General features: G+C 47.8%; 1 protein-coding gene across 2 annotated transcripts; it reads right to left on the bottom strand.

Moving 5' to 3' along the window:
* Positions 1-21,901: 21,901 nt before the first annotated feature.
* Positions 21,902-61,397, bottom strand: LOC146357073 (alpha-1-antitrypsin-like). Of its 2 annotated transcripts, XM_084826838.1 has the most exons (6): positions 61,353-61,397; positions 38,352-38,424; positions 36,117-36,770; positions 29,954-30,224; positions 26,676-26,823; positions 21,902-22,248 (listed from the first exon to the last, which is right to left on the bottom strand). In XM_084826838.1, exons 3-6 carry the CDS (start codon positions 36,748-36,750, stop codon positions 22,033-22,035), a joined length of 1,269 nt encoding a protein of 422 aa, XP_084682964.1. In that variant the 5' UTR covers positions 36,751-36,770; positions 38,352-38,424; positions 61,353-61,397; the 3' UTR covers positions 21,902-22,032. The 2 variants fall into 2 exon arrangements, with proteins under 2 accessions (XP_084682964.1, XP_084682973.1); XM_084826847.1 differs by lacking the exon at positions 38,352-38,424.
* Positions 61,398-71,779: the final 10,382 nt, after the last annotated feature.

Genomic DNA, 71,779 nt, shown 5'->3' with positions numbered 1-71,779 from the left:
CTCGTGGCCCATTGTTTTCAAGGTGCTTACAGACCGATTGCTTTATAATCTGCTCAGGAATTTTCCCAGGGATTGATGTCAGACTGACTGGTCTGTAGTTCCCAGGTTCATCGTTTTTACCCTTTTTGGAGATAGGGACAACATTAGCCCTCCTCCACTCATCTGGCACTTCACCCGTCCTCCATGATTTCTCAAAGAGAATATACAGTGGTTCTGAGAGCTCTTCTGCCAGTTCCTTTATTACTCTAGAATGCAGTTCATCTGGCCCTGGAGATCTGAACTCATTCAAAGTCATTAGGTGTTCCTTGACCATACGCCTATCAATCTGAGCTGCAATTCTGCCCCTTCAGCCTGTACTTTGCCTTTGCCAGGGGACTCACAGACCCTTGTCCTGCACTCTGGGATGATTGAGAAGAGGTCCTGGCCTTCCTCTCACTGACAACCTTTCAAGTACTTGAAGAGTGCTATCCTACATCTCCTCAGTCATCTCTTCTCAAGGCTAAACATGCCCAGTCCTTTCAATCTCTCCTAGGGCTTTGTTTCCAGTCCCCTGATCATCTTCATTGCCCTCCTCTGAACCCTCTCCAATTTGTCTGCATCCTTCTTGTGGTGGTTTCCTCTGGTGGTTTCAGGGGGGGGGGAATATTGCCCTTCAACCCCTAGAGGTTACCCACCCCTGGTGTTCAGGGATATCACTGCACATGCTGGCTGTGCTTTCTATGTCCTTGGGAATTCCCCCTCCCTCAGTCACTTTATTTCCCAACAAAATTGCCACCGTTTTGCCACTGTGGCAGCAATTGTGGTGGCATATTCTGCCACATGAGGACCTCACATTTGGTGGTGAGGTCTGAAGGAGAGTTCTACTTGTCTTCACTTGATCAGGGACACTGGTTTATCATTCCGTGAGGCAAGGGCAGAGACTCTGGCATGCCTAGAGATGCCCCAACCACACACACACTCTGAGCCCTCATTCATTTGGGAGAATGAAAGAGGAGGGACTCGTGACTGTGATAAATGTTGATGTGGTCCCACCAGGCCCAAGGAATCAATGGATTTTGCAAGTGCTAGGGCAGGTACGATGGCCTGAAAAGGATGGAAAAGTCCAGGCTCTGTGCAAACTCTGACAAAGGCAGATGAGGTGTTTGTGGGTCAAAGTGACTTTTGAAACCTTTCCCAGGTTTCAGGCTGGAATTTTTCCAGCCCCACCTGGAGATACTGAGAATGGAACTTTGGATAATCTGCCTCCCTGCCAAGTATATGTTCTACCACTGAGCCACAGCCCAACACCTCACAGCATATCTCCCACTTATCCCCTCCCCTCCCAAAGTTGTTGGGATTTGGAAGAGCATGAAATGGAAAGGACTGCCTTGTAACTTGCAGATGTGTGGCTTTGGGGAGGGGTGATAAGACAACACTCCTCTCAAAGGTGAAAATGTGCTCACCTGTGAAAACCACACATTGATCCTTCATGGTTATAGACTTCAGATTCACTCATGGATATGCCCGCTGATCGTTTTTAAACAGTTTCAATAAAGTGCCCTCGTTCAACCCAATGATTCATGTCTTATTCCCATCTCCATTCACAAATACCTTCAAGCATGATGTACAATTCAGCCTCATTATTTTTCCTCATGGTAATGGTCTTATGGCCTCACGCTGGATCTCCAGACCCTTGTCAAATGTAACCTCCCATGTATGCTTGGTTTCTGGACTTAGCCCCAGGGAGCAGAAATGCTTACAGGAGAAAAGAAAGTATTCTTGCTGGCAGCCTCTGAAGCAAGCTGCTGATAGAAGGTAAAGGTAAAGTCAATCTTGCTTTTGCCTATCTTCAGAAAGTGCAAACATTGTCCACAGTCAGGTGGTCATGGCCTCCTCATGGTGGTGAGGAAACCGGTGGCATTGGTCAACAGTACAGAATCAATGAATAGCAAACACATATTGAAAATAGGTATCATGTTCCTTTTCATGGAGAAAGCAAGAGAATTCCAGAAAAACGTCTATTTCTGCTTCATTGACTACGCTAAAGCCTTTGATTGTGTGGATCACAACAAACTGTGGCAAATTCTTCAAGAGATGGGGGTACCAGACCACCTTACCTGTCTCCTGAGAAACCTGTACGAGGGTCAAGAAGCAACAGTCAGAACCAGACATGGAACAACCGATTGGTTCAAAATTGGGAAAGGAGTACGACAAGGCTGTATATTGTCGCCCTGCTTATTTAACTTATATGCAGAATACATCATGAGGAACACCGGGTTGGATGAATCACAGGTCGGAATTAAGATTGCCGGGAGAATTATCAACAATCTCAGATATGCAGATGATACCACCCTAATGGCAGAAAGCGAAGAGTATCTCAAGAGCCTTGTTGAGGGTGAAAGAGAAGAGTGCAAAAGCTGGTTTGAAACTCAACATTAAAAAAAATAAGATCATGGCATCTGGCCCCATCACTTCCTGGCATATGGAAGGGGAAGAAATGGAAGCAGTGACAGTCACCCGCAGATGGTGACTGTAGCCATGAAATTAAAAGACGCTTGCTCCTTGGGAGGAGAGCTATGGCAAACCTAGACAGCATAGTAAGAAGCAGAGACATCACCTTGCCGACAAAGGTCCGTCTAATCAAAGCTATGGTTTTCCCAGTAGCAACGTATGGCTGTGAGAGCTGGACTATAAGGAAGGCTGAGCATCGAAGAATTGATGCTTTCGAACTGTGGTGCTGGAGAAGACTCTTACGAGTCCCCTGGACTGCAAGGAGGTCCAATCAGTAGGGATGGACGAAAGTCACTTACCTGTCCTCGAAGCTTGTTCGCGGTGGGGGGGAGGCGCTTTGCTGCTCCCCCTGCGAAGTTCAGGCCAGGGGGGGGAGGCTTCCCGCCTCGCCCGGCCGAAATTCAGGCCGGGGAGGAGGCGCCTCGCCTCGCCCGGCCGCGAACTAAAAAGTTAAAAAAAAAAAACGCCCCCGTGATAGGCTACGTGACGATTAACGTAGCCTATCAAGGCTAGATTTGCAAAGTCAGCCATGATAGGCTACGTTAATCGTCATGTAGCCTATCACGGGTGACTTTAAAAAAAAAAAAAAGCGCGTACGCTAATGGCGGCCCCCATAGATTTATGTAGACTACGGCGAAAATAAGGGCAACGCAAATAGCGTTGCCCTTATTTTCGCCGTAGTCTACGTAAATCTTTACGTAGACTACAGCGACCAAATAAGGAACGGGAATGGCAGCTCCCTATGGGGGCTGCCATTATCCGTAAACGCTTTTTTTTTTAAAGTCACCTGTGATAGGCTACGTGACGATTTACGTAGTCTATCACGGCTGACTTTGCAAATCTAGCCGTTATAGGTTATGTTAATCGTCATGTAGCCTATCATGGGGGCGTTTTTTTTTTCTTTGATTGGAATGGCGGCGGCTGCCACTCCCGCCCCGGGCGAACACCCGCCGAACTGCCGGCCGGACCCGCCGCCGGGAGGGACATTTGCCAAAGGTAAGTCCCGTCCCTGGGGGGGTGCGGGGGGCAGGGGGGGTGCGGGGGGCAGGGGGGGTGCGGAGAATTTCTCCCCGAAACTTGTTCGGGGGGCCGAACACGTTGGCGCTCAGCCCCCCGAAGTTTTGGGGAGAAATTCTCCACCAATCCTACCAATCAGTCAATCCTAAAGGAACTCAACCCTGAGTGCTCATTGGAAGGACAGGTACTGAAGCTGAAGCTGAAACATTCTGGCCACCTAATGCGAACAGAAAACTCTCTGGAAAAGACCCTGATGCTGGGAAAGACTGAAGGCAAAAGGAGAAGGGGATGGCAGAGGATGAGATGGCTAGATAGTATCACTGATGCAATTAATATGGACTTGAGCATGCTCTGGGATAGAGTGCAGGATAGGAAGGCCTGGCGTGCTATGGTCCATGGGATCACGAAGTGTCGGACACGACTGAACGACTTAACAACAACAACAACAATCATGTTCCTCTGGACTAGGGATGGATGAAAGTCCCTTACCTGGTCCCGCAGCTTTTTTCGGGGGGGGGGAGGTGCTCCGTTTCTCCCCCCAAAATTCTTGGCGGGTGGGGAGGCGCCCCATCCCTCCCCACCAAAATTCTGGCCAGGGGGATGCGCCCCATCCCTTCCCACCGAAATTCTGGCCGTGGGGGAGCGCCCCGCCTCTCCGGCCATGAAAGAAAAAAGTAAAGTAAAAAAAAAACCATGATAGGCTACGTAAAGATTTACATAGCCTATCACAGCTAGATTTTCAAAGTCAGCCGTGATAGGCTACATAAACCTTTACGTAGCCTATTACGGCTGACTTTGGGGGAAAAAAAAGCGCGTACGCAAATGGCGGCGCCCATGGGCGCCGCCATTTGTGTTCCTTATTTGGGCACGGGTAGTCTACATAAAGATTAACGTAGACTACGGCGAAAATAAGGGCAACGCAAATAGCGTTGCCCTTATTTTCGCCGTAGTCTACGTAAATCTTTACGTAGACTTTGTTGTTGTTGTTGTTCAGTCGTTCAGTCGTGTCCGACTCTTCGTGACCCCATGGACCATAGCACGCCAGGCCTTCCTGTCCTGCGCTCTCTCCCGGAGCATGCTCAAGTTCATATTCATTGCATCCGTGATGCTATCTAGCCATCTCATCCTCTGCCGTCCCCTTCTCCTTTTGCCTTCAGTCTTTCCCAGCATCAGGGTCTTTTCCAGGGAGTTTTCTCTTCGCATTAGGTGGCCAAAATATTGGAGCTTCAGCTTCATTATCTGTCCTTCTAATGAGCACTCAGGGTTGATTTCCTTTAGGATGGACTGATTTGACCTCCTTGCAGTCCAGGGCACTCGTAAGAGTCTTCTCCAGCACCACAGTTCGAAAGCATCAATTCTTCGGCGCTCAGCCTTCCTTATAGTCCATCTCTCACAGCCATACATTACTACTGGGAAAACCATAGACTACCTGTGCCCAAATAAGGAACGCAAATGGCAGCGCCCATGGTAGGGATGTACGAAAGTCACTTACCTGGTCTCGCAGCTTTTTTCGCAGTGGGGGGTAGGTGCTTCGCTTCTCCCCCCGAAGTTCAGGCGAAGGGGGGGAGGCTTCCCGCCTCGCCCGGCCGAAATTCAGGCTGGGGAGAAGCACCCCGTCTCCCCGGCCGCGAACTAAGAAAGTAAAAAAAAAAAAAAGCTCATACACAAATGGCGGCGCCCATGGGCGCCGCCATTTGCATTCCTTATTTGACCCCTGTAGTCTACGTAAATCTTTACGTAGACTACGGCGAAAATAAGGACAACGCCATTTGCGTTCCTTATTTGACCCCTGTAGTCTATGTAAAGATTTACGCCGACCACGGCAAAAATAAGGACAACGCTATTTGCGTTGCCCTTATTTTCGCCGTAGTCTACGTAAAGATTAACAATTACAACGTAATTGTAAATATTACGTTGTGATTGCTTACGGATTTCCTCCATAGGGGGGAATCCCCCCGTTGCTTCCGCCCTACTCTCATTGTGGATTGCCTTGGCCAGAACTTTTCCACCATTTTCGTAATTATTTACGTATTTTTTGTCGTTGCTGCCCGAAATATGTTTCCTACTTTCCCTCCTTCTGTGCGCTCCCCTGCTGTCTTGTTTTCTCGGACAGAGACAGGGACTGTGATTTTATTAATTTCTGTGTATTTGTGCTTAATGATCCTCGCGTTTACTGGTCTTGTTAACCTAACCGCCTCACAGTCACAATAAAAAAAAAAAACGGGGCTGCAGCTCCGCTTCCGCAAAATCTGTCGTCAACTTCCTGCTAACTTCCTGAATGTCGTCTGCATTTGCGCTTGTGTCTGCGTGGGGATTTGTGGGTGGAGTTCTGTGGTGTGGTGGTGGTGGTGTGTTAGTGGTGGTGCTTGCTTATTATTGGATTTCCTGTTGTTTGTTCATTGTTGTGGTTTTGTCTGGTCTGTGTGTGGGTGTGTAGTTGTGCATTGTGGTGTTTTTGTCCGGTTTGGTCTCTGTGTGTGTGTAGTTAAGTGGGGGTTGTGCGCATGGCTGTCTTGATGTGTGTGTTTGTGTGCAAATTGCAAAATGGCTGCACCAGTGCGTGGCAGGAGGTGGGACCATGAGGAGACCAAGGCCCTCCTCATCAACATTAAGCGCAGCGAGGCGGTGGCAGTGCTGTTTGGCAGCTCCTCCTGCCGCAATGAACTTTATTGGGCCCAGATAAAGAGGACGATGGAGCGAGCGGGCCACCATCGCACAGTTGGACAACTGAGGTCCAAATGGAAGGCACTCAAGCAGTCCTTCGTCAGAGAGGGGATTGCTGCTGCCGAGCGGAGGGCACCGCTGTCCAACGCCCCCGCCTACTACTGGCGCATCCGCAGAGTGTGGGTCCAAGCAGGCCGGCCCCCATTTTTGCAGAGGTATATGCCTGGTAAGTTATAGTTATCCCATCATCAAGCTCAACTAAATATGAAGACAAGGATGTGTACCGAAAATGAAGCTATCTCTTTGTGGTCTCATGCAGAAACAAACAAATCCTGACATTTAGCCTGCAATCCTATTCTTGCTGAACTTGGACAGAAAAAGGTCCCATCATCTTCCGGCCACTTTGGCTGGTTGAAGAAGGGATGCTGGGAACTGCATTGTTTTTCCCTGTATAACCACATGCATAGGATTATGCGGGCCTGGCTACTACAACTCATATTACACACTGACACGCTGTCCATTTCCAGGGAAATGCTGCTGCTGCCGGTCTCTGCAGTGCACACAGGGGGACTGGCACTAGCCCAGCAGCAATAGGGCCAGCCTCTCGGTGTCGTCTTCCTTCTTCATGTAGTGATTGCTGAATTTTTGCACCCCACCCACCCCACCTTTCTACCAAGACATTGGCACTCAAGTCAACTCATGAGCAAGTGTTCATCTGAGAGCTTGGAGATCTGGGTATAGTCCACTCAGCCATGGAAGCTCGCTGGGTAACTTTGGCCCAGTCAGAAAGCCCCAGCCTACTACCTCAGTTTTGTTGTTGTCAGCGTTAATGGAGAGGAAGAGGCTAATGTGAGCCGCCTTGGGTTCCTTGCGCTAGGAAAAAAGGTGGCATTTATGCAATGCATCACTAGAATGAACAGATAACATGGCATTGCAAATGTAGAAGTGGGGTGACTAGAAGTGCAATCCTGTGCATGTTTACAGAAGTCCAACAGTCCCCATCCCACCAAAACTGTCAGTACTGTATAATCTGCCTCCCTAATTATCCCCTCATCATTAGACCTTGTGGTGGGAGGACAGAATCAGTGGTCCTTATGGTAGTGGGGATGGTGATAGACAGATCAATCAGTGACTGTGGTTTTGTTCACTCACCACATATATAAAGGCATTCATTCTGTTACTGTGACATCCCACAGCTGCGCATCGTGCCTTGCTGGTGGAGGAGGCACTGAGGGCCGCGGAGAGGGAGAGGACAGAGGAGGAGGAGGAAGAGGAAGAGGAGGAGGAAGAGCCAGCAGCGAGAGGAGCAGCATCTGTGGAGGAAGGCCACCCTTCTTCCACAGATGAAGCCCCTCCTCTTGTGATCCTGACGCGTCTGATAAGAGACGTCCGGATGCTCAGGAGGACCTGTAAGTAGTACTACAGAATGGCACCTGACCTGAGCTAACAACTCTGCCTGCAAGATGCATATTACCATTGTGCTTTATTCTTCTCTTTCTTTCTACACACAGGTGATGACCTTCGAAGAAGGGTGGAGGCCCTGGAGCGGGAAAGCCATCCTCCTCCTACAAGCTGAGGCCTGCAGCCACAGCCAGCCAGCCCAACGTTGTTTTTGAATTGTTGAATTGTTTCTGTGTTTTGTTTTGATCTGTTCTGTTTGTATATAAAGTTCTTTCTAAAAAATAGGTTACAATTCCTTGGTTCAAGTCCACAGATATAATTTCTTAAATCTAGATCATTGTACACAATGATCTCTGTGTTTGCTTACTGTTAACCACAACAAGAATGCCTCCCCAGAATCCCAGCCAAACAAGAACAGCTGCTGTAAGCTTCCCCCATAGGGAGATGGACAGTCCGCATCCCTGATGTTATGAATGAATGCATTCAAGACGAGGCTGGACAGCCATCTGCCAGGGATGCTCTGACTTGGATACCTGCATTGAGCAGGGGGTTGGACTCGATGGCTTTGTAGGCCCCTTCCAACCCTATGATTCTGTGGCTCTACGATTCTATGAAGTATGCTTTGTTTTGCGTGTAGGTGCGTATCACATACATGTAAACTGGATGCATACCAGAGGGATCTTTTCACATCAAGCTCTCAGTGCTTAGGAAAACCCAAAAGCTGAGGGAGTCCATGGAGAGACCACAACAAGGTCTTTGAAAGCAATTCCATGATTTATGAAAGAATTTTAAATGAATTAAAAGCACACATCAACAACAAGAGAAATAGAACTATACATACATTTGGGGAATCAGAATCATACTAACATTCAGAGGGGTAAAGACACACATATACAGTTGATAGCGGAGTACACTGGGATGCATAGAGAACTGTGTGTGTGTGTGTGTGTGTGTGTGTGTGTAGTAGGGATGCACGCTGTTGCATAGTCCGCCACACACAGTCGGGCAGCGCAACTGGATTCTGCATGTGAGGTATTATAAAGCTCTGCCACATATCGCCAGTGCTTTGGGCTCTGCCCAGGCCAGACAGGGACTGCAGGTTTGGACAAAGTTCTGAGGGACACCTCAGTGTGACCACACTCACAATTATATCATTCTGCCTCATTGTCCCTCAGAACTCTGGCTCACATTAGCAGCAGTGTCATCATCCCAGGGGTCCTCCTCGTCACTTGATGACTGCTCTACTCTGCTGCTGACAGCTGGTGGTGGGGGGGGGAGGTGCTCCTTGGGAATCCATCCCCTGTTGGAGTGTATGAAGGCGAGGGTGGAGACATGTTGTGGCATGAGTCTGCTTCAGTGGGCGGTGACAATGTTGCCAGTGGTGGAGAAAAGCCTTTCAGAGGCCACACTCGAGGGAGGGCAAGATAGATGCCAAATGGCGACTTTGGTCAGATGTGGCCAAACGCCACGTTTTGTATCCCAGTATAGGAGAGGATCACTCTCTGGGCTGATCTGCGTTCCCGAGAAACTCTCTCTTGAATAACCTTCAAGTTCCCGGACAGCCACATCATAGGCTGATGCTTTCCTGGCTGCTTTGGCACATTCCCCCTGCCTGTTCCCACTTACACCAAGCTCCACTGCCATTGAGGAGTAAAAGCTGAACTTGAGACAAGATGCCCCTGTGTCTGACTCTGTTTGTTGTGTTGGTGGTGCAGCTGCTGTGGCGTCGTCATTGCCCCTCCTGCTGGTGATGGTGCTACTACTGCAGATATTGTCTTCAGGGGAGGTAGTAGTCCTACTAGCCTCACCCAGCTCCTTCTCATCCAGCCCATCTCTCTGGAAGCACTCCATGACTTTCTCAGTCAAATATTTTTTTAAACTTTGGAAGTCAGGGTTGTCGTTTGGAGGCTCCGCACTTGTTGAGCTATCCCTGAACTGTGGTTCAAGGAATGCAGCAGCAACATATTTCATGTCCCCCCCTGATTGAAGTTATGTGTTTGTTGGTGCCCAGCTCCTGCAGAAGGAATTCTGCAAGCCTAACGGCAGGATTGGGGAATAATTGACTGCCTCCAGCACTGGTGCGCTCACAAAGCTCATCATGGCGTTTTCTCAGCACCCCCTCGATGATCCTCAGCACAGGTAGCACTTGGTCCAGTGTGGCATAGTCTGCACTCAGTACCGCTGTGCATTCATCGAAAATTTTTAAAATGTCCGCCAGGTCTTGCATCCAGAGCCACTGATGTGGTGTGACAAAAAATTTGGAGTGGTGTTGTTTTTCAGTGATGTAGTCATTTATAGCTGGTCTCTGCTCACAGAGTCTTTGAAGCATATGCAATGTGCTGTTCCAGTGTGTGGACACATCCAAAATGAATTTGTGTTCTGGAAGGCCACGGCTATGTTGGATGGCGCCGATTGCCTCCATTGCTGAGCAGGACTGCCTGAAGTGGGTGCAAATGGATCGGGCCACCTTAAGTAGCTTGCCAATTTTAGGGGAGGCATTGCTCAATCCAGAACGCACCACAAGGTTCAAGCAGTGCGCAACACACGGAACGTGGTTTAGCCGTGCAATGCGGGCTGCTTTTAGGTAGTTTGAGGCATTGTCTGTTGTTACACAGCCCACTGTTAGATTTAAGGGGGCCAACCAGGACTGAACAACACCACTGATGCTGCTGCTGATGTTTTCCGCTGTGTGTGTCCCTGAGAGCATTGTGAGGGACAATGTCGCTGTTCTACTGCTCAGTCGGCTTCTCGCACTGATGGATACCCATTGCGCGGTGACACACAGATAAGACTTTGTTTGGTTACTTGTCCATGTGTCACTCGTTAAATGTACACTTCCTCCAACTGCACATTTCAAATCCTGTTGGAGCACCCGTCTGATTGCAGAAGCCAGGGCTGGAATGGCTAGGCCACTAATGTAGTGACGAGAGGGGACATCCCACCGAGGGCAGATGCTCTTAATGAAGGCCAAAAAGTCTTCATCTTCCACCAGGGAGAAGGGAAGCATACGTGCTGCAATGGCCACTGTCAGGAGGTGGGTCCACAGTCGTGCCTGGGCACTGTCAGAGGGTAATTTCTGTGTCAGCACAAGGCATTTCTCCAGTGAGACCTGCCTCTTAGCGAAGCTGCCTTCTGTGCCCTTCCCACCCAGACCACTTTGCGTGAGGTCTTTGGAAGATGAGGCAAAGGCGGTACTGTTCTTTTTGGATGGTTGTGGCTTCCCATTGCTATCTTTGGGCACAAGAAGCCGATGATGCACCTCCATGTGTCGCCTCATGGCAGACGTGCCCACTCATGGACAGCCCCCTTCTTTTCCTAGCTGCACACGGCTTCTACAAATATTGCACATCACGACATAGCGGTCATTCTCTGCATATTTGAAGAAGCGCCACACATAGGAGCTCACCCTGCCACCACCATTTCTTCTTTGGGGAATGGGGGTTTTGGTTCCAGATGAGGTGGCATCTGGAGCTGCATGTTTCCACTCATCTGTGGATGGTGTTGTTGATGGTGTTGTTGATGGTGCTGACCAGTGCTTAGCAGGGGACGTTTGTTCCTGAGGTTTGGGATTGCTCCCACAGAACCCAGAAGGCTGGAAGTGGAGAACAGAGTCAGACCAAGTCTCAGCAGGGACATCATTGATATAGAAGAGCTCCTCATCATCTTCGCTGTCCGGATCACTGATGACCCTAAGTCCTCCGGCCTTTTTTTCAAAATCACCTGAGCCGCCGCCCACGAGGTGATCATCAGCAGGCAGCTATGGACCTGGTTCACCTGTCCCACTTCCGCTGTCTGATGCAGGGAGGACGGTTGTGGGCGTCTCTGTAAAGATTCAAAATAGGTAGAAGCAGAGTTTCATGAGAAATGCGACTTTTACACATGAGTAATAGCCAAGAGAATAAAACTGTGTTGTTGTAGCAATCTATGAAACATAGCTCGGAGGACTTGCAATCAATCCACATGACACAAGGTGCAGTTGTAAGCTACTCCTGCACTACTGAGCACTGAGAAAACACATTAGGTGCAAAAAAAATGTACTGTACAGACTTGGAAACTCAACGAGAGTTATCTAAACGTGTCCTCGCTGGTGAAAGTCTGAAATGCATGGGGGAGGACATATCTAGCTCCCTTGCAAGGTCCACTCCTTTCATCAGCTCTATTATACCATTGTGTGGGACTCATCACCCACAGGGCTGGCCCAACACGTTTTGCTTCCTGAGGCAAAGGGTAAAATGGCAACCCTCCATCCTACATAGGGCGATAGCTGAATCTTACTTGAACAGTGACAATGGGAGAGCCTCTTCCACCACACCAGAGGACAACAAGCTGGCTGAGGAGCTGCAAGGCAGTCTGAGGAGCACCCCCAGTTCTGTGCCACAACACCACGCTGCTCCCTAACGATAGGGTTGGTCCTGACCTGAGCACATACTTGGCGAATCCCACTGCCTTTTTCCAGGGTGCATTTGTGGTCCCCCAGGAGCAGTGCCTGATTAGTCAGGCCCTCTTTTTGTAGTAGCCATATCGGGGGTCAGACTAAAGAGACTAAATAAGTCTCTGACTCGGATTTCTGCAACATTTTAAAAACCATCCTCAGAAATGTAATTGCTTAATCAATTCACATTGCAGCTCTAGTTAAAAGAGATCAAGCCCAAACAAGACAGCAAACTATGATGAATAGGGGTGGACAAAAGTCACTTACCTGTCCTCGAAGGACGTTCGGGGTGGGGGGGAGGCGCTTCGCTGGTCTCCCCGCAAAGTTCAGGCCGGGGGGGAGGCTTCCCGCCTCGCCCAGCCGAAATTCAGGCCGGGGAGGAGGCGCCTCATCTCGCCCAGCCGCGAACGCGAAAGTAAAAAAAAAAACAAAACACGCCCCCTGATAGGCTACCTGATGATTCACGTAGCCTATCACGGCTAGATCTGCAAAGTCAGCCATGATAGGCTACGTCAATCGAAATGTAGCCTATCACGGATAACTTAAAAAAAAAAAAAGCACGTACGCGAATGGCGGCCCCCATAGGGAGCCGCCATTCGCGTTCCTTATTTAGTCGCTGTAGTCTACGTAAATGTTTACGTAGACTACGGCGAAAATAAGGGCAACGCTATTTGCGTTGCCCTTATTTTCGCCGTAGTCTACGTAAACATTTACGTAGACTACAGCGACCAAATAAGGAACGGGAATGGCAGCTCCCTATGGGGGCCGCCATTATCCGTACACTCTTTTTTTTTTTTAAGTCACCCGTGATAGGCTACGTGACGATTCACGTAGTCTATCATGGCTGACTTTGCAAATCTAGTCGTGATAGGCTACGTGAATCGTCACGTAGCCTATCAGGGGGCGTTGTTTTTTTTTCCTTTCATTGCAATGGCGGCGGTGGCGGCAGCCGGTCAAAAGACCGGCTGCTGCTCCCGCCTCGCTCGAACACCCGCCGAACCGCCGGCCGGACCAGCCACCGGGAGGGACATTCGGTGAAGGTAAGTCCCGTCCCGGGGGGTGTGCGGGGGGCGGGGGTGTGTGCGGAGGATTTCTCCCCGAAACATGTTCGGGGGGCCGAACACGTTGGCGCTCGGCCCCCCGAAGTTTCGGGGAGAAATTCTCCGCCATCCCTAATGATGAATGGCTTTGGAAACAAAGCAAGCACAAAACACTGAAGGGTTTTCCCACCAAAAAGGTGTATCGTTTGAGAAAGTATTGCAGTTCTTTTAAAGACTTGGGGTTTTATTTAGTTACTGGAGCACCATGTAACATTTAAATAATATGAAATATGTTCACAGCAATGAATATGAATGAATGTAAAACAGTCGTGTATGTTTTGTTGTGTTGAAGAAGAAGATCCCTTCCCCAAATACTCCCCTCCAAAAGTTTTGCACTTCACCTCCCATCAGGCCCAGCCGGCATGACCAATGGTCAATAATGCTGGGAGTTGTAGCCCAAAACATCTGGAAGGCTGCAGGTTGCAGAAGGCTAATGTAGGGACTATTCAAATATTCAAAGATATTTATTTGTATCCAGATATTCACAAGCACCTGTGGTGACAGAGTCTTACCAGATTCATCTTTTGGAATGAGGTAGATATCTTGACTTTCATCCCGCCACTGCAGAGTCTCCTTGGGAACATTTTCATCCGCTTTGGGTTTGGAGACACTGCCCTTCCGCTCACCATCCAAGAACTTTCTTCCTCTTTCTCTGGAGTTGTGGCCGGTTGTGCCTGTGTCACTTTCTGTAGAGGAAATTGGTGGTGTGCGCTGCTTATGGGTGCGGAGTGGACTGGGGCTGGGGCCACGGTCGCTGCTGGTCACACCTTGGGCTTCCTCCACTTCCATCTCATTATTAAAATACCGCTGAAATGCAACCTCAGCGATGTATGTTCTTGCCGGGCGTCCACGCCTCTTTTGAGTGCCGGATTGACCACGGGTTCCTCTTTTCTCCATGTTCATGTCTCTGGGCAGGAGACATAAATGCATGTGGCAAAGCTGAAATCATGTGAACAGCCTACAATCGCAGATATAGTACAGTGTAGAAGTAGTTACCTTCCAATCCAGCCATTCAGTGCTAACTAAATAGGGACATATTGTACAGCAGACTAGGCTGAAAAGCCCAGGATGGAGGATGTGGTCCATCCATGCCCAGGAGGATGGGGGATGGAGTCCTTCCAGTTCCCCCCCGCCCCAACCCACTCAGAAATACATAGGCAGGCACATGGGTGAATCCTGGAAAGCCCAGGAGGATGGGGGATGGAATCCTTCCAGCTCCCCCCTCCCCCCGCCCCAGAAAGAAATACATAGGCAGGCACATGGGTGAATCCTGGAAAGCCCAGGAGGATGGGGGATGGAATCCTTCCAGCTCCCCCCTCTCCCCGCCCCAGAAAGAAATACATAGGCAGGCACATAGGTGAATCCTGGAAAGCCCAGGAGGATGGGGGATGGAGTCCTTCCAGCTCCCCCCTCCCCCCACCCCAGAAAGAAATACATAGGCTGGAACATGGGTGAATCCTGGAAAGCCCAGGAGGATGGGGGATGGAGTCCTTCCAGCTCCCCCCTCCCCCCACCCCAGAAAGAAATACATAAGCAGGCACATGGGTGAATCCTGGAAAGCCCAGGAGGATGGGGGATGGAGTGCTTCCAGTTCCCCCCCGCCCCAACCCACTCAGAAATACATAGCCAGGCACATGGATTAATCCTGGACAGCCCAGGAGGATGGGGGATGGAGTCCTTCCAGCTCCCCCCTCCCCCCACCCCAGAAAGAAATACATAGGCTGGCACATGGGTGAATCCTGGAAAGCCAGGAGGATGGGGGATGGAGTCCTTCCAGTTCCCCCTCCCCACCCCAACCCACTCAGAAATACATAGGCAGGCACATGGATTAATCCTGGACAGCCCAGGAGGATGGGGGATGGAGTCCTTGCAGGATGCCTTCCCACCCAGTTCCCCCTGCTCCTCCACCTCACCCCAAAATCACTAAACATAGGGGCACATTCAGGTAAAGTAAACATACCTTCACTGTAATAAAGAAAAAAGAAAAAAGGTTGGACTGCAGTGCCGTAGAACGCGGGGATGCAGAGAAAGAAACACCCTCCTTGCAGCAGCTGGGACGGAGCAGCAGCGGCGCCTGTTCTAGTCTGTCTCTGGACTCTGGAGTCTAGCTTGGAGCAAGTGAGGCTGCATGACCGCCGTCCTATGTGAACTAAAGGCGGGAATCCAGGGGATAAATGGTCGATGAGTTCCCTCCCCTCAATGACGTTATCTTCCTGGTGGGGTGGGGGGGTGTCCTGGAGGGATCTCGCTCACGTGACCTCACCTGACCTGAACCTGACCTCACACAGACAATAAAAATATAAAACAAAAGATGAGGCTATGCAGCTCAGCCTCAGGGCAGGCAGGCTACGTGCACTTCGTGACCCCGTCCCTCCCAGCGAAAGAAAGCCGTGTCGTAGCAGGAAAGGAAACTGCATGTTTATTAAATAGTTTCATGAAATCCCTTTCGCCATCTTTCGTCCTAATTTGCGAAGTTGCCTTCGTAAATACCTTCGTAAAACTTTCGGCAGATAAAAAAAAATAAAGTGCCACGTGAGCTCACATTCGGGTAGACCGGGGCGCCCCGTCCTGGGATAGGGTTCGGCGAACCAAATGTGGCTGATTTCGGACCCATTTCACTTTCAAGAGAATTTCTCTGACATCCCTAGCCCATGGGATTTGTGTACCCATTTGTGTACGTGCTTTTTATTTTTCTTTTCAAAGTCAGCCATGATAGGCTACATAAATACTTATGATAGGCTACGTGACGATTGACGTAGCCTATCATGGCTGACTGTGCAGATCTAGCCGTGATAGGCTACGTGAATCGTCACGTAGCCTATCAGGGGGCATTTTTTTTTTTAAACTTTCGCGTTCGTGGCCGGGCGAGGCGGGAAGCCTCCCCCCCAGCCTGAATTTCGGCCGGGGTGAGGCGGGAAGCCTCCCCTCCCGGCCTGAACTTCGCGGGGGGAGCAGCGAAGCACCTCCCCCCCACCGCGAACGTCCTTCGACGACAGGTAAGGGACTTTCGTCCACCCCTAGCTGGAACATGGATGAACTAATGGAATCCTTCCAGCTCCCCCCCTCCCCCCGCCCCAGAAAGAAATACATAGGCAGGCACATGGGTGAATCCTGGAAAGCCCAGGAGGATGGGGGATAGAATCCTTCCAGCTCCCCCCTCCCCCCGTCCCAGAAAGAAATACATAGGCAGGCACATGGGTGAATCCTGGAAAGCCCAGGAGGATGGGGGATGGAGTCCTTCCAGCTCCCCCCCTCCCCCCACCCCAGAAAGAAATACATAGGCAGGCACATGGGTGAATCCTGGGAAGCCCAGGAGGATGGGGGATGGAATCCTTCCAGCTCCCCCCCTCCCCCCTCCCCAGAAAGAAATACATAGGCAGGCACATGGGTGAATCCTGGAAAGCCCAGGAGGATGGGGGATGGAATCCTTCTATGTATGGAGCTTGTTAATTAAGCTCCTGGGCTTTCCAGGATTCACCCATGTGCCTGCCTATGTATTTCTTTCTGGGGCGGGGGGAGGGGGGAGCTGGAAGGATTCCATCCCCCATCCTCAGAGCCCACACTCCAAGGTGAGTTCCCACCAGAGAACCACCCTCCACCTCCTCCACTGCCATCTTGTAGGCAGCGTGGATTGGTCTCACACTCCATGCTCGTAAAAGCAGCATGGAGCGGGGGAAATGGGGCATTCCTGGGGCTGGGGCTGGGTGGGGAGGTTGGAAGTGCTGGTACAACACTTCCTATGTGTCAGCCGGCCTCCCCACCCTGAACGCCAAGGTCCCATGGCTAGACAGCTGAAATTGGCTGTCTAGCCGAGACTGCAGGGTGGTTGGAGCATGGAGGAGATGCGCTCCTCACCATTCCTCCCACCCTGCAGTGGTTAGGTGGTCAGCTCCGAGTTTGGAGGTGGCCATCTCCCTCCGTAGGGTTGCTCTTTTAGAGAGCAAGCCTATGGCCAGTAGACACTGTCTAGATGGCCATAGGATTTTTCAGTTCCCAGAAACCGCAGTCCCAGCCCCCACCCCCTTGTGGCCAGTGTGGTTCTTCCCATACCACTGCCATCTCCATGGTCATTAATGGAGTGTGGAGAGGGTAAAAAGGGGGTGGTTTCAGGGGTGGGGAGGGGAGGAGACTGTGGGAGCTTCTTTAAACAGCTTCCTATCGGGTCTCCAGGCCCCTTTCCACCCACTCCCGGAAGCTGCAGTGAGATGCGTGAAAATGCATGTCGATCCACAAATGCAGGGCAGCTGGAGCGTGGAGCGCTGATGTCTATTTCAATAGGATTGCGCCCTTAAAGAATTAAATATTTTCCTTCTCTGTATGTTTAAAATTATACTTGTTGAGATGCAAGGTCATGCACAACAAAATAGCACATTTCATTCCCATCTCAACTGAACAAACTACAGAACTTTTGACACAGCACTTATAAGAAGTGAGTAAATCATCAAAATTTAAAATGTCACTGTTTGCTGGCATTGTGATGTTTTTATTATCTTGTATTTGTACTTGCATTTGCAGTTTGTAATTCTTCTGCACTGTCCAGAGAGCTTCAGCAATTGGGCAATATAAGCATGAAATAAAAATAAACAAACAAATGAATGATCCTGGCAGACTCTGATTGGCTGAGGGTTCCAGCTAGGTGACAAAGGGCAGTTGGAAAATGACAAAGTTGACAGAGTTAACTGAAAGAGTTAGTCAGTTGGAAGAGTTAGAAAGTCTGCTGGTTAATGTGTAGTGTATGAGGGAAGGACTAGAGAAAACAGAGAAGGTGTATAACTGATACCTGAATAGTATTGTTATCTAGAGCTGTGCACAAATGGCCTCTCAAAATTCTCCAGACTATTTGTAGGCAGAGAAATTGGGGGAGAAATTTCACCAAATTTCTCCTCGGGGAGGAGAAATTCTCTGATAGTTTCTCACAGACAGGGCTCGCTATTGGCAGAGGTTGTAGCACAGGTTCTTTCTGTCTGTCTTTCCTAAGGGTTTTTGGTTTATTGCACTGCTTCTGTTGGTGGCAACAGCATCAACTGTGGTGAGGCATCCACATTTTTGAGGCAGAATTTGGAATTTCTTTTGGTGGTGTTTTGAGTTTATCTAATCCCTGTGAGGTGGCCAAGGGCACTGAGTGTGTTTTCTCTCTCTATTACACATCCTTCCATCATTCTCCAGCCTCCCAGGCCACCTGCACTTCCTGAAGTGACAAAGCCCCATGGGAGGAATTGCCTCATGATGTCTTCCTCATGAGGGCTTTAACTGAAGTGCGGGAAACCAAGGAGGCTACAGGCAGCCACAGAGATTATTGTACAATGACAGACAGGACACTCATGCACACTCCTCAGCCACCTCATAAGTAAGGTAAGCTCAAGAACCACAAACCCACCCATAAGAATTTCTCCGAATTTTTTCCTCCCTTGAATTTCTTTTTGAAAGCAATTTCTTTTCCATCAAATTGAATGAGAATGGTTGAAAAAAAATATGGGAGAAATTTTCAGCACTGCACTATTGTTATCCCTGTGTGATAACCAGATATTGCCGGTGAAGATAAGGAGTAGGAAGCAGGTGGCTACTAAAGCAGGGATGCAAATGGCATCCCCTACGCCATTTGCATTCCCGTTTTAGCTGTGATAGGCTATGTATATATATATGTAGCCTATCACAGCTAAAGCGGGAACGCAAATGGCGTGGGGGATGCCATTTATGTTCCCGTTTTAGCTGTGTTAGGCTACGTAAATATTTACGTAGCCTACCACAGATAAAACGGGAACACAAATGGCATAGGGGACGCCATTTGCATCCCTGCTTTAGCCGTGATAGGCTACGTAAATATTTACGTAGCCTATCACGGGCTACCATAGGGACGCAAATGGCATCTCCTACTCAGTACGCCATTTGCGTCCGCACCAGCCTGGCAGCAGCTGGAGGCCCTGCTGTGGGTTGGCCCAACTGGCGGCTCCATGGCCTGGCCGTGGAGCGGAGCCAGCCAGGCAGGATTCCGGTGGGGAGGAACAGATTGCCTCCCCCCCATCGAGGATTCTGGGGGGAGGAACGGATCGCCTCCCCCCCATCGAGGATTTCGGGGGGAGGAATGGATCGCCTCCCCCCACCTGCAGAACCTGGTGGAGCCAGGTAAGCGGGGTTTCGTACACCCCTATGCGCAGCCCAGCGGCTGGATGTCCGGCTGCGGGTGGCCCCAGCCGGCGGCTCCACGGAGTCGCCGCGGAGCCGGCCGGGGAGAATTTCGGGGGGAGGGACAGAGCGCCTCCCCCCCCACTGCGGATGTCCCTGGACGAAACCAGGTAAGTGTTTTGTACATCCCTACAAATTGCAGATCTTGTCTCAGAATGACAGCCAGCCACAGAAGCACCCACCAATAACAATTGTATGCTGATTTTTACCTTTCCTGTGTAAGCCACATGGATGGAAGTAAAGACTATTAGCCAGTTTTAGTTTGTTCAACTGTTTAACTTTTCTTTACACCTTTACAATCTTTCAAACCCCAATGTTGTGCCAGAACTGAATTGGTGTGAAAAAGAAAACTTCTGCCTCAAAAGAGAGGGGAGGGGGGGAAGTCTGGTATGCCAAAATAGTTCAAGCCTGCCTTCCTTGGAGATCTCTTCTGTTTAAGACAGTCACAAATACCCTTCTCCCCACCCTCCCTCCCTCCCTCCCTCCCTCCCTCCCTCCCTCCCTCTCCCTCTCTCACTGGAGCTGTGACAGCCAGAGAATCTAGGCCCTGAGCATGTTTGTAAAGTTGCCAAGATTCCAGATGTTGAGGTTACTGTAGATCATTTTGATGAGCTCAGCTTACTTCAGAAGTGCCAGAAGTGAGAAAACTGGATCTTCCTCTGGGCTAGAAATGGGTGCAATTACTGAAACACATCAAATCTACATCTCTTGCAGAGGTTGTTAGTGCTGTGATTGCCATCCCAGTAAGGAATTCATACGCAGAAAGGGTGTTTTCTCACATGGGGACTGTATGGACAGACAACAGGAACTGCATGCTACCTTCCCTAGTTAAAGCAGAACTTTGTGTTAAATTCAATTCTGAACTGAAATATTTGTCAAATTTTTCAAACATATAAAGCAGCAACCACAGTTGTTCAGAGCATGTATTTCAAATTCCAAGTATAAATTTTAAGCACTGTGAATATTTCTGTGATTGCAAATTCAGTTTATTCATTATTGTAAAAATAAATAGTGTTAACCTATTTTCTAGAATTAGTAATGGACAGGATGGGGGCCAATATATGAACTCTATGAGGTATGTTTTTGTTGTACCTCTTTTTAATATGGCAGACAAACTGTATTTCTTCACTGAGCTCTCTTGTCATCTGTAGGTATTTCTTCCTGTAGCCTTGCTGATGTGGGTTGATTTCTGGGGGTCTGTTCAGTGCCGTGCCCTTGCTTGCACTGGGGAGTTATTCAAACTCTGGTGCCTTTCCATACAATTAAAAACACACACGAAGAAAAAAGAGGAGGAAGTGGTCTTGTTACAGATTGAATACCTTTACTGATAGAAATGTTGTGGGCATCTGGTTGAGGCTCAAGGTTCAGCAATTTCTCACCAGCTTGGCCCCCTGGACACAAGTCCGTAGACCCCCACATTTGCGCGCCGAGTCAGGCAAGTGTTGCAGTCCCCGCTAGTTTGTTGAACGGCCATTTTGCAGAAATGTTCTTTAAATGGGCCTATTTATGGCCACCATTTGCGCAAAAAGGCCCTTTACAGAAAAGGATGAGACACCATTTTCCGCAAAATAGCTCGGCAGAGGAGTGGGACGCCGGGCACCCATGAACCGCCCGATGGCTCACCACACACAGCAAGCAGGGTTGGGCAGCCAGCAAGGGTCCAGCGAGTGGCGCACGAGGCAGGCTGAGGTGAGATCACCCATCCGTATTTACTGACGAGTCAGATTGCGATGGGGCAAAACACAGCAAGGCTGTCTCAGTGTGCAAGTCTGAGTCCCTCTGTAGACAATCAGCAGACCAGTCCTTTATTCACTTCTACGTGTGTGGTTCAAAACCTCTACCTTGAATTGGCCACCAGCTGCTTGGCATTTCATTCATACAGATAATTCAGTTCAAACATTCACCCTCACCTCACTCTAAGGAAGGCTCTGAGGAGGGGCAAAGGTTGCATTCTCTTCAGCATTTCTGTGAAGGAAAGAGGGATATTTCTGTGGACAAATAAGAGGTGTGGCCTCTAAGGAAGGGTGGCAGGGTGGATTGATTTTAATCTAGGCAAATTTATGCACCAGGAAAAACGGTCAAAAAATGGTAAAACATGGATTAGAATCCTTTTCCACAAAGGTACTTCATAAAGTTGCTGAATGATTATGCATAGGAATGAGGAAGTCATTTGAAGCAGAGATGGTCAGATTACAGGAGCCAAAACCAGAGGCACAGCCCACCTTGACTGGCCTGCTTCATATTAGGGCTCACGCTCCATACCTGCCCTCCCTGCCAGTCTCCCCTCTCCTTTCCCCTATTATAAAAATAGGGAGCAGTAGGTGACAGAGGGTTCCAGTGAATCCAGGAAAGGCCCAAGGGGAATTTTCTCTTGTGGTAAATGATGCACATGGTGGCCTTTCCTGACAGAGTTCATTGGGCTTGACTACATGCCCCCTAATCTCTGCCAGGAAATGATTCTCTGTGTGGGGCCTGCTCCTTCAAGTGGACTCTGGTCCTTGAAAGGTTATGTCAACTTAATAGAGTATTGAGTCTTTATGTTTCCACAAGTCTGTTTGACAATTATGAACTCTTTGGATTAGAGGTTAGGAATAAAGAAACGCAACACTGTTTTCACATAAGCATGTAATTTGTTTGGGACTGTGTGACAGTGACAGTCATAGTCATGTAACAGACACCTACGAATCTTTTCAAACATGCTGCTGTATACATGCTGTATGTACACCAAGTGTTGAAGCAAGAGTACTAATTGTGTGATAACCTCTGTTTGGGATTTTTAACTCTTCCCATGAATAAAATGGATTTGGTAGGCTCATCACAGACTATTATTAGGAAGGGCCTGTTAAACTTAACTATAGGGGTATGCAGAGGGGGAAGCAAAACAGGAACATCTTCAATGACCGATATAGCTGCAGCTTCAGTGCCATTCTCATAGACATTCAAACAAGCATTGTGAATAGCCTGTCAAAAAAAAGAAAGAAAAAAAGAAGTAAGCAAGAACTAGTACAGGTTAGTGACCCAGGTTATATTATGTTGTGTAGTTCTGGTTGTTCAACACGGAGGAATCCATTTAATGTGTTGGGAGAATCATAGAATAGTAGGGTTGGAAGGGGCCTGTAAGACCATCAAGTCCAACCACCTGCTCAGTGCAGGAATCCAAGTCAAAGCATCCCTGACAGAGGGCTGTCCAGCTTCATATTGCATGCCTCTAGTGTGGGAGAAATTAACAAATGGTCAGCGTAGATGGATTCTCTTGACAGCTAAAAGACTGGTACTACAACACTGGAAAGAGGATAAACGCTCACTTCCGATAATGCAACAAATGGATACTGTGATGAAATTGGGAGATTTTATGGTATACCAGTAGAACACAGGCTGTGTGTTTGTGGAGAACCAGTCCTTGAGGACTTGGCGCATTATGTATTTGAGTGTCAATAATATAGAGACATAAGAGAAAGTTATTAAAGGTGCAACCCTATGCATGTTTAGACAGAAAAAAGTCCTACAACCCCAGCATTCCCCAGTTGGGGAATGCTGGGAGTTGTGGGACTTTTTTCTGTCTAAACATGTATAGGGTTACATCCTTAGAGCCTCTTCTAAAGAAAGTAAAATATGGGCACGTAAAGGAGAAATTGAGTTATTTATTACAGTCAACCAATCCATATGTTGTGGTATTTGCAGTGAAAGCCACTAGATGGAGAGCAAAGTTTTTGGATGTCATCAGTGTTAACTAGGGTTGGCGGAGAATTTCTCCCCAAAACTTCGGGGGGCCGAGCGCCAACGTGTTCGGCCCCCCGAACAAGTTTCGGGGAGAAATCCTCCGCACCCCCCTGCACCCCCGCACCCCCCCCGGGACGGGACTTACCTTTGCCGAATGTCCCTCCCGGCGGCGGGTCCGGCCGGCGGTTCGGCGGGTGTTCGAGCGGGGCGGGAGCAGCAGCCGGTCTTTCGACCGGCTGCCGCCGCCACCATTGCAATGAAAGAAAAAAAAAAACGCCCCCTGATAGGCTACGTGATGATTCACGTAGCCTATCATGGATAGATTTGCAAAGTTAGCCATGATAGGCTATGTGAATCATCACGTAGCCTATCACGGGTGACTTAAAAAAAAAAGAAGTGTGTACGGATAATGGCGGCCCCCATAGGGAGCCGCCATTCCCGTTCCTTATTTGGTCGCTGTAGTCTACGTAAAGATTTACATAGACTACGGCGACTAAATAAGGAATGCGAATGGCGGCTCCCTATGGGGGCTGCCATTAGCGTACGTGCTTTTTTTTTTTTTTAAAGTCACCCGTGATAGGCTACGTGACGATTGACGTAGCCTATCACGGCTGACTTTGCAGATCTAGCCATGATAGACTACGTTAATCGTCACGTAGCCTATCAGGGGGCGTTGTTTTTTTTTAAAAAAAAACTTTCGCGTTCGCGGCCGGGCGAGGCGGGAAGCCTCCTCCCCGGCCTGAATTTCGGCCGGGCGAGGCAGGAAGCCTCCCCCCCGGCCTGAATTTCGGCCGGGCCGAGGCGGGAAGCCTCCCCCCCGGCCTGAACTTCACGGGGGGAGCAGCGAAGCGCCTCCCCCCCACCGCAAACGTCCTTCGAGGACAGGTAAGTGACTTTCGTCCACCCCTAGTGTTAACTGTTATAAAGATTCAGAGATATGACTGTAAGGTGATTGACATGATACTAAAGGTTCCTTTATGCTATATTATTGTTGCATATTCACCCTATTTTAACTTCTAGTCGTTTTAACTTTCTGTGTAAATTTTGACATTGTATAATAGCATTTTTAACTTTAATTTTGTATCTTTTGCAATGATCTTTGGATTGAGCAATACACGTATTACTTACTTACTTACTTGCTATAATGCAGTGGACTGAGGAACTTATAATGCATTCAACATCTGAAAGGGTAGCATATAGATGGGTACTGACGGATACTTATTTGGATATCTTATACTTATTTGGGCACTTATTTGGATATCTGATCCACTTTTGTTGAAACCTCTGTATAATTGCTAGCAAGTTGTATTCTCATATTAGGGATGTTGGAGGAATCCATTTTTGGGGAGGTGCTCAGAGATTTGCGGTCACATTTATGGAAGAAAAGAAAAATGGCCACCGCTGCTGCACAACTGTTCCTCTCTCCCTGCCAGTGCCAACACCAGAGAGAGAGAGAGAGAGAGAGGGAGGATGGTGCAGTGGCAGCGGCGGCAGGGTAGGAGGGGAGCACCATGGTGTTCCCCTCCCACCCTCTCACCACTGCTGCCATGCCACCATACAACCGTCCCTAGACAGATGGTTGTGTAGCACCAGCAGCAGCGGTGGCAGGGACAGAGGGAGGGTTGCGCAGTGGCAGCAACAAGATGGGAGGGCAGTGCCATGGCTGTGCTTTGGGGGGGGTTCTATTTAATGCTTTTTTTGTATTAATGTTTGCACCCCCCTCAAGGCATTAAGAATTAGGAAAGCTCTATCTTGTCCTTTTCGAGGTGCGGTGATCAGCGCTATGCACAGTATTTCAAGTCTCATTGCATCATAGATTTGTATAAAGGCATTATGATGTCGACACTTCTATTTTCTTATTCTATTTTCTCCTATTTTCTTTTTCACTACAGCCACACACACTGGGCTAATGTTTTCATGGAGAGATTCACTACAGCCCTAAGATCCCTTTCTTCGTCAGTCACCACCAGCTGAGACCCCATCAATGCATATGTGAAGTTGTTGTTGTTTTTCCAGGGGGGATGGTGGATTCTATTTTGGTGTGGCAGAGTTTCCATTCTGGGATTTAGTTACAACCAGCTGGAAGATTTAAGGAGCTATCCAATGTGCTGGATTCATTTCTTTAGAATTCTGGCTTGTTGTAACTAAAATCCACAATGGAACCTCCACCACCTAGGGATGTACGAAAGGTACTTACCTTTCCACGGATTATGCTGATGCTGGGGGGGAGGCATTCCGTTCCTCCCCCCCGGAATCCTGGCCGGCTCCCAGAATCCTGGCCAGCTGGTTCCACTCCGCAGGGATTCTGTGGAGCCACCAGCCGCTGGCTAGCAGGGACACAAATGGCGGCGGCCCTATCCGCCGCCGTTTGCGTCCCTGCAGTCAGCTGTGATAGGCTATGTAAATGTTGACGTAGCCTATCACGGCTGATTTAAAAAAAAAACAACGCGCCCATGGGCACCACCATTTGCATTCCTTATTTTGGCATGTCTTAGTCTACGTAAACATGTACGTAGACTAAAACGGAGAAAATAAGGGGAACGCAAATAGCATAGACGCTATGCTATTTGCGTTCCCCTTATTTTCGCCGTCTTAGTCTACGTAAATGTTTATGTAGATAAGACGTGCCAAAATAAGGAACACAAATGGCGGCGCCCATGGGCGCCGCCATTTGCGTATGCACGTTGTTGTTTTTTAAAAAAAATCAGCCGTGATAGGCTATGTAAACATTTACGTAGCCTATCATGGTGTTTTTTTAAAATCTAGCCATGATAGGCTACGTAAATCTTTACGTAGCCTATCTTTTTTTTTTTTAACCTGGAAATGGCGGCGGCGGCAGCCAGTCAGAAGTTTGACCGCCGCCGCCACCACCGCCAAACCGCTGCTGGAGCCGCCGCCGGAGCTGCCACCACCAGGAAGATCCGCCTAAGGTAAGTCCCGTCCCAGGGGGGGCGGGGGGCCATTCCACCACCAATTTCGGGGGGCCGAATGCGCTGGTATTCGGCCTCCCCAAGATCCATGGCGGAACTTTCGTACATCCCTACCACCACTGAAATCAGATCCACCAGCCTCCCCGGTTTGTTTGTTTTTCTTGCCCCAAACATGTATCACTTTACACTTGCTTATCTAGAACTGCATTTGCCATTGTGATGGCCACTCACCAGTTGGGAGAGAACCCTTTCAAGCTCTTTTGCCCTAACCACTATAAAAAAGGCTGTCATCAGCAAACCTGGTGACTTGACTGCTCACTGCTAACTTATGATCATTTATGAACATCTATGAAAAATTAAAAAGCAGCCCCAACTCCAGATTAAATCCTTGGGGAAACCCACTCTTTACACGCCAACATCATGAGAATGGACCGTTTATTCTTCTCTCTATTCTTTGACCAGTTACGGATCATAGGAGTACCTCTCATCTTATACCATGACTGCTATGTTTGCTCACTAACTGATCCTTAGTAAAGTGCCCCCCTCCCCACCCCCAACCATGGCTTGAAAATCATTTGGTATTTTTAAGTTTTCCTTTCAAAAACTCAAGATACTCCCACAGTAGTGTTCCTTGTATGTAGAGAAAGGAGTGTAGCTGTGGCCTAAAAAGTCACATGAAATACGACGTAGTTTCTGTTGTTCAATTTTTGTGTTATGGTTAATTTTTGAGACGCATACCTTGGTAACATGCAGCCCAGGCTTCCTACTAATTCCAGATAGGTCTGTGCTGCCTGTGAATACCTTTGTAATACCCAGTCTTCTTAATATTCCCTTGAGGACATAGGTACTAGAGACTGAAAACTTCGGAAGGTAGAGATGCATTATACTGTTGAAGGAAGAACCAGAAGCTGGTGAGGCATCATTCCAAGAAAATTGATAATACATATAAGTAGGGATGGATGAACACTCTGTCTGGTATCAGCAGACACCTGCTGAAGCTCTGCCCCCACTCAAGCCCCCCCCCGGACCCATGTTCGAGCCCTCATGAGCTCACCAAGCCACCGGCACTCACCCATCTGTGAGCGCCTGCCATTTTGCCAAGCTTATTTTTAGGGGGAAAGGAGGTAATTAAAAATGTGTATATTTAAATATGCACAAATTCAGGCTGGGAAAGCTTGATATAAGCAATATAAGAGGTGTAAATGGGCCACTTATGCCTCTAACATTGCATAGATATTTTAATGACCTCCTTTTCCCCATAAAATAATCTCGGCAAAATGACGGGTGCTCGCGGATGGGTCTGGGTGAGTGCGGGGAATGTCTGGGAGGGGGCGAGCAGGGACGAGCAAGGCCAGAGGCTAGGTGGGCATGGTCCAGGGGCATGGGTCAGCAGAAGCCTGATGGACTTCCAGACCCAGTTGGGCATCCACACCATCCCTATGTATAAGGCATGCTGAATGGAAATATACAATTCGGCTAGATCAAAAGTAGTTGAGAATAATCCTTGCATGCAGCAGCTTCCCATTTGTTTTGTAAGGGAATACAGTGAGTTGTGGACAATTTGGGGGCAGGTACCGAACACTCAGTTATGAAAACAACAGGAAGCTCTCGTAGGGATGTCAAAGGAATCTGGTTGGGGGATAGAGTTCATCAAGGTTTAATTGGCTCTGCTCCCAGGACTTCAGCTTGTCTTCCACTACCTGGGCTGACTCAGTCTGCTGCAAGTTGAGCCAGCTAGCAGATTTCCCATTGTTTTTATTTGTGAAAATAGACACGGGTGCAAATCGCAACCATAATTTGCATAATTTGCACAAATTTCAGCTGCAATTTGTGTAATTTGTGCAAATTTTGGCCACGTTTTGTCTATTTCCACAAATAATAATAATAATAAAATGAATGCAAGCCAAGTGGGTCACACTGTGGAATTCTGGCGAGCCCAAAGGGGATGGATTCCCAGTGATGGACATCTGGAAGGTCTAGCCAGTATGGTATTCCGTGGTCCTTTTGGTTCAGGACTTGGGATGTACGAAAGTCCCTTACCTTGCCCAAAATTTGATTTGCAGTGGGGGGGAGGTGCTCCGTCCCTCCCCCAGAAATTCTGGCCAGGGGGGAGGCACCCCGTCCCTCCACCCTGAAATTCTGGCCAGGGGAGAGGCGCCCAGTCCCTCCCGCCACGAATCCTGGCTGGCCGGGAACGCAAATGGCGGCAGCCGTAGCCGTCGCCGTTTGTGTCCCTGCAATCAGCTGTGATAGGCTACGTAAATGTTTACGTAGCCTATCACGGCTGAGTAAAAAAAACAACAACAACCATGCGTACGCAAATGGCGGCGCCCATGGGCGCCGCTATTTGTGTACGCGTGGTTGTTGTTGTTGTTTTTTACTCAGCCGTGATAGGCTACGTAAACATTTACATAGCCGATCATGGTATTTTTTTTTTACTCAGCCGTGATAGGCTACATAAATCTTTACGTAGCGTATCACTTTTTTTTTTTTTTTTTACTGGAAATGGCGGCGGCGGCAGCTGGTTGGAAGACCGGCCACTGCCGCCGCCGCCGCTGAACCGCCGCCAAACCGCTGCTGGAGCTGCCGCCGCCAGGGACATTTGCACAAGGTAAGTCCCGTCCTGGGTGGGGGTGGGGGGGCAGACTGTTTTGCCACCGATTTCAGGAAGCCGAATGCGCTGGCATTCGGCTTCCCCGAGATTCGTGGTGAAATTCTGACATCCCTATTCAGGACTTTGAATCTGTCTTGTGTTCCACTTCCACTATAAAATGAAGTTCTCTGTGAGGCAGATAATGGCTGACAGAGCAGTCCTAAGCTGATAGGGGGATTTAAGCGGGGGATGGTCTGACACTTCCAAAGCCTGGCCGGCTCACTCCAGCCAGGGCAGGTGGTGCAGGCATCGTGTGCATGCATCTTTCTCTCTTGTTGCTTCAGCAGATCTTGGCCTTCTTCAGATTTCTCTCCCATTGCATCCAATCTCACTGGTGAGGGGAAATACCTACACCAACTGAAAGCTGGCACAGCTAAGAAGCCCAGTGTAGGGTGATGTATCTGGAAGAACCAATGCCCCCGTAACACTGTGATTTAGCCTCTACTACTGGAAGAAAGGAGAACTGCTGTCACTCTAAGAATAAGGCTTTCCACAGGCATACTTTGGATGTCTAGGGCAGATTTGCTGTCCTGATGGTGGAGCTCATCTCCCAAGATTCTTTCTTCCCATCCTAATGTTCTTCAGCCAATCTTCACAGAGGTTAGGATTGCTCTGTCATTGTTGTTGTTGTTGTTGTTGTTAATGTCTCCTGACTTTCTTCTCTGGAGTTCAGGGCTGAATAGCCGGTTCTAGGGATGGACAAGCCCATCTCCATCCAGGATTGGGGGAGCTCGACGAAATGCTCCCCGCAGCTCGCACAGCCCAGGCCTGCTTGGCGAGCTTCCCTGATCGCCCCGCCTGCCTGTGAGCTGCCCCTCTTCCTTGCGCCAGCTGTCAAGGGCTGGCACGGGGGGAAAGGGCCTGAGCAGCCACCCCCCAGCCTCTCGCCCTGGCCTCCAGCAGGTGTGGGAGGAGAAGAGGATAGGTGCCTCCTTCTTCCCTCCACCTCCATTTTCTACAGCCGCGGCAGTGGCAAGGGAAAAGCTGGTCGTTTTCCACAAGGCCAGGAAAACTTACGGAAAATGACCAGCCTCTCCTGTGCCACTGCCGCTGTAGCAAGGATGGGGAAAGGAGGAGAGGCGCTGCCTTCTTCCCCTCTCCCTGCTGAGGGAGCAGGCACCTGAGTGCTTGCCCGACTCAGCACGCTGCAAGTCGGGCAAGAGCTCACGTGCACGAACTGGTGTCTGGGGGGCTGAACCGGCAACTTCTCACCGGGCTTCAAGCCCCAACCGGATGCTCGCACCGTCCCTAGCCAGTTCCTCTCAGCATTATTTCACCAGCTCTGAAGTATGTAAGGCTGAGAGATTGTAAGTCATTCAGTGTCTCCCAGTAACATTCTATCTAGTAGAGCACACTGGCCTACCTTTCACTCAGTGAATCCATCCATCTTAGCAGTACTTCTGTCCCCAGAGCATCTTCCACCTGCTCCAATTTCCCTGAGTCAGGCAGAATGAACAGGGCTGACGCACCACCCTTGTACGGCAGCTGCACCACCCGGCAGGACAGATCCGTGTCATAGTAAGACTTAAAATTGCTGATTTTGTTCATCATAGGAACTTTGACTGTAGCATAGTTATTCATAAAGAAGTCTTCATCTTTAGTGTTCTCAAAACTGAAAGGCATTTCCCAATAGGCTTTTGAAGAAAATAATAAAAGCAGAAAATAATAAAAGCAGGTTATTGTAGCGTGTCAAATATTTTATTCATGTTAGGATGAGAAAGCATTTCACAGTTTCAAAATTCAGTAACACATCAGGATCTGAATGTGACTTTTTAGGATTGTAAATACTATTAATTTTCCCTTCAGTTTTGAGTGATAGAAATGCACTTACATTTAAATATGTTTGATAAATAATCAACGTTATCAGCTTGTCATAAGAAATATTTGTACACCGTTTTGTTTTAAAAGTGTTAAATACAAAGTCATCTAGAGCTGGGATTGCTGAAAAATATAGAAGAGCATATCAATGAAAATTTTTGTAAGTAAATCTTAGGAGAAACTGCTTGAGATTGGTAATGGACAAATCTGTCCATTTCTCATTCTCATGCATTCAGGTAAAAAAAAAAAAACTTAAGTTTTCTCCATTCTGAACATGAAGAAATTTGCAAATTTTGGTAAATTCTTATAAAAAACAAAATGAAAAGAAATCCTCACCCCTCTCTCCAGCCAATTTCAATAGGTACAGCTATTCCTAGCACAGAGGACAATGTTATATCCGCATGCAATACAACTGTTAAAAACGAGGAGCATGTCAAAAAAAAGAGGTGGCAACCCCAATTCAGCTCTGTCATGGTTGAAAATACAGAGATTCAAATCAAAACTTTGAAGAGCTAGGCACACCTAGCCTGGATGGATGAATCGCCAGTTTGGGTTTCTGCCACATTCATTTATATATAAAATCTAGGGATGTACGAAAGTCACTTACTGTTTCGCAGATCTGCTTTGCGGTGGGGGGGGAGGCGCTCCGTCCCTCCCCCCAGAATCTTTATATTTATAAATATTTATATTATATTTATAAATATTTACGTAGGCTAGAACGGCGAAAAATAGCGAACGCAAATGGCAGCCGCTGTAGCTGCTGCCATTTGCGTACGCTGCGCCTTGCCACAGCCATCCAGGAGACCAGCCGCCGCCGCACCTGCCACCGCCACACCTGTAGCTGCCACCCCGCCGCACCTACCGCCGCCGCACCCGCCGCTGCACCCGCCGCCGCTGCCACCCCACCGCTGCCACACCCGCCGCTGCCATTTTTCGCAAATGGTGAAAAATATTTCGCAAATGGCTATTCGCAAATGGCGGCAGCCGTTGCCGTCGCTGTTTGCGTCCCTGTACATAACAGTGATAGGCTACGTAAATATTTACGTAGCCTATCACGGTAAAGTAAAAAAAAAACACACAAATGGCGGCAGCTACGGCGGCCGCCAATTGCATTCACCATTTTTCGCTGTTTTATTTATTTATAATTATTTATTTTATTTACGTAAATATTTATCACGGTTAAGTACAGGGATGCAAACGGCGACGGCTATGGCTGTCGCCATTTGCGAACAGCCATTTGCGAAATATTTTTCGCCATTTGCGAAAAATAGCGAACGCAAATGGCGGCCATTTGCCTATGCTGAGCCTGGCTGCGGCCAGCCAGGAGACCAGCCTCTGCCACCACACCCGCCACTGCTGCACCCACCGCCGCCGCACCTACCACCACCGCACTTGCTGCCACCGCTGCCCCACTGCTGCCACTGCGCTGCACCTGCCGCCACCTCCCCCACCGATGCCACGCCGCCGCCCCTGCTGCCGCCGCCCCGCCACCACCACCACCCTACTGCTGCCACACCTGCCGCACCCATATCGTGGATCACCACTGCACCCGCCGCTGCCGCCGCCGCCGGAGCCACCGCATCCGCCCCAGGTAAGTGCTGTCCTCGGGGATTCTGCGGGGGGGCGGGGGGCAGGAGGCTGTTCCTCCACGGATTCTAGGGGGGCGGATTCTACTGAATCTGGCCTCACTGGAATCCATGGCAGAATTCTTCCATCCCTACCTCCAACATCTCCTGATTTATGGTACTTGGAAACCCAGCCCCCGCAATCTATACGATGTCATGTCATGGATTAATATTTCCCCACATCCAACAAGTAGCAGCCAAAGGACAACAGTGAGGGCTGGGGAAACATTAATACAATGACATCATTCCACATCGTATAGGAAGATTCTTCTAGAGACACGTAATTTGAGGGCTACATTTCTGTCTGGGGATGTTGCTGCCAAGAGAAGTTGGATGCCTCAATCACATTACACTTGTGAGTAGGGATGTCAGAGAATTCCGCGATGGATCTTGGTGAGGCATTCCAGCACATTCGGCCCCCTGAAATCCATTGCGGAATGGCCTGCCACCCCCCCACCCCCTGCGGATCCCCCCCGGGATGAGACTTACCTGGGGCGGATGTTTCGGACGGCGGTGGCTCCAGTGGTGGCTTTGGCGGTGGTGGCGGCGGCTGGTCTTCCGACCAGCCGCCGCCATTTGCAGTCTGTGTTTTTTTCTCCCCCCCCCCCATAGACATGATACGTTACGTAAAGACTTACGTAGCCTATCACGTCTGGGTAAAAAAAAAAAAAATGCGTACGCAAATGGCGGAGGCTACGGCCGCTGCCATTTGCGTTCCTTATTTGTGGTTGTCTTAGTCTACATAAATATTTACGTAGACTAAGATGGTGAAAATAAATGGGAATGCAAATAGCGCCCAGTACGCTATTTGCGTTCCCCTTTCTTTTCTTCGTCTTAGTCTATGTAAATATTGACGTAGACTAAGACGGCGAAAAATAAGGAATGCAAATGGCAGCGGCCGTAGCCACCACCATTTGCGTACTTTTTTTTTTTTTACCCAGAGCCCTTCGCAGCCAGAAATCCAGCTGCAGATGGCCCTGGCCTGGGCCTGGCTGGCAGAGCACAGCCGGCCATCGAGGATTCGGGGGGGAGGGACAGAATGCCTCCCCCCCCCCATGAACAGAATCTGCGGAAAGATAAGTGACTTTCATACATCCCTACTTGTGATCCACTTTTTTATTTTTTTATTTTTTGTATAAAGGATAATCTGGAAAATGCTCCTTTCCCTTCACAATTTGTAATAGGGAGAGTTAGACAGGCAGAAAGCAATACTGAAGTCAATAGCTATGTGTGCTGTGCGCCTACCATGTACTGTTCGGTGCAATCTATGCTGCTGCTAAATGCAGCCACTAATGTCCATCATGCATTCTTTTCTCATTAAAATGGTTATAGGTAGAGATGTTGTGGACATCCGACTGGGTCTGAGAGTCCGCCACGCCCCCCCTGCAACCCCCAGACCATGCCTGCCGAGCCCCTGCCCTCGCTTGCACCCTCCCAGACTCACCTTGACCCATCTGGTCAGCACCCGCTATTTTGCCGACTTTTTTAAAAAATGAAAAAGAGAGCTTAAAAATGCACATATTTAAATAGGTGCAGTTTGGGGCCAGGAAAGCTCAATATGCACATAATATTATGCCTCTAATATTGCACATTTGAAGCGTTCCCAGCCCCAAACTGTGCTTATTTAAATATGTGCATTGTTTTAAGCTCTCTCTTTTTTTTAAAAAAAGCGGCAAAACATCGGGTGCTCACCCGATGGGCCTGGGGTGAGTGCATATGACTCGCCGAGCTTGTAGGGGCTTGAGTGCGGGTCTGGGAGGGGAAATGGGGGCAGCACTTCAGCAGGCACCCAGAGAACCCGGGCTGGGGTGGGTTTGGACATCCCTAGTTATAGCTTACGCTAGGGATGCTGGAAAAATCTGCAATGGAACCAAAGGACTTCAGATTTTCATGAAGCCAAGCCATGGATTCTGCAGTAGACCAGCTTTCCCCCTCTCAGGCGGATTCTGTGGACTTGCGGACCGCTTTTCTAACTTTCCCAAAGAAAAATAAGCCATTTTTTTAAAAAAATGCACATTTTCTCCGTAGGTCAAAATGTGAAAATTCGCATTGGGGGGCAGTTTGCACATTTTTGCACTTGCAAATTTGCACAACTGCACATTTGCACATATTCAGAAACAAAAAAAAATCTGATTCTGTTAATGGGCGGATGATGAAACGAAAGGCATCTGAATATCTGTGAAACACAGACAGAGCAGATTTTACACAATCTGTACAGCTGTAGCTTACACCGATCTTTCTAACAAGGGATGTAACAAGAACTGAAATAGGGGTATTGAGCCTCAGACTTGTGGGGAAAATCCAGCCCTTCTGGGTTCCCAATTTGGTCCTCCAGGATGCCCCAGATGTCTATGTCCCCCAGCCCACCCTCATTCATCTGACTGCTGATGATGTGCTGGTTTCCTGGCATTTTTACAGGTAGGGATGGGGGAGAATTTCTCCCCGAAACTTCGGGGGGCCGAGTGCCAACGCATTCGGTCCTCCGAAGGTTGTTCGGGGAGAAATTCTCCCCCATCCTATTTGCGTTGCCCTTATTTTCGCTGTAGTCTATGTAAATCTTTACGTAGACTACAGGGACCAAATAAGGAACGTGAATTGCGGCTCCCTATGGGGCCCGCCATTTGCGTACGCGTTTTTTTTTTTCAAAGTCACCCTTGATAGGCTATGTGACGATTAACGTAGCCTATCACGGCTGACTTTGCAGATCTAGCCGTGATAGGCTACGTTAATCGTTACGTAGCCTATCACAGGGGCGTTTTTTGTTTTTTTTTTCTTTTGAAGTTCGCGTCCGGGGAGACGGGGCGCTTCTCCCCGGCCTGAATTTCGGCCGGGCGAGGCGGGAAGCACCCCCCCAGCCTGAACTTCAGGGGGAGCAGCGAAGCGCCTCCCCCCCACCGCGAAGCAAGCTGCGAGACCAGGTAAGTGACTTTCGTGCATCCCTATTTACAGGGTATTTTCCCCTATTCTAAAAAACCTGAAATGCCTCACCGAAGGCTTAGTTACTGGTAATAAGGGCTTCAGGGTGCAATCCTATCAACTGTGCCCTTGACAACTGGGAGCCCCAAAACTTGGGGGCATCTAATCTTCCCATGTGGGGCAGGAGGAACAGCAGAGGCGATCTTCACCTCCCTGTCCTCCCATCCTGCAGATTTTGCTAGATGGGCTTTTCAGCCTGTCTAGTGAAGGTGCTTTGGAGGAGGAGGGAAGGAGACTAGAGGGAGCTCAGGATAACTCATATCCTGGCTGATCCAGTCTCCTCCCCAGCCTGCCCATCACAATTCACAATACCCCCTTTCTTCCTCCACTGAGGTTGCTTTTCTGACCTCGGGGGGCAGCTGGCACAGTTCTTTCCCCACCAGCTACAAGGGGGTGGGGGAGGAAGGTCGGATTGCTTTTCTCTGTCTAAACATGCAAAGGATTGCGCCCTTAGGGAACGTCTCTATGTCTAAGGGAGCAATCCTATGCATATTCAGACAGAAAAAAATCCTACAACTCCCATAATTCCCCAGTCAGCAGGGGAAAAAGTTCTAAGCTTTTTTTTCTGTCTAAACATTTAGGGTTGCACCCTAAGTCTGAAATGCTGCTTCTCACACCATTTGCAAGCTTACACTGGGTGAAGGTGACTCCAAATAAAGCTTCAGAGAGGACAGCATCTAGTACCACTCTTTGAATGATGAACATCTAATAGCAGGCAACAGAAGTAGGAATGGGCGAACTCACCCTAAACCAGGGTGCTGCTTGACGGACCCCCACTGGCCACCTGCCCCTTCTCTCTGCACCATTTATGCCTGTAATTTTGCATAAATGGCCACTTTATGGACACCATTTGCACACCTGGGCATTTATGAAAAAGGCCAAGCAGCCGTTTTTATACAAAATGGCAGCTTGGTGAGGGATCGGGGATTTCCGCACTTGCCCGACTCAGGCAAGTGAGGGGGTCTGCAGATTGGAATCTGGGGTGCTGAGCAGGGGATGTCTGTCAGACTCCACCCACTTCTGGGACTCCCCTAACATCCCTAAACAGAAGTGAATAATAGAAATACAGAGCAGCGTATTTAGAAAAGCAAAGTCCATCTAACTTACCTTTGAAGAAAATATAATTTACAAGGACCATTGCAGTCAACGGATTGAGACCCTTGACAACATTCACTAATTTTCCATGTGTTTTCCTTTCTATGTAACTGTTGATCTTCTCTTCAGCTTCCTCATGATACTTGAAGTTAGTACTAAGAATATCAGCCTGGTAAACATGTTTGGTGTCAAGCACAAATTTCAGCTGGGGGTTCCATTTCTTATCTTTGAAAAGGGCATGCCCAACGCTCAGCTCCATTTCAGTCACATTGCTGTTGAGCTTGCGGAGGAGATCACAAAAACCTTCATGTATTTCCTGCTTACTGATCTCTGTCATGTTAAAACCAAGTCCTGACAAAAGCTGAGTCAGTGTGGTAGATTTAGCCCCCAGTGACAGCATGACAAAGGCCGTGGAGATGCTCAGAGGAGAAAACATCGTATTCTGCCTAGCAGCCTGTGAAGCAACCTCACGGTAGAATCTAAAGGCAAAGTCAGCATTGGCTGGGGCGATCTTCAGAGAGGGTGAATCGTTGTGACCATCAGCAGGAGGTTGGTGGCTGTGGCCCTCATGGTGGGCAGAGGCATGGAGACAGTGCACAAAACCATGGAAGCCAGCAAGAAGCAAACATAGGCAGAAATTCAACATCGTGTTCCTCTGGGAGTAAGCTGTAAAGAGAGAATCTGTCAGGGTGGAAATTGAGCCCATAGAGCCCCAGAGCAGTTCTGATTCTGAGGAGGAACAGCAATCCGTGGGAGAGGAGCCCGCTCATCCCTCACAGGCACAGCAGCTGGCAGAGATTCCTCCTGCCAGCATTCCTGAGATGGATAGTGACCCTGGCAGTGAGAAAGTGCAGGAGGGGGGCTTGCTAGACGCTTGACGCAGACGCAGGGAGCGACAAGCGATGGAAGGCCCAGAAAGGAGGTGTAGCACCCGTTTGGCACGCAAGCAACGGTCGCGTCCCATGGACCCAAGGGAAAGAGGGAAGAACTCTCCCTAGCCCATAAGTTCAGGGTCTGAAAGTGATTCTCCTTCAAATGGGGACTAACTGCCTAACCCGGAGCAAAAAAGAATCCTTTTGTCTGTGTCTTGAGTTGGCTATTGGAGTAGACTGAAAGAGGCCACTAGGGCGCTCCTGACAGCATTAAGTTCTCAATGTCTCATCACAATGGCATAACAAAAGATGTTATTACACCTTATAACAACATGGGAGACCATTTTTTTTCTTTTTTTCTTTGTGCTCTCTTGAAGTCTGGAAGCTAGATTATTTAGGTTGATTTCTGGGGGACTGTTCTGTGAAGGGCCCCAGGGTGCATTTGGGAGCTATTCAAATGCTATGTTCCTTTCCACACAACTAAAACAACAGCAATACAACCTCTTACCTTTCTTTCCGGCAGAAAAAGAGGAAGAAGTGGTCTTGTTGCAGGGGGAACACATTTATCAATGAGTCAAATTGCAATGGAGAAGAACACAGCAAAGCTGTTGGAGTACGCAAGTTTGAGTGCTGCTCCAATGTGAGTACTCAGTAGGCCAATCCCTGCCCCTCCTCACTTCTTTTGTTTTAATTCAGTATCTTTACCTCTGACAATGTCATTCATAACAGGTCATTCAAAAGGTCCCACACACACCTCACTCTAAACAAGTGTTGTGGCACAGGGAAAAGGAAAAGGTAGCAGGCCCTTCATAATTTCACGGAAGGAAAGAGGGATATTTCTTTGGATAAACAATGGGTGTGGACTGGCAAACCAAAGGAAGGTGGCATGGTGGACTGATTTTTGAGAGCTGGTGAGGTGTAATGGTTAGAGTTTGGGACTGAGATCTGGGTTCTAGTGCCTGCACAGCCATGAAGCTCACTGGATGACTCTGGGCCAGTCACAACTCTCAGCCTAACCTACCTCATAGGGCTGTAAGGATAATATGGAGAGGAGGTCTATTTGAGCCACCTTAGGTTCCTTGAGAGAGGGAAATAAGCAGGAAAAACATGTAATAATAAATGAATAATAAATAATCCAGGAAAATTTAAGGAATGGATTTCAGTCAGTTTTCCTAATTATTATACTTCAACAATACTTCAGGATCTGGGAGAGAGCAGAGGACAGGAAGACCTGGCGTGCTATGGTCCATGGGGTCACCAAGAGTCGGACACGACTTAACAACTGAACAACAACAACAACAACAACATGAAGCAATGATTCAAAGCAGGGGTGGTGAGATCACAGAGGCTCCAATGAGAGGTGAATACAGCCTACCTTGAGCAGAACTGTTACAAATTAGGGTTCCTACTCCCCTCTTCCCTCACTGCCAGCCTCTTCTCCACATTCCCTAGTTAAAAAACAAAACAGAACATCCTCACATTGGAGAGAGGGTAGCAGGCAACAGAGGTCTCCAGTGAAGTGAACACAGCAGATGCCCAAGTGGCCTTTCTCCTGTTTTTTCCTGCCCTAGTTCATTGGGCTTGACCTGGACCAGATCAACACCTCATGTCATATTGCTATGATCTCATCATAGTGATGCTGTATCTAGGCCCTAGAGATGTCAGAGGAATCTGTCCAGGGGGTGAAGTTCACTGAGCTTTCATCAGCTCAGCTGCCCAGATTCTGGCTCGCTCACCTGTGAGCTTGCATGACTTGATCTGTATCGAGTCAGGCCAGCTCACAGATTTGGGGGTCTTCCTTAAATCACCATTTATGCAAATTATGGCCACAGCTTGCATAATTTAAGCAAATTCTGGCTGTAATCTATAGAGTTTGCACAAGTTGCAGCCCTAATGTGCTTAAATTGCACAAATCACACCCACAATCTGCACAAATTGCAGGTGCAATTTGTGCAAAATTAAGCATATTAGGGGTGCAATTTAAATTAAGCAAGTTATGGCCAGAATGTGTGCCAATTATGCAAACTGCAGCTGCAATTTAAGGGGGGAAGGTCCTGAGAAAGTTCCCGGCTTTTGGGGAAATGGTGGCAACTTGGCTTGAAAATGCAAGCTGAGCTGGGGCCTCCAGGCAAATCTGGTGAGCCAAAAAGGGCCAGATTACTCTGCGACAGCCATCCCTAGCTATATACATCTTGAGCGTTTATACCTCGTAGCACACACAATGACATCTGGTGCCATATTTTGGATCACCACGATCCCCAGCAACCCCCCTTAGGATTGCTGTACAGATTATCACTTGGCTCTTTTAAATAAAAATTCAGCTTAAATTTAAAAAGTGATTTTCTATTTAAATTTGTTTTTTCTCTTTTTATTTGTATCATTTCTAGGGATGGCGGAGAATTTCTTCCCGAAACTTCAGGGGGCCGAGCGCCAACGTGTTTGGCCCCCCGAACAAGTTTCGGGGAGAAATTCTCCACACACCCCCACCCCCTGCACCCCCCCCGGGACGGGACTTGCTCTGCCAAATGTCCCTCCCGGTGGCGGGTCCGGCCAGTGGTTCGGCAGGTGTTTGTCCGGGGCGGGAGCGGCAGCCGGTCTTTCGACCGGCTGCTGCCCCCGCCATTCCAATAAAAGAAAAAAAATGCCCCCGTGATAGGCTACGTGACGATTAACGTACCCTATCACAGCTAGATTTCCAAAGTCAGCCGTGATAGGCTACGTCAATCGTCACGTAGCCTATCACGGGTGACTTAAAAAAAAAAAGCGCGTACGCAAATGGTGGCCCCCATAGGGAGCCGCCATTCCCGTTCCTTATTTGGTCACTGTAGTCTATGTAAAGATTTACGTAGACTACGGCGAAAATAAGGGCAACGCAAATAGCGTTGCCCTTATTTTCGCCGTAGTCTACATAAATCTTTACGTAGACTACAGCGACCAAATAAGGAACGGGAATGGCAGCTCCCTATGGGGTCACCATTTGCGTATGCGCTTTTTTTTTTTTTAAGTCACCCATGATAGGCTACGTGACGATTAACATAACCTATCACGGCTGACTTTGCAGACCTAGCCGTGATAGGCTATGTTAATCGTCATGTAGCCTATCATGGGGGCATTTAAAAAAAAAAACAAAAAACTTTGGAGTTTGCGGCCGGGCGAGGCGAGGCGCCTCCTCCTCCCTGGCCTGAATTTCGGCCGAGCGAGGCGGGAAGCCTCCCCCCCGGCCTGAACTTTGCGGGGGGAGCAGCGAAGCGCCTGCCCCCCACCGCGAACAAGCTTCAAGGACAGGTAAGTGACTTTCGTCCACCCCTAATCATTTCTCTTCTTTAAAACTGCCTAGTTATAGTTCAATTGACTTTACAGGTATGTTGAACTTTAACCCTACATTTATAATCTCTTAAAACTGAATAAGTGGCCCTCTATCAAACACATGCATTTAAAAAACAACAACACTTCTTTAATTCCTGCATAATTCTGAACACAAGCATGCCATCAGCAGAAAGCAGAACTCAACAAAATGTCATATGAATGTAGTTCCTGGATAAATAAAAGGATTCAATAGAACTGTTCTGATTGTTCAACTGATTAAGCCTAGAATAGGTGATGTGATACCCACAGGCACCAGTTCACTCTTGGGCACCTTTCTTGGTGCCTGCTGAGGTGCCCTCCCCCTCCCCCTCTTAAATAAATAAATAAATAAATAACACATTAGGGATGGCTGAACTCCCCCTGTGACGTGCTGCTTTCCAGACCCCCACCGGCCGGCCGCCTCTCTTCACAATGCACGGCAACAAGGGAACCTGGCATTAGGGATGTAGGGAATGTGCATAATCCACTCTGCCTATGTTTCATGGATTGTCAGGTGCCTTTTGTTCCATTGTCTGCCCACAGACAGATGCGAATATTTTTTTCCGTCATGTGGAAAAATACACAAATAATTACGTAAGTATTTACATAATTTACCTTAGTATGTAATATTATAATTATTATAATAATTATTATATATTATAATTATAATAATTATTATATATTATATTATATTATAATAGGTATTTTCCTACTAATTTATATGTGTAAATTTTGGGAAAGTAAAAAAATCGTCTGGAAGTCCATGGACTCCACACTGCCTGAGGGGGTCACTCCGCAGAGGATTCCGCATATCAGAATTTTAGAAATCTGAGCTCATTTTAGCCCATCTCGAATTTCTCCAGCATCCCTACCTGGCATGTGGCACGCAGCATCCTGCTCCTCTGCTGAGCTGAGGTTCTGTGTAAAATGGCTCCGCCTTTTCCATGAAGGCCAACTTTATGTAAATGATGGCTGTAAAGAACCCCCTTTATGCAATATTGCAGGCATAAATGGTCTAAATAGACTGTTTATGGCTGTAATGTTGCATAAATGGGCTGAACTGCCATTTTCTGCAAACTGGTGGCTTGACAGGGGAGCGGGGACTGCCACACTTGCCCAACTCGGTGTGCACCAAGTTGGGCAAGTGCAGGGGTCCATGGACTGACTTCCAGGAGGTCTAGCTGGTGGGAATCCTCCAAGACTGAGCCCACAACTGGATGCTCACGACATCTCTATAACACATTTCCTTACTGGCAGCGGGGATCACTTGGAAGCGGCCCGACAGCCACCAGGTCCTGCCATCTTCATTTCCCATGATGTCTGTGAGCCAGATGTGGGGCCCAGAGACATTCTTAGGGAATTAAGGTGGTGGGCGGTTGCAGGCTGGTGCTGTTCTCTGCAGCATGTCCAGCCACCAAGAAAAAAGAAGGGAAACATGCAAAAGGGATTCCTGACACTTCTTTCTGGTAAACTGGGTGATAAAGGGAGCAGCATGGGTCCAGGAAGGATAGCTATAAGCCATCTGAGAGTTCTAGGAAGCCAGCAGGAAGCTAGCAGTGTGGGGACCTTTTGAATTACTGGTATGAGGTGTTTGGAACTGGTGGAGCCACCTGGGAGGTTGGGGAGGGTTGTGTTTGTATTTTGGAATAGTTGGAGGCTGCATATGTATGAGAAAGAGGGAGAGAGGAACGGTTTGTGGGGATTTTAGAGGGATCCTGAAAAACAGCGAGTGTGGTTTTTCATGTGTATGCAGTGAGGAGAAGGGAGGGACATTTGTGTATGTGTCATGCCTCTGCAAAAGGAATCCTCCTCCAAGGAGCTAGAGCTTCCAGAGTCAGGTGCCAAAGAGTAACCCCTGTCAGGAGACTGGAGTGGGGCTGCCTGTACCCTCAGGGGAGATGACTGCAGGTGTGTCCATGAAGGAGGAGTGAAGTTCCACCTCTGAGGCCTAGGCTGGGTCTGTCCACCTAGCCCCCAAGAACATTGTCACCTCAAGAAGGAAGCCAGTAGGGCTCCTCTGAGAAGAAGTACTTGATTACAAAGGGAGACTACTGAAGAGGAAAGGAGTACTCAGGAACAAGGCCCTCTTCCCAAGTACAACTTTTTCTACAGGGCCTGTAACAAACTGCAGTTGAACCTGGATGAGTCTCAGGAAGCTCTGGCTACAGAGGCCTTCAGTTTCAGTCTAGCTATTGCTGGGACAACATCTTATCTTCAGCTAGCGATGTGTAGGGATGTTAGAGAATTCTGCCACGGATCCCAGGGGGGCCAAATTCCAGTGAATTTGGCCCCCCAGAATCCATGGTGGAATGGAGCCCCCCGCCCCACCATACCGTGAAAGCCCCACGAAACGGAGCCTACCTGGCTGTGGCTGTGGCTCCAGCTCCGGCTCCAGCAGTGGCGGAGGCTCTGTCCGCTGTTGGGCTGCCGCAGCCGCAAATGGCGGCCGTCGTAGCAGCTGCCATTTGCATCCCTATGCCGGCCCGTGATAGCCTACGTATATATTTACGTAGCCTATCACGGCTAAAGCGGGAACGCAAATGGCATAGGGGACGCCATTTGCGTCCCTGCTTTAGCCATGATAGGCTACGTGAATATTTTACATAAATATGTGTCCCCTACGCAGGATGCCATTTGCATCCGCAGCAGCCCGGCAGCAGCTGGAGGCCTCACTGTAGGTTGGCCGGGCCGGAGGCTCCGTGGCCTGGCCGCGGAGTGGAGCCAGCCAGGCAGGATTCTGGGGGGGAGGAATGGATTGCGTCCCCCCACCTGTGGAACCCGGCAGATCCAGGTAAGCAGGGTTTCGTACACCCCTAGCGATGTGTGAACTCAGCCCCATCTGGATAATCCAGGTGCCTGCTCAGCTCCTGCTCCTGCTTGCTGGTCTCCGGACCATGCTTGAGCCCCTCCTGAGGTCGACTAACAGCCCACACTCACCCCAGTGGCCTTGTCGAGCTCTGCAGTTGCCATTTTTTGAAACATAAAGTAGTGATTGTAAAAATGTGCATATTTGTGTACAAGCAAAAATGTGCATTTTGCTAATGTGCATATTTGTGTATGCATGAAAATGTACATTTTCGCAAATTTGTGCATTGTCACGATCACTGTTTTATTTTTCAAAAATGGTGATCATGGAGCTTGACAAGACCGCCAGGGTGACTGCGTATCTGCTTGACTGCTTTCTCATGTTTTAACCTTAGCTTCACTTCACACCTCTGTTCTGGAAACCACTTAACTGGCTGGTAATACTGTGCTTTGACCATTGCCTCCATCTTGACCATTCCTGCCTTAGCCTGATCTCATACTTGACTGAAACTTTTATGCTTGACAATTTGCCTCTGTAATGGACTTGCCTTTGTATTACTCCTCAGTTTGCCCTAATGCTGATCCTGATCCTGCCATAGCAGGACAGTATGCATATGTGAAGGAACAGAACTGTCCTCTCTATTTTTTTAAAAAAATCAGCTTATAAGTTGAATCTTGGTGTCCATGATCTACATGATGAGGTCTAGGAATGTGCCAAATTCCAAACTGGTGTGATTGGGGATGTCCAGACTGTGTAACATCTACTCCGTCTGTGGTTCGTGGATTGTCAGGTGCCTTTTGTTTCATCGTCTGCTCAGAGGCAGATGATTCCCCACCCCCATCATACAGAAAAATATGCAAATAATTGTGTAAGAGGATTCAAAATAATTTACATGATTTACCTTTGTACGTAACATTGAGCATATTGTCCACCGTTCAACTTTAGCTCAGCAGAAAAATGCCTACAAAAATATGTACAAAATCTCCTACTGGATCCTAGCAGCAGCCACATTTTCCTTCCATAATCTCTCAGAAGTTGAGCTGACTTCTGCAATGTTGTGTGGAAAAATCATGTACGTTGCTACCTCCTCCCTTGCCCCCCATGACTATGTTTTTGTAGCTGCAGCCATGTTGTTTTTCTTTTCTTCATGGAGTGCTCTGAAAGTCAACTCAACTTCCAAAGCATTGTAGGGGAAAATGCCTTGTCTAGAGCCTTCTCTAGGGCCAATTCCAGGCTCTGGAATGCCTTGCTGAGGGAGGCTAGGTTGGCCCCTTCTGTGTTGTCTTTCTACATAGAATAACAGAATACTAGGGTTGGAAGGGGCCTACAAGGCCATGGAGTCCAAGCTCAATGCAGGAATCCAAGTCAGAGTATCCCTGACAGATGTGGGAGAGCCCACCACCTCCCTAGGTAATTGGTTCTGTTGTCGTATTGCTCTAACAGTCAGGAGGTTTTTCCTGATGTTCAGATGGAATCTGGCTTCCTGGAACGTGAGCCCATTATTCCGTGTCCTGCACTCTGGGATGATGGAGAAGAGATCCTGGCCTTCCTCTCTGTGAAAACCTTTCAAGCACTTGAAGAGCACTATCATATCTCCCCTCAGTCTTCTCTTCTCAAGGCTAAACATGCCCAGTTCTTTCAGTCTCTCCTCATAGGGCTTTGTTTCCAGTTCCCTGATCATCTTTGTTGTCCTCCTTTGAACCCTCCCCAGTTTGTCTGCATCCATCTTAAAATGTAGTGCCCAGAACTGGACACAGTACTCCAGATGAGGCCTAACCAGTGCTGAGTAGAGGGGAACTAGTACTTCCCGGGATTTTTTATTTATTTATTTATTTATTATTAAATTTATTAATCGCCCATATGGCTGGTCACCCAGCCACTCTGGGCGATGTACAACATACAATAAAAACAGTTTAAAATAATAAAATTCTACAATAAAAACATTTTCTAAAATACCCTAACCCACCCCAAATTCCTGCCTGAACAACAACGTTTTTAATGCACAACGGAAGCTCATTAAAGAGGGAGCATGATGGAGTTCCCTAGGGAGGGAGTTCCACAGAGTGGGGGCCACCACAGAAAAGGCCCTCTCCCTCGTCCCCACCAGTCTAGCTGTCCTGGCTGATGGGACAGACAGAAGGCCATCCGAGGCTGATCTTGTTAAGCGGCCTGTCTGGTGCTGCTGGAGGCGCTCCTTAAGATAGGCTGGGCCAGAACCATATAGGGTTTTAAAGGTCAAAACCAACACCTTGAATTTGGCCCGGAAAACAACTGGTAACCAGTGCAACTCCTTCAGCACTGGAGTGATGTGATCTCGCCGGCGGCTGCCTTTAATCAGGCGAGCCGCCGCGTTCTGTACCAGCTGCAGTTTCCGAACTGTCTTCAAGGGTAACCCCATGTAGAGCGCATTACAGTAGTCTAAACAAGAGGAGACCAGGGCATGTACTACCAATGGGAGCAGATGGTCGGGAAGGAAGGGGCCAAGCTGCCGTATCAGATGGAGTTGATACAGCGCTGTCTGGCTCACAGCTGACACCTGAGCCTCCATGGACAGCTGGGAGTCCAAAATGACCCCCAGGCTGCAGACCTGGTCTTTCAAGGGTAGCCGTACCCCATTCAACACCAGGTCAACATCCCCCAGCCTCCTCTTGTCTCCCACCAAAAGTACCTCGGTCTTGTCAGGGTTCAGCTTCAGCCTATTCCTCCCTATCCAGCCACTCACCGTCTCCAGACATTTGGACAGGGATTCTATGGCCAACCTTGGTGAAGATTTAAACGAGAGGTAGAGCTGCGTGTCATCCGCATATTGATGACACTGCACCCCAAACTTCCTGATGATAGCCCCCAGCGGCTTCACATAGATGTTAAATAGCATCGGGGAGAGGATGGAACCCTGTGGCACCCCACAAGTAAGTGGCCACGGGTCTGAAACCTCCTCTCCCAGTGCTACCCTCTGGTACCTGCCGGAGAGGAAGGACCGGAACCACCGCAATACGGTGTCCCCAATGCCCAACCCCTCCAGGCGGTCCAGGAGGATACCGTGGTCAACGGTATCGAAAGCCGCTGAGAGGTCGAGGAGAACAAGGAAGGAGCATTCACCCCTATCCAGAGCCCTCCTATCATCTACCAAGGCGACCAAGGCCGTTTCTGTCCCATGCCCAGGCCTGAAGCCCGACTGAAATGGAATGATTTGGAAGCTATGCTTCTATTAATGCAGCCCAAAATAGCATTTGCCTTTTTTGCAGCTACATCACATTGTTGGCTCATATTCAGCTTGTGATCGACAACAATTCCAAGATCCTTCTCACTTGTAGTGTTGTTGAGCCACGTATCTCCCATCTTGTAACTGTGCATTTGGTTTCTTTTTCCTAGGTGCAGAATTTGGCATTTATCCCTATTAAATGTCATTCTGTTGTTTTCTGCCCAGCACTCCAGTCTATCCATAACACTTTGAATTTTGTTTCTGTCTTCCAAAGTATTAGCTATCCCGCCCAATTTGGTGTCATCTGCAAATCTGATCAGCATTCCCTGCACCTCCTCCTCCAAGTCATTAATAAAAATGTTGAAGAGCACTGGGCCCAGGACTGAGCCCTGCGTTACCCCACTCGTTACCTCTCCCCAGTTTGAGAAGTTCCCATTGATAAGCACCAATTCTGTAGCCAACTGTGGATCCACCAGATCGTTGTTTCATCTAGCCCACTTTGAGCTAGTTTGCTTATCAGGATTATCATGTGGCACTTTGTCAAAAGCTTTGCTGAAGTCAAGGTATATTATGTCTGCAGCATTCCCACAGTCCACAATGGAGGTGACTTGATCAAAAACTGAGATCAGATTCGTCTGGCAGGATTTGTTCTTGACAAATCCACGTTGGCTTCGAGTAATCATTGCATTGTTTTCAAGGTGCTTACAGATGGATTGCTTGATCATCTGCTCCAGAATTTTCCCAGGGATTAATGTCAGACTGACTGGTCTGTAGTTCCCAGGTTCCTCCTTCTTGCCCTTTTTGAAGATAGGGACAACATTAGCCCTCCTCCAGTCATCTGGCACTTCCCCCATCCTCCATGATTTCTCAAAGAGAATAGACAGTGGTTCTGAGAGCTCTTCTGCCAGTTCCTTTATTACTCTAGGATGCAGTTCTTCTGGCCCTGGAGATTTGAACTCAGATGGCAAAGACATTCCTAGTCAGGCAGACATTTGTTATATAAGCTGGTCTGTTGCTGAAGGAGTATTGTAACTGGTCGGGTGCCGTTTCTTTCTGCTATTGTTGTGCTTTTAATTGTGTTTTTAATTTTGTGGGGAAAGTAAAAAAAAAACCATGCAAAAGTCCACGGAGACTGTGCAGGCTGAGGGGGGCACTCCACAGCAGATTCTGCAGGTTGGATTCTTAGAAATTCGAGCTCATTTTAGTCCATCTCAACTTTCTCCAGCATCCCTAATCAGGACGCTCTGCTTGCATACCTGCTGTCAGAAAGGCAGCAAAGGCTCCAGTCCCCAGATTTCTGTTTCCCACCACAGGAAAATGAAGTGCAGGGGTCCTAATTTGCACTTCTGCCCTTTTAGATCACATTCCATAGCTAAAGGAATTGACAGTTCATATAGAATCCACTAGGGGGCTCCCTGTGCGCAACACTGAATATCCTTCCAGATATTGATGCCATAGGTAGTAGGAAAGTACTGGCAATATTTGAGCTGCTACTCAGATCTTCCAACAAACCAATAAAGAATTGACTTGCTCAACAAGCCTAAATAAAGTATACCAATTGTTTCCACCAAAAGCTGAACAAAGTATATATGCCTGTTGAAAAAATGGAGCACAAAGGGTATATGTGTCAATGTCCAGCTCTTATTTAACTCGCTGTACGTGTGGCAATCTTTATCACACCTAGGGATGCTGGAGAAATTCGAGATGGAGTAAAATTAGGGGTGTACAAAACCCCGCTTACCTGGCTCCGCCGGGTTCCGCTGTGGGGGAGGTGCTCCGTCTCTCCCCCCGGAATCCTCACTGGCTGGCTCCGCTTCTCGGGGATTCCGCGGAGCTGCCAGCTGGCTCCGCCAGCAGCCAGACATCCAGCCGCTGGCTAGCAGGGACACAAATGGCAGCTGCCATAGCTGCCGCCGTTTGCGCCCCTGTATTCAGCCGTGATAGGCTATGTAAAGACTTACATAGCCTATGACATCTGGGTTAAAAAAACAAAAAACAAACGCGTGTGCAAATAGCGGCGCACGCAGCTGCCACCATTTGCGTTCCTTATTTTTGGCCATCTTAGTCTACGTAAATATTTGCTATTTGCGTTCCCCTTTATTTTCACCGTCTTAGTCTACGTAAATATTTATGTAGACTAAGATGGCCAAAAATAAGGAACGCAAATGGCGGCGGCTGTAGCCGCCGCCATTTGCGTATGCATTTTTTTTTTTTTAACCCAGAGGTGATAGGCTACGTAAGTCTTTACGTAGCCCATCATGAATAGGGGGGGGGGGAAACAGACTGCAAATGGTGGCGGCGGCAGCCGTTTGGAAGACCAGCCACTGCCGCTGCTGCTGCTGCTGCCGCCGCCGCCGAAGCCGCCGCTGGAGCCGCCGCTGGAGCTGCCGCCACCCGGAACATCCGCCCCAGGTAAGTCTCGTCCCAGGGGGGATCCGCGGGGGGAGGGGGGATGGCAGGCCGTTCCACCACGGAGTTCGGGGGAATGCCAGTGCATTCGGCCTCACCGAGATCCGTGGCGGAATTCTCTGACATCCCTAAGTAAAATGAACTCAGATTTCTAAGGATCTGGCCTGTGGAATCCACTGCGGAGCGCCCCCCTCAGGCCGCGGGTGGTCCGTGGACTCTCTGATTATTATTTTTTTTTAACATTCCTGAAATTTAGGCATATTTATTCATAGGAAAATACGCCCGTTTCTGCTGAGGAAAAGTTGAATGGAATGGGGCATTATACACTAAATGTTATATAGTAATGTAAATTATGTAAATTGTTGCAAATCCACTTATTTGTGTATTTTTCCACACGACAGAAAAAAAATTGCATCCATCTCTGAGCAGATGATGGGATAAAAGGCGTCTGACAATCAACGAAACACAGACGGAATGTTACACACTCCGTACATCTAGTCCTGATCCTCACTTTTCTCGTAGTGCAGTGGGAAAAGAACATGCATGGAGTGGGGTCTCATGCTAGCATCCTGATTTCAGACCAGGGGTCCTGGTGGGACATGGGGAAGGTATGCAAGGTGCAGCGGCGGCTGGCTGCTCCAATTTCAGCGGGGCTGTGAATCCATTTGGGGTTTCAGTCCAAACCAGCTCAAGCTCTAAAGCAGCTATCCATGGTGACGAACCCAATTTCAACACTTTGGATAACTCCTTTAGAGTTCTGGCTGGTTCTGATTGAAACCCAGAATGGATTCACTGCCCTACCGAAATTGGCGCGGCCAGCCTCCACTGGCAAGATGTGTACTTGGAGCAGCAGGCCTGGTCCTTCCATGAGGCAGGTTGAATCCTCTGCCTCAAGCAATGGATTGGGAAGGGTTCTACACACCTGTCAGGAGTCCCAGTTCCACCAGCACCCCATGCCTCTTAAAATGAGCCACAACATGGGCACTCTGGCCAGGCCTGCTGGCCACTGTCTTATGTGGCAAATGCTGCAACAGGAAAGCAGCCATTGCGGCTTTCCACAGCAGCTCCTGCCGCTACCTTCATGTGCCCCCAACCTAATTCTGAGATAGGCGTAGGAGGGCAGCCACTGTCAGGATTGATTCTGAGCGCAGAAAGATAGTTAGCAGCTCAGATTCAGAAGAGGAGCAGCCAGAACTGGGGGAGGCATTTTCACAAGCCAGTTCAGATATGGGTAGGCATGCTTCTCAGGTTACCAGCTCCCAGATGGCCAGGTCTGAAGCCCCCCCCCCTTGCCCCTCTCTGTGAGAAACAGTGAGCAGCAGGAGGAGGGGGGCTTGAGGACTGTGACCTAAGAGACATGAGGAGGCAGCACAGAGCTAAGAGGGAAACGTCAGAGGTGGAGCTCAGCGATGTATGAGAGGCTACGCAGGGAAGCAGCATGCCAGGGGCGGGACCTCCCTCTCTAAGTTAGCCTACCCAGAAAGCCCCCCTTTCAAACTGCGGGCAACTTCCGGTGATCCCATTTGAATCCCCTGGAGGCATTCCTTTGCAGCCAGAGCGTCTTGGAGCATTTGCATCTGTAATGAACCTGTGAATGATGAATTTTAAAGGCATGAGACTGAAGCCTCTCTATTTGTGTGTGTGTGTGAGGGCTTAAGGATAGAGGAGCCCAAGGGATTTGTGACAGCCACTCTGCAAAGCTGCACCGCTGCAAGCCTGCTGCGGCAAATGCCACAGCAGAGCACACCCACACATGGCTAGGGATGTACGAAAGTTCTGCCACAGATCTCGGGGAGGCCGAATGCCAGCGCATTCGGCCCACTGAAATCAGTGGCGGAATGGCCCCCCCCCCGCCCCCCCCGGGATGGGACTTACCTTGGGCGGATCTTCCTGGCGGCGGCAGCTCCGGCGGCGGCTCCGGTGGCAGTTCAGCGGCAGCGGCTGCAGCAGCCAGTCTTCTGACCGGCTGCTGCCACCACCATTTCCAGGTTAAAAAAGAAAAGAAAAAACATGATAGGCTATGTAAAGATTTACGTAGCCTATCATGGCTAGATTTTAAAAAAACACCTTGATAGGCTACGCAAATGTTTACGTAGCCTATCATGGCTGACTTAAAAAAACAAACAAACAAACCGCACGTACGCAAATGGCGGCGGCCATGGCTGCCGCCATTTGCGTACGCGCGTTTGTTTGTTTGTTTTAAATCAGCCGTGATAGCCTACATAAACATTTACGTAGCCTATCATGGCTGACTGCAGGGATGCAAACGGCGGCGGCTACGGCCGCCGCCATTTGTGTCCCTGCTAGCCAGCGGCCAGATGTCCAGCTGCTGGCGGAGCCGGCCGGCGGCTCCGCAAAATCACTGTGGAGCGCAGCCGGCCGGCCAGGATTCCGTGGGGGGGGGGGAGGAACGGAGCACCTCCCCCCCCACCATCAGCATAATCCCCGAAAGGTAAGTGATTTTCGTACATCCCTACACATGGCTGTCCACACAGCCCACCCATACAAAAAGCACATCAGCACACCGTGGCATCAGAGATAGCCAATCTATATGTGCAGGTCTTCGAGAGGGATATTGTTTCCCTTGAAAATTATTTTGGAGAAAATCTCATCTGCTGGTATAGATTATGCATTTTTCATATTGAGAGGGGAGTAAAGGAGAGTTGCAGATCTTAGGATGGGTTAACTCTATAGATGACAATATACAATTTGACATTAATTTCAGTTTCAAAGAGATACTTTTTTTGGAACTGATAATAAAAAAATCTATATACATTAGGGATGTTGGAGAAATCCACAACAGAACCAAATGATATTTGATTTTCATGAATCTGACCTACAGATTCCACAGCAGACCAGCTTTTACCTTGTTGGGCATATTCTGCAGACTTGCAGACTGATTTTCTAATCATTGGGGATTTTGTGTAAATGTTGTAGAAAATATGCAAAACTGGAAAAAAAAAAAAAGCCAAAAATGTGCATTCCCCCCACATGCTAAAGCGCAAAAATGCCCATTTCGGGGAATATGTGCATTTTCACACCTGTGCAAGTGCATATTTGTGCAAATGCAAATTTGTGCAAATTCAGAAACAAAAAATCTGATTCTATCGATGGGTGGAAGATGGAATGAAAGACACCTAACAATCCATGAAACACAGATGGATTTTACACAATCTCCACATCCCTAATATACATCCATCTATAGAAAACCCTCTGAAAAATGTACTTAAAATATGGCTGTTCACATCCCATGAAGCTCAGGCAAAATCTCCGATACAGGGAGTTTCTCAGATTAAGATGAAACTGCACCAGAGAAGAAGATTTTGTATTGGAGTCTTCTGTATGGAGCAAACAATGAAGGGAGCAATCCTATGGCCGCTAGTCAGAGGCTAGACAGCCACAAGATATCTGGTTTTCTGGGAACTGACCTTGGAACCCGTGCTCTGAGGTCAGTTCCTGGAGAACTGACCTTGGCCCACTTCCATGCTGCCTCGCAGGCAGCACAGAAAAGCCCCATCCTCCACGCTCACAAGAGGAGCGTGGAACAGCCAAAATGGGATGTTCCCAGGGGGCTTTCCGGGCCAGGGAGGGTGGAAATTCCTGTACTACACATCCAATGTGTCATACAGCAGCCTCCTCCACTGCTCTGCCCTCCCGTGGTTAGACAGCCACAATCAGCTGTCTAGCCGAAAATGCAGGGCAGGAGAAGCGTGGAGGGAACAATCCCCTCTGTGCTTCTCCTGCCCTGCATTGGATAGGCGGCCGCCTCCAAGTTCGGAGGCAGCCACCTATCCCCATAGGATTGTGCCCTAATAGACAGAGGATATCCAAGGACAGTGGTAGACAACAGTTTTAATAAAATTCAGCAAACAAACCACTAAGATCTTATGAAAACAAAAACTGGGTCAGAAGCAGCTTCTAACCAGCTAAACTGTAGTTTAACATTTAATCATGTGACAAATAATTTACAAAGAAGCATGAGAAAGAATTGGTACATTACAGAAAGCATTTGCAGTTGCCAAGAAATCCCTATGATCTTATATAATTCAATGTCAGGAATTAGTTGGTCATCCCTTTTTGACTGCCTTCCTGTTGACCGAATCTCATGAAACACACTTCATTGGAAAGCTCTTAACATGCAGATCCCACCATAGAATCATAGAACCATAGAATAGTAGTGTTGGAAGGGGCCTACAAGGCCATCGAGTCCAACCCCCTGCTCAATGCAGGAATCCAAGTCAGAGCATCCCTGACAGATGGCCGTCCAGCCTCGTCTTGAATGCCTCCAGTGTGGGAGAGCCCACCACCTCCCCAGGTAATTGGTTCCATTGTCGTATTGCTCAGAAGTTTTTCCTGATGTTCAGCCAGAATCTGGCTTCCTGTAACTTGAGCCCATTATTCCGTGTCCTGCACTCTGGGATGATGGAGAAGAGATCCTGACCTTCCTCTCTGTGACAACCTTTTAAGTACTTGAAGAGCGCTACGATATCTCCCCTCAGTCTTCTCTTCTCAAGGCTAAACATGCCCAGTTCTTTCAGTCCCTCCTCACAGGGCTTTGCTTCCAGTCCCCTGATCATCTTTGTTGCCCTCCTCTGAACCCTCTCCAGTTTGTCTGCATCCTTCTTAAAGTGTGGTGCCCAGAACTGGACACAGACTCCAGATGAGGCCTAATCACTGCTGAGTAGAGGGGAACTAGTACTTCAGAGGATTTGGAAGCTATGCTTCTATTAATGCAGCCTAAAATAGCATTGGCCTTTTTTGCAGCTACATCACATTGTTGGCTCATATTCAGCTTGTGATCGACAACAATTCCAAGATCCTTCTCACTTGTAGTGTTGTTGAGCCACGTATCCCCCATCTTGTAACTGTGCATTTGGTTTCTTCTTCCTAGGTGCAGAACTTGGCATTTATCCCTATTAAATGTCATTCTGTTGTTTTCTGCCCAGCGCTCCAGTCTATCCAGATCACTTTGAATTTTGTTTCTGTCTTCCAAAGTATTGGCTATCCCACCCAATCTCAAGCTGCAATTCTGCCCCTTCAGTCTGTACTTCGCTTTTACCAGGCGAGTCATAGTCACTCTTTTGGGAGAAAACCGAGCCAAAGTAAGAATTGAGCAGCTCTGCCTTTTCTTTGTCATCTGTTATCATTTTGTCATCCTTATTTAATAGCTGAACAACCATTTCTTTCCTCTGCCTTTTACTATGCACATAGATGAAGAAACAAAGCCTGGAACCAAAGCCCTATGAAGAGAGACTGAAAGAACTGGGCATGTTTAGCCTTGAGAAGAGAAGACTGAGGGGAGAGATGATAGTGCTCTTCAAGTACTTGAAAGGTTGTCACAGAGAGGAAGGCCAGGATCTCTTCTTGATCATCCCAGAGTGCAGGACACGGAATAATGGGCTCAAGTTACAGGAAGCCAGATTCTGGCTGAACATCAGGAAAAACTTCTGAGCAATACGACAATGGAACCAATTACCTGGGGAGGTGGTGGGCTCTCCCACACTGGAGGCATTCAAGACGAGGCTGGACGGCCATCTGTCAGGGATGCTCTGACTTGGATTCCTGCATTGAGCAGGGGGTTGGACTCCATGGCCTTGTAGGCCCCTTCTAACCCTACTATTCTATGATTCTATGATTCTATGATTAAAGCTTTTTTGTTGTTTCTAGCCTCCCTCGCTAACCTCAGCTCGTTCTCAGCTTTAGCCTTCCAGACGGCATCCCTGCAATTCTGTGCTACCTGCCTGTACTCTTCCTTTGTTACTTGGCCTTCTTTCCACTTCCTATATGTGTCCTTTTTGGTTTTCAGGTCATCCCTAAGCTTTTTGTGAAGCCACATTGGCTTCTTCTGTTCTCTTCCACCTTTTCTTCTTGTTGGAATTGTTTGTAATTGTGCCTTGAGAATTTCCTTTTTTAAAAACAACCACCCATCTTGGACTAGGGGTGGACGAAAGTCACTTACCTGTCGTCGAAGCTTGTTCGTGGTTGGGGGGAGGCACTTCGCTGCTCTCCCCCCGAAGTTCAGGCCAGGGGAGGAGGCTTCCCGCCTTGCCCGGCCGTGAACTCCATTGTTGTTTTTTTTTTAAAAAAAAAACGCCCCCGTGATAGGCTACATGACGATTAACGTAGCCTATCACGGCTAGATCTGCAAAGTCAGCCGTGATAGGCTACGTTAATCGTCACGTAGCCTATCACGGGTGACTTAAAAAAAAAAAAGTGCGTACGCTAATGGCGGCCCCCATAGGGAGCCGCCATTCGCGTTCCTTATTTGGTCGCTGTAGTCTACGTAAAGATTTACGTAGACTACGGCGAAAATAAGGGCAACGCAAATAGCGTTGCCCTTATTTTCGTCGTAGTCTACGTAAATCTTTACGTAGACTACAGCGACCAAATAAGGAACGGGAATGGCGGCTCTCTATGGGGGCCGCCATTATCTGTACGCGCTTTTTTTTTTTAAAGTCACCCGTGATAGGCTACGTGACGATTTACGTAGCCTATCACGGCTGACTTTGCAAATCTAGCCATGATAGGCTACGTTAATCGTCATGTAGCCTATCACGGGGGCGTTTTTTTTCTTTTATTGGAATGGCGGCGGCGGCAGCCGGTCGAAAGACCAGCTGCCGCTCCCGCCCCACACGAACACCCGCCGAACCGCCGGCCAGACCCACCACTGGGAGGGACATTCGGCAAAGGTAAGTCCCGTCCCGGGGGTGTGTGCGGGGGGCGGGGGGGGGGCGGAGAATTTCTCCCCAAAACTTGTTCAGGGTGCCGAACACGTTGACGCTCGGCCCCCCGAAGTTTCGGGGAGAAATTCTCCGCCATCCCTATCTTGGACTCCTTTTCTCGTTAGAGTCAGTTGCCATGGGACCTTACTGATCATTTTTCTGAGTTTATTAAAATCAGCTTTCCTAAAATCCAGGGTACACGTTTGAGTACACTTGGGTTTTGCTTCCCTTAGAACCAAGAACTCAAGTACAATATGGTCGCTTTCCCCCAGAGTTCCTGTAACTGCTACTGTATCCATTAAGTCATCTCTGTTGGTTAGGATCAAGTCAAGGATAGCTGATCTTCTAGTTCCTTCCTCTACTTTCTGTAGGAAGAAGTTATGCACCACGCAAGTCAGGAATTTCCTGGAGGGGCCATGTTTTGCGGAATTTGTCTCCCAACAAATTTCAGGGAAATTGAAGTCCCCCATTACTACTACATCATGCTTCCTTAAAACAGTGGCTATTTGCTTTTCAAAAGTTTCATCCTCGTCTTCTCCTTGATTGGCGAGCTGGTAGTAGACTCCGACCACCAGGTTCCTTTTATTCTTTGCTCCATTTATTTTGATCCAGATGCTCTCGATGGGGCTACCAAGCTCCTCCTCCTGTCTTTCTATGCAGAGATATGTATTTTTCACATACAGTGCAACCCCACCTCCCTTTCTGTTCCTCCTGTTCTTTTTGAACAAGTTATATCCTTCAATTGCTGTATTCCAGTCATGAGAGTCATCCCACCAAGTCTCAGTTATACCTATCAAGTCATAATTTCCTTCTTGTATTAAGAGTTCAAGTTCGCTCTGTTTGTTTCCCATACTCTGGGCATTAGTATATAGACATCGAAGACCATGTGCTTCATAGTCTGGCTTTCTTCCTACATGTGTCTGAAGACTATGATTGGGCGCTATCAGAGTTGTTCTCTCCATTGCAGTGCATGCGCCTACGTCCATTGTTACCCCCAACTTTACATCTGTCTTCCCCGTAGGATTCAGTTTAAAGCCCTCCTGATGAAGTTCTTCATGCTGTGGCCAAACACATTCTTCCCATCCTTTGTGTGGTGCAACTTGTCCCTTGCCAACAGTCCATCTTCCAGGAAGTATAGCCCATGGTCCCAGAATCCAAATCTCTCTTGTCGGCACCACCTTCGTAGCCAGTCATTCACCCGGAGTATTTTTCGTTCCCTTTCTATCCCTCTTCTAACTACTGGAAGGATGGATGAGAAAACTATCTGGGCCCCCAAGTTCTTGAGTTTCCTTCCCAAAGCTTCAAAGTCTGACGTGATCTCTTCGTAGCTCCGCTTGGCGGTATCATTTGTTCCCACATGGATGAGAAGAAAGGGATACCTGTCAGTGGGCTTTATGAGTGCAGGCAACCTTTCAGTCACGCCTCTAATCCATCCTCCCAGGAGACAACATACCTGGTGAGTCCACAGGTCTTCGTGACATACTTGGGTCTCGATCCAACACAGCAAGGAGTCTCCCACTACTACCACTCTTCTCTTCTTCTGGTTGTAGGCCTGGGTTTCATCGCCTCTGTTTGACTGACCTTCAGCCTCTTGCTCACTCTCATGTAGGTTCCCCTGTGATTCTTCCTCTGCAGGCTGTCCTCCAGTCTCATCCTCAAGTACTTGCAATCGGTTCCACAGCTAGGGGTGCACGAAAGTCACTTACCTGGTCTTGCAGCTTGCTTCGCGGTGGGGGGGAAGCGCTTTGCTGCTCCCCCCGAAGTTCAGGCCGGGGGGGGAGGCTTCCCTCCTCGACCGGCCGAAATTCAGGCCGGGGGGGAGGCTTCCTGCCTCGCCCGGCCAAAATTCAGGCCAGGGAGGAGGCGCCTCGCCTCGCCCGGCCGCGAAATAAAAAGTAAAAAAAAACAACACCCTTGTGATAGGCTACGTGATGATTTATGTAGCCTATCACAGCTAGATCTGCAAAGTCAGCCGTGATAGGCTACGTTAAGCGTCACGTAGCCTATCACGGGTGACTTAAAAAAAAAAAGCGCGTATGCAAATGGCGGCCCCCATAGGGAGCCGCCATTCACGTTCCTTATTTGGTCGCTGTAGTCTACATAAATCTTTACGTAGACTACGGCGAAAATAAGGGCAACGCAAATAGCGTTGCCCTTATTTTCGCCGTAGTCTACGTAATCTTACGTAAGTCTACGTAATCTTACGTAGTCTACGTAATCTACGTAAGTCTCCAAGCACCATTATAAACCCAGGTGCTGGCCAAAGTACAATGATATGCCAGGACCATATGGCCAGTAAATAAATCATGAAGGGATTCAGAGACACCTATGCTTTGACTGTTTCAGTAAATGCAGTTAGTTAAGTTAGGCCTTTCGTTCAATTTGATTTTTCTCTCCGAATTGTGTTTGCATGTTTAGCCTTAAGAAGAGAAGACTGAGGGGATATTTGATAGCTCTCTTCAAGTACTTGACAGGCTGTCACAGAGAGGAAGGCCAGGATGTCTTCTTGAGCATCCCAGAATGCAGGACACAGAATAATGGGTTCAAGTTACAGGAAGCCAGATTCCGGCTGAACACCAGGAAAAACTTCCTGACTGTCAGAGCAATACAACAATGGAACCAGTTACCTAGGAAGGTAGTGGGCTCTCCCACACTGGAGGCATTCAAGAGGAGGCTGGACAGCCATCTGTCAGGGATGCTTTGACTTGGATACCTGCATTGAGCAGGGGGTTGGATTTGATGGTATTATAGGACACCCTTCCAACCCTACTATTCTATGATTCTATGATTCTATGCAGGGAACCAACTGGTTTCCTTTAAAAGTCATGCTACAAACCAGGTGCTATGATTCCCACAGGATATTACCTCTGTGGGCACTGTGTCTATTGTAAAAACACTTACAAAATGATGGAATGTGAAGATCTGGCTCACCATTTTCTTTTTAAAGTACCTTCTTCCCGTGTCTGGCTTGCCTGGCTGCCGGGAGGATTTTGTGGGTGGTGGTGGGAGGCACAGATGAGCGGAACGCCACTGGCATTTCCTGGTGGCACCACTGGGGAGGGGAGGGTCTTACTGGCCATTTTAGGCTGAGGGGCCCCTTCCTCTCACCCTCTTCGAAACACAGCTCCATCCCACCCTGTATGCAGAGTGGGTTACGTTGGTCATCCTTTTGGGGGCTGAGTAGGAATTTTTGGCTCCTAGTCTGATTGGCTTTGGCTATGCATCTTTTTGCCCACTGTAAGTGGGGTTTGGGAGTTAATTTAGGTTGTTTTGATCTTATTTAAGCACTGGGGCTGATTTGCTCACATTTTAAATAGGTGGTTATGCGCGGGCACCTCTGGGGGCTATAGAGTTGGTGAGCATTCAAAGGCGTCGTTTCAGGTGACTGGTAAGGCCTGAGGCTTCCAGCTCAGGGTTTTGCAGCCCGAGTTAGAAGACAGGGATTACCTTTGAGACCAACTCTCCTCACCCACTTGGAGTCTTGTGGCCCGAGGGGTGATGACAGAGGAAGGCCTCCCATCCCCCAACTGGGCAGTCCTGAGGGGTGGCAATCAAAGATACCATCTATGGGCATCAAATGTCTCACCTAATACAGTGCCGGCTCCTCTGGCTTAGAGAAGTTGCCCACCAGTTGCCCTTCGCAGATCTGAGCAATTGCAATAAATGTGACCCAAATTTTATACCAAATACTTATGCCTTTCCCCCCTCCTTTCACCCACAAATGCCCTGAGACAATTCACTACTTGCACTACAAGCTGTGTGATTTATGCCATTCAGTCCCCCTGTACTAAACTGCATGTGGGGAAAATGTCCAGGGTCCTTCAGCTACAGCTAGGAGAGCATCTGTGGACCATTAGAGATAAGAAGCAGAGCACTCCTTTGGTAGGACACTTTGTAGAGAAAAATCACTATGCAAAAGTGATTGCAAAAACTCTCTGCAACTGACAATAAAATTGTATGGGAAAAAGGACTTGAATGGATTTTAAAGTTGAAAACATTTACCCTTTGGGGAGTCTTAATGAAGAAACAGAGCTTCTCCTTCTTTTGCAAAGTACAGTGATTTTGAGACACTCCCTAAGAATATGGTGCATGTCCAGAAGTCAGAGATTTTGAACCTAATAAAAAATAATGTGAATACAGCTGAAATGTTTCAGTTTACATGTATATAAACTACTCCATATTTAATGTGTCGCCAGTCACAGGATTCATCTTGGAAACAGGCCTGTCAAAGATCTCTGTGGGCATTTTTCCCCCCCCAAAAAATGTGAGTAAGTACACACAGCCATTATTGCTGTGTGGCTAATGTAATTATGTTTAACTTGAACATTTTAGTCCAATGTATACTTATGTGTTTATAGAATCATAGGGTTGGAAGGGGCCTACAAGACCATCGAGTCCGGCCCCCTGCTCAATGCAGGAAGTCTGATTCCCAGGCGATCTCCCATCCAAGACTAACCAGGCCTGACCCTGCTTAGCTTTCAAGATCAGACGAGATCGGGCACATCCAGCCCTTTGCTAATGTCCCTTTCTGCTTTTGGTCTAGCCCTTGAAGAAGGCCCAAATATACAAAGCTGAAACATATTGGGGTTACTTCAAAGAATAAACCTACATATTTTTGCAACTTCCTGAGAATTTGTCTATTCATTCTCTTAGCATGCAACTATTATGCTTCTGATTTGTTGCAACTGCCAAACTTGGTTACCTGTCCATACTGTTAATTTGAGGTGTGCACGGTTTCAAGATGCACAGTTAACTAAAAGAAGTTAACTGTGCATCTTGAAATGAAATCACAGTTACCTTTAGATCAGTATTTATAATCTCATGAATTAGCTTGACTTGCAAGAAAGCAACTCAAATACATTGGGGAGAGGGTGGGATTACCAACAGTGTAATGAAAATTTCATTTTCAAAAATCAGGAACATGCAGTGATCGAGAAACCTTCCAAGAAGACCTGATTCAGACTCTTTCATCTTGGCTCAGCCTATGGAAAGCTGGGAGCTCTAAGACTACACTGAAGTGAGCATATGCGACCATCAAAAATTAGCTTTACTTAATGTGCATGTAGGAAGCATGCCAAAAAAAAGAAGCTTCCCCTGGGGTGGTGAATTACCTGTGTTTACCAATGGGCATTCATAGCAATCCCAAGTGATTTGGGGCAGTTTTAGAAGGACATTCTAGCCTTTTAGCTTTGTTGTTTTAAATTTGTTACTGCATTTTAAATCTCTGCATTGCCACTACATTCTACGCTGGTTGTACTTTTATACTGTAGTTTTATATACTGTATATATACTGTATATACTTTTATATTTTATATTGTTTTAATTTTTGTAAACCATCCAGACAGCTTCGGCTATTGGGTGGTATAGAAATGTAATAAATTAATAAATAAATAAATGAGAATAAGGTCTGGAAATGAATGGGAAAGAAAGAATACGGTTTGATGCAAGAATGAGTATAGCTACTGCGTGGGCATACAACTGCATCAGAGTGCAGGACTTTGGGAAGCAGAAACAAATGCTCCAGAAATTTGGAAACACACAAAAAAAGACTCAGCTCAGAGTCATATTTAACTGGATGAGGCTGAAAAACAGAAGTGCAAGAAAAGAACACAAAGGCAAGGAAGCTGAGGGAAGCTGCGATGGATGAAGCAGGAAATCTAGAGAAGTGGTGTGGAAGTGCCAAGAGAAGAAAAACTGGTGATGCAGGCTGTAACAAACTTTATGCTTTTTAAAACGAACAACTTGGGAGCCTGTACTAACATGATAAAATATAAGTTACTCTGGCAAGTCAGAAGTGTTGACAAATTTGCCCAACAAAACCAATGACAAATCATTCTAACAAGCAAAAGCTCTTCCATACTGAAGTCTGAAAAAAAATCGTTTGATACTTACGTTAGACTCAGAGGAGTCTTTCTGCAGAAAGGTCTTTTTCCAGTGAAAGGTCTTTGTATTGGGCTTTTATTTATAAGGTGGGGCACTGTTGAGAAATATGTGTTCTCCATTGAAAATTAAAAGTAATTGATCCAAGAAGAGCAAATATTGAGCAAGGGCTACTGGGAAATGCAACTGTTGCCCACATCTGCCATCTCAGACTTGATATATCATCCAAGGCTGCAGTCCTATCATGTTTTCTTGAGAGTTGGTGTGAGGGAGTTGCTGTCTGCTGACATAGAGTTGCTGTCTGCTGACATTTAAGTAAAGACATAAGGGCTGAAATCCCAAGAACACTGATTAAGGAGGGCTCCCAGTAAAGTCACTAGGATTACTGCACTATATAAACCACCATAGCCCACTTTAGTCATTCTCTCTGATGCATGCATGCTCAAAGTATGCAGGGCAGGAGTGGCTGTGTGGCCCCAGGCCTTTTTTGTGGCCTCCACTGCCCCTTTTCCACTGCCAAATATGGCTAAGCAGCAGCAAAAAAGTGGCAATTTTGCTTGGGGAACACATACCTTTTCTGGAAGCAGAATAGTCCCAATCAAGGTGTGTGCTGGTGTAAAACTACCTGGTCACTTGGGGGCCAAGTAGGAATTTTTGGCCTGTCACAAAATTGGATGGGCTGGAAGGTTTTTTCACCTACTCAGCACTGATTGCTGGGAGGTGATTTGTTGTTGTTGTTGTTGTTGTTATTAGCATTTCTTGGCCACCTTTCAGGGCAGGGTAAGATTCATACATCCCTACTTTAAATAGATTACTCATTGGCAGAAACGTACAGAAAATCAGAAAGTAGAATATATGATTGATGAACATCTTGGGGCACATTAATGGGAATTGGCAGTTCTGGAGACTTGCCGCTCAGGGCTGCAGGACCTAAGAGGACAGTATGGATTGCCTGAGTTAGGAACATAGAAGCTGCCTTATACTGAGCTAGACTATTGGTCCATCTAGCCCAGTATTGTCAACGCTGACTGCTGACAGCTTTCCAAGGTTTCAGGCAGGACTTTTTTCCAGCCCTACCTGGAGATGCCAGGGATTGAACTTTGAACCATGCCAAGTATGTGTTCTTCCACTGAGCCACAGCCCAGCACTCCAAAGCATACCCCCCACCTCCAAAAGTTGTTGAGCTTTAGTAGAGGGTGACATGGCAGGCCTCCTGATTAACTCGGAAAGATGTGGTTCTTTGGAGAGGTGAAACGAGAACACCCCTCTCAAAGGCCAGGGTGTGCTCATCCATGAAAACCACGGATGGATCTTTCTTGGTTATACACTTAAGATTCCCTGATGGATATGACTGCCGATCCTTTATAAAAGGTTTCATGTGGTCCTCGTTCAGGCAAATGATTCATATCTTGCCTCTTTATTGGAGTCTCTCTTCACAAATACTTTGAAGCATGATATACATTTTAGCCTCATTATTTTTCCTCATGGTAATGGGGTTCCAGCCTCATACTGGATCTCCAGGCACTTGTAAAGTGTATCCTCTCATAAAGAGCAGCGACGCAAATGGTGTAGTGGCCACCATTTGTGTCCCTGCTCTTTGTCGTGATAGGCTACGTAAATACTTATGTAGCCTATCACGACTAACGCAGGGAGGGAAATGGTGGCTGCAGACTGGGGGAGCCATCTGCAGCCGCAGACCAGGGGCAGCGGATGGACTGGATGGCCGACACAAGGTAAGTTCCGTCCCAGGGGAGTTTCGCGGGGTGGTGGTGGGGATTGCTCTGTTCTGCCATGGACGCCGGGGGGGGGGGCAGATTCTAAAGAATCTGGCCTCACTGGAGTCTGTGGCGGAATTCTCTAACATCCCTACCCATACTTGCTGGGTTCCAGCACTTCACCCCAGGCAACAGAAAACTGCTTACAGGAGACAAGAAAACATCCTTGCTGGCAGCCTCTGATGCAAGCAGGTGATTGAATATAAAGGTAAAGTCAATATTGCTTTTGCCTCTCTTAAGAAAGGGCAGATGTTGTGCACGGTCATGGTGGTCCTCGTGGTGATAAGGAAAGTGACAACAGTATAGAACACAGTGAGTAGCAAATACAGATTGAGAACAGACATCATGTTCCTCTGGATGTAACTTGTAAACAAGGAATGACATTGTCATTGCAAAATTCAGTAACTTAATGAAAGATTTTCTGCCTTTCAAAAAGGGGGTTCCATCTTTATTTCTTGCTTGAGCTCTCTCAAGGTGTCTCCCCTGCAGGCACCACTCTGTAGCATTGATTGTGTAGGTTTAGTTATGGGACACATTCAGCTGGGTGTCCTAGTTTAAAGCTGGGATGTGTTCAAACACTATCATACTTCAGACTGTTAAAAAAAAAAAAAAACCCTTACTTTTCTCATAGCCAAAAGAATGGGAGCAAAGTGATATTGCCATGGGGTGAATAACTTTATTGATGGGTCTGATTTCAATGCACTAAAAATATGTATGCAAAAATCCTGTTGTAGCAGCCGTATCGGGGGTCAGACTAAGTAGCCTCATGCAGTCTCATGCTTCATGTTCTTGCTGAGCTCTTTCTCCCTTGAATATATTGTTGTAAGCTGATGAGACACAGGAATTCCTTATCTTGTCAAAGGTCATACAATTGTATATCTTGTTCTCTGCTGTTCTCTTCTGTTCTCTCCTTATCATGGCTACCCTATAACCCAGTTCTTGTATTATAAACAATGGTGCTAAGAGAAGAAATGTTGAGGACTGCAACCCCATGCGGGAGAGAGAGGAGGAGCCGTTTCATATGTGTCACAATGTCTATAAAAACAATGTGCTAATGTAAATCGGGGCTTCTGGCTCTTTGGAAATGATTCCAGCCTTAAGCCCGCGCGTTAAATAAAGAATCTCTTTTTCCTTCACTCCGTGGTCTCTCTGACTCTGGGTTCTGCAACACTGTCTCAGTATGCAGGCTTGGGTACCTTTGTGATATGAGCCACCAGTAGAACAAAGCTCCTACAGTTTCATGGCAAGAAGGTGCTGGACACTCCATGCTGATGATCTGATACATGTTCCTCACACTAAGGAAAAGCTATGCGTCTGGACAAGTAGCAAAGATTGCCATACATAAAAATCCTGGCAAGGAATGGGGAAGAATTTGTGTAGTCGTACCTAACCAATCTCATTTCTGCTAGGAATGCTTTAGGTATTTGAATTGTGCAAATCCTATATATCAAATGTAGTCCTGTTCTTTACTGAGTCTCAGACTAAAATTTTGTAATCAGCTGGATTTCACAGTTCCTGCAGTCATGGTTCTACAGGCATGGGTCAACTCACAGGAGAATTCCTCTGGCAGTACAGGCTCAGATGCTTCATAGGGAGATACAGGACCAGGACAATGTAGGGCATCTTTATGGGCCCCAGTCAATCCATCGTTCCTATTTGGATTTGGGCCTGAAGATGGGTCCATGGAAGATAAGCTATATAAGCACTATGCGCAAATGTCCCCTTCTCCTTCCCAGGTTGGTGTTACATTGGCCATTCAGGTATCTGGTGGAGAGGCTTATCTTAGGGACATGTTGCATATCTTTGTTGCAAGATCATACTGCAGTTGCAATGGAATCACCCATTTCAACAGAACGTCTTTCCTCAGAGCATCTTTCACTTGCTTCAGGTTTCCTCTGACAGTAAGAATGAACAACACTGAAGCAGTGCCCTTAAAAGGGAGCTTTACCACCTGGCAGGACAGGCCCTCATAATCATAACCCTTAAACATGCCATCCTTGTTCCTCACAAAACTTTCACGGTGGTTTGCTCATCCATGAAGACGTTATCACCTTTACTATTCTCATGACCGAAAGGATTTCCCCAATATGCTTGTGAAGAGAAAGCCATAAAGATGTAGCATATTTCCATAAGATCTGTTCATGTTAGGGGTGAAAAGTCATTTCATGCACATTCAAAAATCAATCATTCATCAAGATTTGAATATGACCCTTTGGAGTTGCAGACAGTTTCAATTTCCCCTTTTGAAATGCATACAATTCAGAATTCATTAACATATCAAGACAATGGGTTGAGGCTCTTTTAAACACTTAAACCATAAATCTTCCTGAGAATTTATGTGAAAACCAGTTCTTCTGCACCTTTTGTTTCTATACCCCCAGATGTAATGTCTCCCTTAACTCACCACTCCTAGTTTTCTCTCTTAACAGTGTGTTTTATGTATTTATGAAGATAAGCTTGTTAAGGGGAGACAGAGGAGCTGCATGTTAATTCAGTCCTGTTTTACTTCAGAACCTATACCAAATGGGTTCTAAACATCCTGATGGTAACTAAGCTAAGTCCAAACTAGGGATGGTGTGGGCATCTGGGAAGGGGGTAGAGTCTGATGGACTCCCCCACCCCCTGCTCGCACTTCAAGACCCCAGTTGCCAAGCCACCTCTGCCTCCCGCCCCACTTGCTGTGCGAGCTGCTGGAGGACCAACGAGCATCACAGGGCTGCCTGTCCCTGTAGAGAGCCACAATTATGTGCAAAATGGCGGCTGTTCCTTGTTCTCTGTCAGACCTCTTTTACAGAAATAGTGGCTGACTTCTCTGATGCTTGCGTAACTTCGCCGCTTCTCTGATGTTTGTGTTACTTCACAGCTTGAAAAGTGTGCATAAACGGGGTGGGAGCTATAACTCCATGGCAGTTTGCTGGAATGGTCTGACATTGCACAGGGCACCCTCCAAATGTTCTACATGATGACTGTGCAATGTATCTTCTTCATTGAAAATTGTGCATAACAGGAAAAATGGGGGTGGACGCTATAACACCCTGACAGTTTGCTGGAATGGGGCCAAATTGCACAGGTGGAGTGTCCTCAGGGTGACCCTCCGAATTCTGTACTGGATAGCTTTGCAGTTCTGCTTTTTCATAGGAAAGTGAGCATTTCCCCTCTATCCCGCCATTTCCCCTATCGGCAGTTAGCTCTGTTCCTCTTTATTTTTTGCTTCGCATTTTTGCACATTTTTAAATGTGTGCATTTTCATAGTTGTGAACGAGGATCTTTCCTTCTACTCTTTACCATTTCTTTGCCATTACAGAAATGTGCATTAGCACTATATCTGGGTAATGATCTGGGATCGCATGATCACTGGAGGCTGTCACTGCAAGCGGGGAGGCTGTCATTGCAAGCAAGGGAGGCTGTCATTGCAAGCAGGGAGAAGTGGCCACAAAAGGAGAAAGGGGGTGGGAGCTATAAGTCCCTGACTGTTTGATGGAATGGGGCAAAATTGCACTGGTGGGGTGCTCTCACAGGAGCCTTCAGATGCTGTACTGGATAACTGCAGATTTTAGCTTTTTCAGTGAAAAGTGAGCGCCTCTTCCCCCATTTTCTCCTATCCCCCACCATCTTGCATATAACCACAGCTCAGCTAACTATGGAGATGGGTGGCCCCATAGCACTCGTCGGCTGCTTGCTGAGCCCTCCAGCAGCTCGTGTGGTGAGGCAAGAGCGGGTGGGTGGCAGAGGCAGCTCGGCGTGCGACCAACCAGTGCAGATGGATGTGACTCTGTCCATCCCTAGTCCACACAGGCAAACATCACCACAGACTAAAAGGTAAATTGAAATTGATCTAATGCTTTATTTGAGACAATCACAAAATGAAGAAAACTAACATGGCAGTTATATGAATGCTAGAAACTTTCTCTGTAATTGCATTACAGAAAGTAACAAATATATGAGATTAACTAAAAGAATAGCAATTGACAACGCTGGCACTACAAATGTAGCTAGTGAGATTACAGCTTGAGCTTCTAACATCGTTATGACTGCTCTTTCTTATCCTCCTGCTTACTACTTGCAATTTAATACTAAACTAAAACATGCTAAAAACATTAACTCTCCCTTTACTTCCTCCTGCACATTATTTGAATATAAAAGCTAAGCTAAGGCATTACTAAGTTCCTCTAGGTGTGTAAAGAATTATATTTAGGCTAAGGGTAGAAACGAGAGTGAAAAGAAAAGCCAAAGAAAAGTTCCATCTTCAGAAATAATTCTTAAGTCCTAAGCTCAGAAAACGTTGTAAATCCAAAGCCCTGAAGTAATTCTAAGCCCTAAATTCAGAAAGTAATGGATTAAACGATTTACAAGTTCTAAAGACTAAGAGTTTAGAGATGTCCATAGTTACCCAAATCATTGGGTCCAGTGGTCCAGAGAAGATCAGAGGTGAAGCAGCAAGAAAGCAAAGTGATGCAGCAGCAGCAGCAGAAGAAAAGAGCCTTTGCTACCTGTGCTTTTATACACTTGTTCTCCCAATAAATAATAAGACAACCATCTTGCAAACAAAATGGGGTGCAGGGGTGGTTAGATCACCTGCTCATCAATCAAAAGTGAGGTGTCTATCTAGCTCCAACAATCTCACGTTTTTTGACCATGTCTTTTGGGACCATTTCTGGCACTACTACTAATGGGGTAATTTGAAACTTCCTAAAACATAGCTTTCAACCTGTACGCAGAACACATCATGTGATGTGCTGGGCTTGATGAAGCCAAGGCTGGAGTTAAAATCACTGGAAGAAACATTAACAATCTCAGATATGCAGATGATACCACTTTGATGGCTGAAAGCGAGGAGGAGCTGAGGAACCTCATGATGAAGGTGAAAGAAGAAAGTGCAAAAGCTGGGTTGCAGTTAAACCTCAAAAAACCCCAAGATTATGGCAACTAGCTTGATTGATAACTGGCAAATAGAGGGAGAAAACGTGGAGGCAGTGACAGACTTTGTCTTTCTAAGTGCAAAGATTACTTCAGACGCTGACTGCAGCGAGGAAATCAGAAGACGTTTACTTCTTGGGAGGACAGCAATGACAAATCTTGATAAAATAGTGAAGAGCAGAGACATCACACTGACAACAAAGGTCCGCATAGTGAAAGCAATGGTCTTCCCCGTAGTAACCTATGGCTGCGAGAGCTGGACCATAAGGAAGGCTGAGCGAAGGAAGATAGATGCTTTTGAACTGTGGTGCTGGAGGAAAATTCTGAGAGTGCCTTGGACTGCAAGAAGATCAAACCAGTCCATCCTCCAGGAAATAAAGCCAGACTGCTCACATGAGGGAATGATATTAAAGGCAAAACTGAAGTCCTTTGGCCGCATAATGAGAAGACAGGATACCCTGGAGAAGATGCTGATGCTAGGGAAAGTGGAAGGCAAAAGGAAGAGGGGCCGTCCAAGGGCAAGGTGAATGGATGATATTCTGGAGGTGATGGACTCGACCTCGGGGGAGCTGGGGGTGGCGACGGCCGACAGGAAGCTCTGGCGTGGGCTGGTCCATGAAGTCACGAAGAGTCAGAAGCGACTGACCGAATAAACAACAAACAAAAACATAGCTACAAGTCTACCTTCTGGCCATGTTATCTTGACTGACATATTTGTCCCTGGTACACCTTCTTTGAACTCAGGTTCATTTTGGCCATCTTTGGTCATATCCCCCCAATACCTCCTCCCAATTGTTGTGCATGCTCAGTGCTATGGCTTCCCCCTGCCCCACTAGCATCTAGTAAGGACATTTTCTTACCTGCCGGTGTACACCACAAGATGCCAAACAGTAATTTTCCTCCTCTTAGTGGGCATCTGAGCATGCTCAGTTCTTCTGTTCTTCTCACTCATACACTCATATAACAATGTGTCTGCTGCATAGCCCACAATGACCTTGAGCTCGCTCTGTGAAGCTGCTTGCAAAGACAACTGCATTCCCCCCTCTTCTTCAAAGCCAGTCCTGCAAAGTCTTAGTTAGAGAGGTATGCCATAACATCACTTAGCATAGAATCAAAATTTCATGATCTTCTTGCCCATGGGTCAGGGGTCTGGAATATAAATCTGGAGCCTTTTAGGGGGTTTTCTTTTAAGTCACCCAAAGACTCTCATTTGGGTCATTCCAGAAAAAAAGCCATCTTCAGTTTGAAGTAACCTGTTCAGATCAAAATTATTTAACCTTTTTTAGTACCAGATTAACAATGCAGGGTTAGGGGCAATTTTAAATAGTGATGAACTTCACCTCCCCCCCCCCCATGAAATAGAAACTGGTACAGCTGCATATCCTGTTCCTGCTTTCCAGGCAGGGAAAGTGTCCTCAAGGTTGCTAGGTGAAGGGCAAGTTGCTGGAACTTTTGCCATGAGGCTAAGTGAGGAGCTGTCTCAAGGAGCTGTTGCACCGGCACTAAACAGCTAGGGACAGATGGTTCATATAGAGGACCCTCTGGCTATGGTGACCACTTACGCATCACCAAAAAAGAGGACACCAATTAGCATAACAGCTGCCTGTGCACATTTGTATGTATAGGTGCACATTTAGAAAGAATAACTTCAATTTCAATAGAAATACAGGGCATCATACTGTAGTGGAGAAGATGAACTATGTAACCTGTGTGTCTGCTGACTGAGTCTGCTCTCCAGGTGCTAACTGTGGATGGGCAACTTCAAGGCTCCTGCCTGCTCTCCCTCCTCAGGGTCATTTGACTTTAAACCAAACTTGGACTGGTCAGCCCATCAAACAGAGGGCACCTTCAAATGTAGGACTGTCTTCTGCCAGTCCCCCAAAACAGAGGATTGTTTTCTGTCAAGTAAGTGATCTGGCCACCATGAAAATGGCCTCACCTCTTCCAGGAACAGCTTAGGGGCAGAACCCACATGCATGGGACTTTCCTCCTCTTCCTCCAGATTGTCAGATAGATGGAAAGCTAAGGGGTTCTAAATGAGCCCTGAACCACCAGTCCTTATCTTTGGCCTGGGCTCTTGAGCACTGCCCACTCCTGAAGCCCTGGGGGAGATGAAGGCTAGTCTAGGGCCAGGATGAGGGTCTGGATAAGAGCCGTGGAGTCTCTGCTACTTCAGCTTCCTTGGGAAGGTTGCCTAGGGGACAAACTAAAGGTTCTGCTAATTAGCTTCTTTACATCAGTGTAAACATGTGTTGCACCAATTCGGATCATGACCATGGCAATTCAGGAGGTGGGATTTAAGTTCCCCCTCCCAGTTTTGGTCCCAAATTCTACCTCTCTGCAGGGGGTGAGCTTTTTAAAAAAGGAAGGAAAAGTGTCTGTGTCTTGCATCTAGGGATGTGCGAACCCACCCCCATCAGGGTTCTTCGGGTACCTGCCCAGCCCCTGCCCCTGCTCGCCGGTTCCTGGACTGTGCTCGAGCTCCTCCCACCCAAGCTCGGCGAGCTGCCCACATTTACCCTGGCAGCCTTGTTGAGCTCCACGGTTGACGTTTTTTGAAAAATAAAATGGCGATGGAAAAATGCACATTTTTGCGAATATGCGTATTTGCATATGCGCATTTGCAAAAATGTGAATTTCCGCATTTGCGAATACATGCATTTTGCGATTGCCATTTTATTTTTCAAAAAATAGTGTGGGCCATTTGCTGAGCACAGGCAGGGGGCGAGCAGGGGCTCAGCAAGTGGGGCTTGGGGGTAAGGGCAGGGGCGGCCCTGGATGGAATCGGGAGCCCACACCATCCCTACTTGCATCTCCTTCTGTTTTTTTGTTTGCTTGTTTGTTTTTAAAGGGAAAAAGTGTATCTGCAGCCAGCCAAGCCAAGGCGGTGAAACTATCCCCAGTATCCCATCTTCACAAAAGGGCTTCATCCCAGGGAAACCTATGTATCTCTAGGAGGTTGTACTACACATGTATCCTCTGCCCATCTATCCGTGTGTCTGTTTCTGTTAATTGGTCCTTTTCTTTAAACTTAAATTTGGTTGGAGCTCCAACTATTCAGAGCTTGTCCAGAGCTTCTGTTTTCAACGGGCTGGTCCCCCTTGCTTCTTCATCAAGCCATCACTTCCAAAACCAGTGGGAAAAAAATCCCCTGGAGAAGTTGTCTTGGCAGCTCCGTGGGCCTTTCATCCAGCCTCCACAATAAAGTTCTAGAAAAGGAAACAAGAGGAAGCCCCCTAAAGTAAAAGTGAGGTATTTTCTACAGTATCTGTGTCTCGGGAACCTGCTGAATTGCATCACTGTCTAGCAGAACAAATTCCCTTCAAAATTGTTCCTTGCATTCAGCTCTAAATGTTCACCCCAGCGCCATCGTTCCTCTTCTCTTTCTGCTATCATGAGTGTTAGGGGCTCCTGGTCACCCAATTTCCTCCTTCTTGCCATACCACCCCTAACATACTTCTCCCCTTGCAAACCAAACAGTGCACACATGTCTGCAGCCTCACTTGTAGGCATGAAACTCAGCTTCACCAAAAATGCACTAATTTCCCCCACTTTAGTATAGTTCTTCATGAAGGCTGAAGCGTTCAGTGCAGGTGTTAATGTTTATTGCAAATGCTTTACCAAGTTATTTCCCCCCAGATCAGCTTGTGCATTTGAAATTCATGTTGTACTCAGTGAATGTGTCACGTACCCCCAATTTTTGTGTGAGCGTGGATCCTTTGGGTGGGGTTGCCTTTTTAGCCATAG

The sequence above is a fragment of the Heloderma suspectum genome, chromosome 1, assembly GCF_057233095.1.
Source record: "Heloderma suspectum isolate Gila_16-S chromosome 1, 16-S_ref, whole genome shotgun sequence".
In the NCBI taxonomy this organism is placed as follows: Eukaryota; Metazoa; Chordata; class Lepidosauria; order Squamata; family Helodermatidae; genus Heloderma; species Heloderma suspectum.
Note: the sequence above shows the minus strand (reverse complement) of the source record. Positions and strands in the feature narration are given on the sequence as shown.

Coding starts and splice junctions, on each gene's coding strand:
- LOC146357073 (XM_084826838.1), bottom strand. CDS start 36,750: ATGTTGAATTTCTGCCTATGTTTGCTTCTTGCTGGCTTCCATGGTTTT. Junction 26,824..29,953: donor ATGGATTCACTGAGTGAAAG/GTAGGCCAGTGT, acceptor TTCCTTCAACAG/TATAATGCATCTCTACCTTC. Junction 22,249..26,675: donor CTGGGCTGCATGTTACCAAG/GTATGCGTCTCA, acceptor TTTTTTTGACAG/GCTATTCACAATGCTTGTTT.